This window comes from Bufo bufo, chromosome 4 (assembly GCF_905171765.1).
Source record: "Bufo bufo chromosome 4, aBufBuf1.1, whole genome shotgun sequence".
Classification (NCBI taxonomy): Eukaryota; Metazoa; Chordata; class Amphibia; order Anura; family Bufonidae; genus Bufo; species Bufo bufo.
Window position 1 is genome coordinate 198,427,809 of NC_053392.1, and position 72,089 is coordinate 198,499,897.

A 72,089-nucleotide genomic window follows, 5' to 3' on the forward strand; every position below is an offset into this window, starting at 1 on the left:
GCAATATCGGGAACGGGTGCGGACCCATTCATTCTCAATGGGGCAGGAATAGATGCGGAGAGCACACTATGTGCTCTCCGCATCCGCATTTCTGGATCGCGGCCCCGAACTTGCGGGCCGCGACTCCGCAAAAAAATAGAACATGTCCTATTCTTGTCCGCAATTGCGGACAAGAATAGGCAGTTCTATGGGGGGTGCTGGCCGGGTCTATTGCTGATCCGCAATACACCACGGACGTGTGAATGGAGACTAATTCTTATGCATGACATCTTTTGGTTAATTTGAATTGGTTTTTATATACTTTTTTTCATCTCCATTTGTGAGAATAGCGTAATATAAATAAATTCTGGGAGGAGATTTACTGCATTACACACAAAACTACCTCTAAACGAAAATGTTATAATCTGGTCATCTGCCCACCAGTTATTTTATAGTGGAGGGTACTGCCCTTTGAACTCCCCCTCATCAATACATCTGTGAAGACTGCCTGACGTGCCCATTGTGTCGTCCGTCCTGTACTGCATATGAAGAAACAGGAGGAGACATTGGAACACATTCGGTGTAATGCACACCCACCTTTCCATGCTGTGCATGTGCCATACCATATGTGTTCTCCTATCTGGATGCTTCTAAGCTCTGGACAGTCCAGTAGTGTCCATAGTGGACATTCAGGGAGCAGGGGAGATGGATGTATTCATGGACTAGTAATTTAGCCTTCTGCACACTGCCATGTCCGTATTTCCATCCACAACAAAACGGATCTGCAGAATACGGACACCTTCCATGTGCATTGCATATTTTTCTCGCTCCATCAATAGACAGGGCTATTCTCATCTGCAATACGTACAAGATCAGAAAATGTTGTAGAATTTCCTGAATGGAAAAATGGAGCCACAAAAATCACTGATGTGTTCATGTCCCCATAGAAATGAAAGGGTCAGTGTGCTATCCGCAAAAAATCCAGATGAAAAATGTGGTTGTGTGCATGAAGCCTAATAGCTTTGTCGTGACCGGCAGAAAAATGACAATAACTGCAAATGTTTTCAGGACATTGTATTTTTGAGCATATATACCGTACATTTTTACTACACGAAATGACCTAGAAATGTAATATTTCTGTATTCCCATATGGATAGTGAACACACATTACCAAGCATTTTATTCCAGTTTTCTCATGGTTGTATAAATTGAATATCCTTGGCAAAGTAAGTTGTCTTCATTTTGGCGTTCAAGGTGTTTGATCATTTATTATCGTGAGACTGGAGTTGCATACAGGATCATCTGCCACGCCATAACTTGGAGTCCAGTAATAATGCTTCCTGAGACCATGAAAGAGTTCCGCAAGGTAGACGCGACCATCAACCATATACGGCCGTACATCTGTTGAGGAGGTATTCAGGCGACCACTCAAGAGAAGCTCTGAAAATGCCTGAAATGATACACACAGGTTACCTGGGTTCTCTAGGCGTCAGAACTGTATCTTAAGAAGCAATAGTGCATGGTCTAAAGCAGTGATGGCGAACCTTTTAGAGACAGAGTGCCCAAACTGCACCCCAAAACCCACATATTTATCACAAAGTGCCAACATTGGAATTTCCCCTGAATACTACAGTCCAGTATAGTATATCTTCCATATATAAGAAAAAGGAAAGTTCAGCAGCTCTCACCTTGCCCCTCCTTCAGCTGTGAGCATGGATACCCGAGTCAGGTGACGGGCAGCTGTATGCAAAAAAAGGGTTTGAAGGAATCCAGCTCCACTTTGATAAAGGAATATCCAGCTCCACTTTGATAGAGGAAGGGCTGGAATTGTCTCTGGTAGCCCGAAACGCGTAGACAAGACTGCTATTTTTGTAAACTGATGGATGAGATTTTACCGCAAGCAAAATAAATTTATATTCCTTTATCATGGTGGAGCTGGATTCCTTCAAACCCTTTTTTTGCAGTATATCTTCCATGTACTTTTCGCTATAAAAGCCTGTTTACACTCAGTGCGCTGCCTGTGCTGTTCATAGTGCGCCTGCACTGATGAATGGCAGGAAAAGTCTAAGGCCTCCTGCACATGACTGTAGGTGTCCCGTTGCCATATTGCGGACCGCATTTGCGGCTCCATAATACATGGGCACCGTTCCATGTGCATTCTGCATCACGGATGCGGACCCATTCACCTTAATGGGTCCGCAAATCCGGAGATGCGGAACGGAAGCACGGAACGGAACCCTACGGAGTGCTTCCATGGGGTTTCATCCCGTACTTCCGTTCCGAAAAAAGATAGAACATGTCCTATCTTTTTGCAGATCGTGGACCCATTAAAGTGAATGGGTCCCCGATCCACTGCGGCTGCCCCATGGTCGGTGTTCATGCATTGCGGCCCGCAGCACGGCCACGGGGTGCACACATTGGCATAGACTTTTCCAGGGTGCAAGTGCCCACAGAGAGGGCTCTGAGTGCCGCCTCTGGCACCCGTGCCATAGGTTCGCTATCACTGGTCTAAAGAGTCTGTCCATGAAGTCTGCTGTAAACTGAAATGAAGCTCCTTCAGGGCATCAGAAGGTTGGGCCTTCAAGACCAAAACATATTGGCCATGTATTAAGGAATCAGAAATGAGCCAGTTTGGTAATTATTCCTTTTTTATTATGTATTCACTGAGGAAAATAAACTGTCAGATGAAATGCTGAATGCTGAAATAAATTCGCCATTAAAAGTGTCCTGTCTGACCCAGGAAGAAGTACAACAGCGACTTAAAAAAATCAAAATAGACAAATCGCCAGGACCGGATGGCATACACCCCCGTATCCTAAGGGAATTAAGTAATGTCATAGCCAGACCCTTATTTCTGATATTTGCGGACTCTGTACTGACAGGGAATGTCCCACAGGATTGGCGCATGGCAAATGTGGTGCCAATATTCAAAAAGGGTCCAAAAACAGAGCCTGGAAACTATAGGCCGGTAAGTTTAACATCTGTTGTGGGTAAACTGTTTGAAGGTTTTCTGAGAGATGCTATGTTAGAGCATCTTATGGGAAATAAGCAAATAACGCCATATCAGCATGGCTTCGTGAGGGATCGGTCATGTCAAACTAATTTAATCAGTTTCTATGAGGAGGTAAGTTCTAGACTTGACAGCGGCGAATCAATGGATGTCGTGTATCTGGACTTCTCCAAAGCATTTGACACTGTACCACATAAAAGGTTAGTATATAAAATGAGAATGCTCGGACTCGGAGAAAACGTCTGTAAGTGGGTAAGTAACTGGCTCAATGATAGAAAACAGAGGGTGGTTATTAACGGTACATACTCAGATTGGGTCACTGTCACTAGTGGAGTACCTCAGGGGTCAGTATTGGGCCCTATTCTCTTCAATATATTTATTAATGATCTTGTAGAAGGCTTGCATAGTAAAATATCAATTTTCGCAGATGACACTAAACTGTGTAAAGTAATTAACACTGAAGAGGACAGTATACTACTACAGAGGGATCTGGATAGATTGGAGGCTTGGGCAGATAAGTGGCAGATGAGGTTTAACACTGAGAAATGTAAAGTTATGCACATGGGAAGGAATAATGCAAGTCACCCGTACATACTAAATGGTAAAACACTCGGTAACACTGACATGGAAAAGGATCTAGGAATTTTAATAAACAGCAAACTAAGCTGCAAAAAACAGTGTCAGGCAGCGGCTGCCAAGGCCAATAAGATAATGGGTTGCATCAAAAGGGGCATAGATGCCCGTGATGAGAACATATTCCTACTACTTTACAAATCACTGGTCAGACCACACATGGAGTACTGTGTACAGTTCTGGGCTCCTGTAAACAAGGCAGACATAGCAGAGCTGGAGAGGGTCCAGAGGAGGGCAACTAAAGTAATAACTGGAATGGGGCAACTACAGTACCCTGAAAGATTATCAAAATTAGGGTTATTCACGTTAGAAAAAAGACGACTGAGGGGAGATCTAATTACTATGTATAAATATATCAGGGGGCAGTACAGAGATCTATCCCATCATCTATTTATCCCCAGGACTGTGACTGTGACGAGGGGACATCCTCTGCGTTTGGAGGAAAGAAGGTTTGTACACAAACATAGAAAAGGGTTCTTTACGGTAAGAGCAGTGAGACTATGGAATCTCTGCCTGAGGAGGTGGTGATGGTGAGTACAATAAAGGAATTCAAGAGGGGCCTGGATGTATTTCTGGAGTGTAATAATATTACAGGCTATAGCTACTAGAGAGGGGTCGTTGATCCAGGGAGTTATTCTGATTGCCTGATTGGAGTCGGGAAGGAATTTTTTATTCCCCTAAAGTGAGGAAAATTGGCTTCTACCTCACAGGGTTTTTTTTGCCTTCCTCTGGATCAACTTGTAGGATGACAGGCCGAACTGGATGGACAAATGTCTTTTTTCGGCCTTATGTACTATGTTACTATGTTACTATGTTACTATTATCAGAGACTGGCCTTTTTTTATTCTTACAATAAGATGAGAAGACCTATTATCTGACATTTTCACTTTTGCATTAGCTGCTGATGTCATTGATAATCATTGTGCAGTGGAATGAAGCACTGCTGGAGAAATACATTAGGACTAAAGACAAAGGGCAGACGGGCATAGGAAAAATTAAAGTATTTGGCACTAGTTCACTGAAAAATGTATATTCCTTGTACAGTGGCGGAAATAATTATTTGACCCCTCACTGATTTTGTAAGTTTGTCCAATGACAAAGAAATGAAAAGTCTCAGAACAGTATCATTTCAATGGTAGGTTTATTGTAACAGTGGCAGATAGCACATCAAAAGGAAAATCGAAAAAATAACTTTAAATAAAAGATAGCAACTGATTTGCATTTCATTGAGTGAAATAAGTATTTGAACCCCTACCAACCATTAAGAGTTCTGGCTCCCACAGAGTGGTTAGACACTTCTACTCAATTAGTCACCCTCATTAAGGACACCTGTCTTAACTAGTCACCTGTATAAAAGACACCTGTCCACAGAATCAATCAATCAAGCAGACTCCAAACTCTCCAACATGGGAAAGACCAAAGAGCTGTCCAAGGATGTCAGAGACAAAATTGTAGACCTGCACAAGGCTGGAATGGGCTACAAAACCATTAGCAAGAAGCTGGGAGAGAAGGTGACAACTGTTGGTGCGATTGTTCGAAAATGGAAGGAGCACAAAATGACCATCAATCGACCTCGCTCTGGGGCTCCACGCAAGATCTCACCTCGTGGGGTGTCAATGGTTCTGAGAAAGGTGAAAAAGCATCCTAGAACTACACGGGAGGAGTTAGTTAATGACCTCAAATTAGCAGGGACCACAGTCACCAAGAAAACCATTGGAAACACATTACACCGCAATGGATTAAAATCCTGCAGGGCTCGCAAGGTCCCCCTGCTCAGGAAGGCACATGTGCAGGCCCGTCTGAAGTTTGCCAATGAACACCTGAATGATTCAGAGAGTGACTGGGAGAAGGTGCTGTGGTCTGATGAGACCAAAATAGAGCTCTTTGGCATTAACTCAACTCGCTGTGTTTGGAGGAAGAAAAATGCTGCCTATGACCCCCAAAACACCGTCCCCACCGTCAAGCATGGGGGTGGAAACATTTTGCTTTGGGGGTGTTTTTCTGCTAAGGGCACAGGACAACTTATTCGCATAAACGGGAAAATGGACGGAGCCATGTATCGTGAAATCCTGAGCGACAACCTCCTTCCCTCTGCCAGGAAACTGAAAATGGGTCGTGGATGGGTGTTCCAGCGCGACAATGACCCAAAACATACAGCAAAGGCAACAAAGGACTGGCTCAAGAAGAAGCACATTAAGGTCATGGAGTGGCCTAGTCAGTCTCCGGACCTTAATCCAATCGAAAACCTATGGAGGGAGCTCAAGCTCAGAGTTGCACAGAGACAGCCTCGAAACCTTAGGGATTTAGAGATGATCTGCAAAGAGGAGTGGACCAACATTCCTCCTAAAATGTGCGCAAACTTGGTCATCAATTACAAGAAACGTTTGACCTCTGTGCTTGCAAACAAGGGTTTTTCCACCAAGTATTAAGTCTTTTTTTGTTAGAGGGTTCAAATACTTATTTCACTCAATGAAATGCAAATCAGTTGCTATCTTTTATTTAAAGTTATTTTTTCGATTTTCCTTTTGATGTGCTATCTGCCACTGTTACAATAAACCTACCATTGAAATGATACTGTTCTGAGACATTTCATTTCTTTGTCATTGGACAAACTTACAAAATCAGTGAGGGGTCAAATAATTATTTCCGCCACTGTAGTTTCAATAAGACCTTTTCAGCAAACTATTGAGCGCAGTGAGTCTCTAATGCTTTGCACACACAGCTACTGTCTAGTATATACTGTATATTCAGGGTATATATCCCCAAGGAAGGCTTGTAACGGATGCCATAAAGTGGCATCTGTCACCTAAAGGACCCAAATAAAAAGAAAATGTGTATAACGAGTGTTCTACATTTTTGCTTTTGTGCGGCCAGTCGGTGTAGGAGAGCACAGTCTGCGCTTTTCTCTACAAAAACGGTATTCCGACACATACTGGCCAGATGGCGGCCAATATAACACTAGACAGCCCCTTATTAAAAGGAAGGCAGTTGCAATTGCATTGCCCATTAAAAACAATTCTGGAGTATCTATTCTTATGACTATGTTGTGCAATTACTCTATTTATTCCTATTAGAATTTTAGGAATGAATTGGCAGTAGTCTGCAGTAAAGGTCCAACTGGGTATTACCAGTTGATGGTGTGTCCCTGCACAGTCTAATTTGGATTGGATCGTGTCGAGATGTTCAAGGACACCCCCCAACTGGTAACATCCAGATGGACTTATATTGCAGTAGGAATAATAGAGGATTGGTACAACACAGAGTCCTGAGGATTCATGCTCCAGAATTACATGAGGAATGCAAGCACTCGGCAGAATAGACATGTCAGGATTAGTAACAGGTCCTCTTTAACAAAAACTTTTTTACCACTTTACTTCCACTCTATAGATCCTATGTTTCAAGTTTTATTGTATTGTTGAATAAGGAGCAAGGATGTGCACCTCTCAGACTATTGAGGAATGACTGTAGTCCACTCATGATGCTTTCCTCCCCTTTTACGTACAGTTATTATTCAGTAGGGGTGTATCAGATACCAAAGCCATACTTTATTACAGCCTCTGATGAGATCCAGAAACTAAGACTTCATATAAAGTTACTTTCCTAAGGCTCTCAAATAGTTTACCAATCTAAAAAAAAGTTATAAGCAACCCAAATGCAAACAGTACACATACCGTAGAGGCCTCTTCATCCAGTATATTCCCCCAAATGTAGATGTATTGCAGTCCTTGGTTTAGTTTAATTGCAGCTGCCAGGGCCTTGAGACCTTGTCCAGTGATATTGTTACTTACAATTGCTAACCTAGTAGTTAAAACAAAGAATAATGTCAAGATAAATAAAAAAAAAGGTATCAAACTATACCTCCACTTTTACATGGTGTTATGCACATTATATCCATTGATTAGCAATAATCGTTACACATTCAAAGCGGCTTTCTGATTAATTGCTGTGGTCCCCAATGAGTGGCTGGTCATGGAGGACATGCCCGTAAATATGTTCAGTCATGTACAGTGCGATCGCTCTTAGTAATGCCTGCCCGCTACTGCTGGCAAGCAGCACAATATTTTCTTCCACCTATCGTTACACATTAGGAAGTCCCAGAAATGAGCCAGAAGATCAAAATATAGAGACTAAACCAAAAATAGGTCCCATGTAAAAAAAAGAGGGTGCTTTAATACGTCCGTCTGTATGGAAGTATATTATAGATTAAATATGAAATGTAATACTAACGCTTTGAGACGGCTATTATATGATTGAATGGCTTTGGTGAGGTAGATTGCACCTTCATCTTCCATTCTGTTTGATGTCAGGTCTAAGATCTCCAGTGTTGTATTCTTCTTCAGTAGTTCTGCTAAGCACTTGACACCATCACGGGTTATTTTATTGCTGAAAAGGTAAAACCAAAGCATCTTTAGTCAGTATAGCAGACGGGAGGGGTTGAAAAGTGTTTACTGCAAAGAACCCAGAACACTTCACTGTTAGGGACCGCCCAAAGGACACCTGGCATTGCAATTTGTGACAGATTAAAACCTTTTTCTCAGTCATGCTTGTACTTGAAACACCCACATATGCATATTTAAACTACTTTCCTGGTCACCTATCTAGTGCTTTCAGCAGTTTTGTAGGTTCAAAACTGCTGACAGATTCCATTAACGCAATATTATTTATTATACACACTTATATAGCGCTCCTATATTCCGCAGCACTTTACAGACATTAGCATCAGCATTACCATGTGCTTTTAATCAGATAGCTTGTACAGCTGTATTCTACTCAGCCCATACTGCAGGCTCACAGCCTGGGAGAGTCATGCGTAGGATACAGCTTGGTACTACTTTGCCCAGATTGTAGGCTGTAAGCCCAGGAGAGGCATGTTAGAGTAGGACCCATCTGATTAGAAGGTACCTTGTCGACTGGTAGATGGGCCCGAAATATTTTTGATCAATTATATTCGCAAAGAGCTTCTAGCTGCATTTGCAGTAAGTATGACCACCAAGCATTTATTCTTTCAGTGTTTGCTTATATCTTTGTGAAATTGACTAGCAGAGTGCTGTTACCTGTAGTTCTACTAATCCACATTAGCATCAGCCTGTCACCAATGGGGCTCACAATCTAAGGTCCCTATCAGTATGTCTTTGGAGTGTGGGAGGAAATCCACGCAAACACGGGGAGAACATACAAATTCCATGCAGATGTTGCCCTTGGTCGAATTCGAACCCAGGACCTCAGTGCTGCAAGGCAACAGTGCTAACCACTGAGCCACCGTGCTGCCAAGTCCAATATCACATACATATAGCATTAAGGGATGTATGGAGAGAGCTCACTTGCTGCATAGGTGTATAATCCAGCAGGCAACCGCTGGCAGTGTCCAAGATCAGCGATGATGCCGATCCTCGTCATTTAACCTCAGACACTGCGGTCAATAGCGACTTCAACATATGTGGAGCCCACGCTGCAAAACTGTAGGGCTCTAATTGGTTCTCATGACAGCCTGGGGTATTCTGAAAGTTCCCAGGCCTGTCAAGGCCAACTGCCTAAAAAGCAGTGCGCAAGATACCACTTCTCAGGAAGGCTGCCCGAATCCCATAGACTGCAATAGTATTCTACTGCAGTCTATGGGAGACGTGATCAGAAGATCGCATGTAAAAGTCCCCTAAAGGAACTAAACGTTTCAGTGTAAAAAGTGTAAAGAAAAAAAAAAGGTTAAAAAAATAAAACGTAAAAATTCAACTCACCCCTTTCCCAATTTTACATAGAAAACTAAATAAACAATAAAAAAAAATATAACGGGCATTGCAGTCTGAAAATATCCGAACTATTAAAATATCAAAATATTTTTCCTGAGCGCTGAATGTAATGGAAAAAAAATAAAATGCGATTCACCATTTCTCGCTCGTATCGTTGGGGGACACAGGACCGTGGGTATAGCTGCTGCTGCCGCTAGGGGGCGACACCAGGCTAAAAAGTGTTAGCTTCTCCTGCCGGCTATATCCCCTGCAGCCTGGAGAGAGCATATTGGTTTTTAGCTTAGAGTCGTTTCAGCATACCAACGCACTGTTCGTTATTCCTGACGGTCCTCGCAAGGGTTTGGCAGCCTCCAAAGGAACGATTGCCAGGTGGATCCGCTTGGCCATTGCTGAGGTGTATCGCTCCCTGGGCAAGGCTCCGCCCCTCCGTATCACGGCTCACTCGACCAGGACGGTGGGCGCTTCTTGGGCCCGTTTCCACCAGGCTTCCGCTTTGCAGCTGTTGAAGGCGGCAACCTGGTCTTCCTTGCACACGTTTACCAAGTTCTACCAGGTGCATACCTTTGCCGTTCTGGGTCGCAAGGTCTTGCGGGCTGCCGTATGTTAGACTACCGCAACTGTGTCTTCCATGGGTGTGTGGTTTCTTCCCTCCCCGTGGAATGCTTTGGAACGTCCCACGGTCCTGTGTCCGCCAATGATACGAGCAAGAAAACGAGATTTTTGTGGACCCACCTGTAAAATCTCTTTCTCGCTGAGTTCATTGGGGGACACAGCTCCCACCCGCTGTTTTTTTCTCTAATTTTTCCGCAGGTGACGGCAGTTGATTAACTGGTAGGGTCCTCAGTTTTGGGTTCGGACCCACTGATTATTGTTATGCTATTTCTTTTCCTCCTACTGCTTGTGCACAAACTGATATGCTCTCTCCAGGCTGGAATAGCCGGCGGGAGGAGCTAACACTTTTTAGCCTAGTGTCGCCTCCTAACGGCAGCAGCAGCTATACCCACGGTCCTGTGTCGCCCAATGAACTCAGCGAAAAAGTTGAATAAAAAGTGATCAAAAAGTCGTATGTAACCTACTGTAAGATGGTACCAATAAAAACTACAGTTCGCCCCGCAAAAAAAACAAGCCCCCACACAGCTCTGTAAATATAAGCAAAAAGATAATGGTAAAAGAATATGGAATAGTTTTTTTTTCAACTTCACCCCACAAAGAATGTTTTCCTGTTTTCCAATACAAGTTATGGTAAATTAAATGGTGCCGCTAAAAAATACAACTTGTCCTGTAAAAAATGTGGCTATTTGAACAAAAAACTTTAAAAGTTGTGGCATTTGGTAGGTAGAAAAGAAAAATTAAAACTCAAAACCAAAAATGGGGGTTAAGGGGTTAAGGAATTCAAAGAGGACTTACCCTAGTATAGGCTACTAGTAAGGCTTTTTGCTGTGAATATCACAAAAATGATGCAATACCCCAACAACCGGTGTAAGTCAACACATGTGTCACGACCATGGTATGGCCGTGACTCCTGAACCGCATGCAGTTGCCTGTGGTCTGGGGTTGTTGTCAATCACAGGTGCGGGCTGAAGTATGTTGCCTCACCTGTGGTTGTCACTGGCAACATTAGGTATGTGGCAGTTGAGCAGCTGGAGCTGGTTGCTAGGCTGCTCATTGTCATTGCATGCGGTTGCACCTGGCAACCTGTCTATTAGGTGTGCCTTGTGTTTGTTTGTTGTGCACGAGGTTTTTGTATGTGTGCACGCCCCCTTTAAGTGGCTGTCTTCCCTTCCCTGGTGTGGGAAGGGTTAATTCCCTTCCTAGTGTGTGTGCACTGGGTGTGTCTGTGTGGGTGTGGCTACATGGGCTATTTAGCCTCAGTTGAGAGCAGAAGTCTGAGGGGTACTTCAGCCATGGTTAGCTGGAGTCATCCTCCTGGTTTATAGTCCATCTGCCAGTGAGGGCCACCCTTGTGGTCATAAGTTATGTTACATGGTGTTATGAAGGTGTGTGTTTGGTCTCCTTGTTATTGCAGCTTATGGTCCTGAGTGAGGTGTGCTGTGTCCGTTTGAGTTCTTGTGGACAGCAGCACTTATACATAGGTTCCAGGCTCTGTGTCTGTGGCAGGTAGGTGTTGTGTTGTTGCATTTACCTGCCATTGCCATAAGCTGTTCATGTTCCCCTTTCTTTGTAGCTTGGCCAGTGAGACTCCTGTTCCTCCGCATCTAGCAGGAACAGGTCGTCTTACCCTGATCCTAGTCCAGGGCCACCCTGAGGGCTAGAAGGGACTTCAAGGTTCCGGAGTATGAGCCCTCCCACCATCAGGGTCGGCTCATACGGCTAGGAGACAGGGTCAGAATTAGGGATTGATAGGAGGTGACCTGCTCCCTGATTCCTGTCCTGGCCTTGCATCGACCATCCATCTTCGGGCATCGCACGGCTGAGGGTTTCCCCCATCCTCAGCCGTGACAACATGTGGACACAGCCTAAGGGAGCATTCACACGACCGTGTTGGTTTTGCGGTCCGCAAATCACGGATCCGTGTGTTCCGTATGTCTTCAGTTATCTTTCCATTCCGTAAGTCCGTATAATACGGACGTGGTGCTTCCGTGTGTCATCCGTTTTTCACGGTCCGCAAAAAACTGAAATGGGGTTTCCTAGAATGTTTTCAGTCCAGGGGTCCGCAAAAACGGATGACATACGGATGCATTTCTGTGTGCTATCCGTTTTTTACGGACCTAATGACTTTCTATGGGGCCACGGACCGCAATTTGCGGACAAGTATAGGACATGTTCTAAAATAAAAGGAACGGACACACTGAACGGACAGCACACGGATAACAATGAAAGGCAATCCGCAATTTTTGCGGACCCATAGAAATGAATGGGTCCGTGCATTGTCCGCAAATGTGAATGCTCCCTAAAGGCAGGTTTAGATGGGCCGATGGAGCGACCAATTGTTGGGAAGGAAGCGTTCCTTCCCGACAGACAGCGGCTGCTCGCTTAGTGAAGGAGACTGTATTTACATGTAGCAATCTCCTTCACTGTATGAAGACAAGGGATCGCTATAGAATCATTGTTTCTGGGCAGCAGATCGCTGTTTAGAACGACAGGATCACCCAATGAACAAGCGTACTGCTTGTTTATTGGGTGATCGGAGGCACATTTAGATGGCCAGATTATCGGGAACAAGCGTTTTCAGGAACAGTCATTCCTGATAATCTGGACGATTAGTGGTACGTCTAAATTCACCTTAATTCACACATTGTTTTAACAGTGATTTCCATTAGGGTTAAGAGAAGACGCTTCATTCAAAACTTCATTTGGAATGCTGTACGGGGAGACCTGCCTTCGTACAGCATTCAAATGTATGGGCTTCACAGAGGTGAAATTCGTTATGTCCGAAGTATCGCAAGACATCGTTGAATAACTTTGGACTTCGATTATTCAACTTGTAAACCATTTTAAAACTGGGTATTGAAGCAGACTTTGGACACCAGTTTTAAAATTGTTTTCAAGTTGAATAATTGAAGTCCGAAGTTATTCAACGATGTTTTGCGATACTTCGGACATAACGAATTGAAGTCTTGCAAGACTTTGGACATAACGAACTTCACCTCCTTGAAGCACATACATTTCAATGCCGTACAGAGACGGGTCTCCGTTTAGCATCCGAACGAAGCTTTGAATGAAGCGACTTCGGATCTATGATCCGAAGCGCGCTTCACTGAACCCTAATTTCCATCACTGATTGGGAGCCAAAACCAGAAGTGGAGGCCACATAGAGATAAGGTCTGATGGAAATATTTGCACCTGTTCTGTGTTTTTGACATGCACCTAGTTTTTGCTTACAGTCACTGATGGAAAATAATGACCGAACACCGATGTGTGAACGAAGGCCTAGAAAGCATGGGGCACAGTGAATATACAACTGATCAATATCACATTAAGCCTCACCAGCTCAGATCAAGATATTTTAGAGTTTGGTTTTCATGTAAGGCTTCACAAAGACGCTCAACTCCAGAATCGGTCATGTCGTGTTTTGAGAGATGGATCTCCTGCAGAGTATTGTTCACCTTTAACATCAGAGCTAAGTGAATGCTGGTATCCTCCTGGAAAAGAAGAAATAGGGGTACGTAGATGTGTACTTTAAAATTCACTAAGAAGCACCTTTCAGTCTGACTAAACTAAGTACCTACCTGTAAAACATAGAATAAAGGGCGGTTTAAATTTATTGATCTTATCGAATTGTTTTGCTTCAGGACTGAGGCAAATGCTATCAAGCATTGTATACCCTGTAAAGATAAATGACATAAAATCATTACAGGTGCCTAAACCTTCAGCTCCATTTTGTTAAAACCTATTGTAAATGTGATAAAAAGAATACTTCTAATATACGTTTTTTTTTACTCTAGCGGTGTACTGGAGTACGGATTCCCCTTGGGCTGCACTGAACAATGTATAGGCCAAAGCATCGCTGTTCCTGTCAGTACCAGCTCCGCTCGCTTAGGACCTGACATAGGTGGGCCACATGCAGGAGGAGTGATGTGCCATGCGTGCTCCTGCACTCGCTCTGCTCTGCTAATAGCCTGTATACCACATCGGTGCAAGGAAGGAGCTCACATAGCACATTGCTCTTCCTATGCCCGCTCTGCTAAAGCTTCTCTTTTTTTTATTTTTTATGTTTTGACTGCTTTTCTTTTTCATTTCAGCAGTACTATACCACTGAAAATTAAGAACAAAATGTTGCTCTTCTGTATAAGTCAACACAACTGATAAGACCTCCTATACAGATAGGTAATCCATTGTCAGTTTACTGCTGCTGTGAAGAGATGTTATCTGAAGGGTAATCCTTGTTATAACAGTAGGTATAGCATTGGGATAACAGCATGCCAGCTCTGTGGTTCTCTTGCTAGGTCTAGATGCCCACAACAGAGCATTGCATTGAACACTGTGAAATCTGATGCTTTAATTAAGTCACTACAGGGGGTTCTCTGCTTGCAGTCAATGGTCTGACTGAGAGAGTTAACAGTGCTAAAAACTCCAAACAAAGAGGAAGTTAAAGAACCAGGACGAGAACTTAAAGGGGTTTTGCCATCTCATTCAATGGGGGCATATCGCTAGGATATGCCCCCATTGTCTGATAGGTGTGGGTCCCACCTCTGGGACCTGCACCAACAATGATAACGGAGCAGGGAAATGAACGGTGGGTGCACTGCGCATACGCAGCCGCCCTCCATTAATTTCTATGGGACCACCGAAAATAGCAGAGCGCTGGCTGCTGATCTATACGAGTGTATTACTGTAGTGCAGCGGCGGCATGAAGCGCACGGCGTCATAGCAACCAATGACGCCGTGCGCTCCTGCTGTCAGCAGGATACCAGGCCGGGATACCACGGACCGCTCACGTCCGTGTTCCACGACAGTGTGCATGAGGCCTAAGTGCACTGTTAATTCTTTCATGTGTCTAATGTGTCATTACAAAGCCAATGTCACACAGGTCCATATGCTTCTATTTTATAGACATGTAGGCACTCCAGTAGTTAATGAATTTTTTGGAAAGCTGCTTCATATTCATTTTAAATGCACAAGATCAATAAAAATGGTTAAACATACATAGCGCAGTTTCTGGATCAATGCTTCAGTAGCCAGATGTTTCTTTGATTTAAAGGATTTGCATATTTCCTTTGTGAAAGACATCATCCAAATATACAGCAACTATGATTGCAGCTGTGCCTTATTCTGTAAGCCATTAATAACCCATAAGGCCAAGTTCACACTTCAGTTATTTGGTCAGTTTTTCCATCAGCTGTGTTGGGGGAGAAGATGGCTAGAAGGTTGGAGGAGTGTTTATACTAGGGACTGGGGGGGTGAGGGTAATTACCTTATAGGATGGGATTACCGGGGGCAAGGTAATGGGACTGGGGGAGAAATGGAAGGAGGGACTAGAACAGCTCAGAAGGAAAAGTGTAGGGTACAAAATATACATAAACCTCTTAAATGTATGTATACTAATGCCAGAAGCCTGACTAATAAAACCGGGGAGCTGGAATTAGTGATGTGTGAGGAGGACTATGACATAGTGGGAATAACTGAGACATGACTGGATGATAGCTATGACTGGGCAGTTAATGTACAGGGTTACAGTCTGTTTAGAAAGGATCGTCAAAACCGGAGAGGGGGAGGGGTTTGCCTTTATGTAAAGTCTTGTCTAAAGCCCACACTCTGCGAAGATATAAGTGAGGGACATGAACATGTGGAGTCACTGTAGGTGAAAATACATGGAGGCAAAAACAATAATAAATTACTAACCCGTATCCTAAGAGAATTAAGTAATGTCATAGCAGACCCTTATTTCTGATATTTAAGGACTCTATACTGACAGGGAGTGTTCCACAGGATTGGCACACAGCAAATGTAGTACCAATATTCAAAAAGGGTCCAAAAACACTACCAGACACAAGTATGTCTGGAGGGCTTCGTGGTAGCGAAGGCCCTGATTGTTAAATACTGGGGCACAAAAAATAGCCCTAGCTTTATTGAATGGAGGGCTCGGATTGATAATATTGACGCCTATAGAAGGATGGCAGGGAAATTGGAGCAATGCTAGAGAGGGTGGGTTTCTCGCTCCAAAAAGCCCGGATATAGGTGGCTCCGGAAACGGAAACCGCAGGTGAAATTAAGATATGGCTGGATCTCGCAGCAGTGGAACAAGGGGGGGGGGGGGGGGTAAATAGGATCAAATATGTTAAGTTGTCTATCACTACTTTTGTATACTTGAATGGCACGTTACTGAATGTTATATATTTGGTTCAGAAAATACTAAAAGAATTTATAACAAAAAAAAAAAAGGGTCCAAAAACAGAGCCCGGAAACTATAGGCCGGTAAGTTTAACATCTGTCATGGCTAAACTGTTTGAAGGTTGTCTAAGAGATGCTATCTTGGAGTACCTCTAGGAAAATAAGCAAATAACGCCATATCAGCATGGCTTTATAAGGGATCGGTCATGTCAAACTAATTTAATCAGTTTCTATGAGGAGGTAAGTTCTAGACTTGACAGCGGCGAATCAATGGATGTCGTATATCTGGACTTCTCCAAAGCATTTGACACTGTACCACATAAAAGGTTAGTATATAAAATGAGAATGCTCGGACTGGGAGAAAACGTCTGTATGTGGGTAAGTAACTGGCTCAATGATAGAAAACAGAGGGTGGTTATTAACGGTACACACTCAGATTGGGTCACTAGTGGAGTACCTCAGGGGTCAGTATTGGGCCCTATTCTCCTCAATATATTTATTAATGATTTTGTAGAAGGCTTGCAAAGTAAAATATCAATTTTTGCAGCTGACACTAAACTGTGTAAAGTAATTTACATGGAAGAGGACAGTATACTACTACAGAGGGATCTGGATAGATTGCAGGCTTGGGCAGAGAAGTGGCAGATGAGGTTTTAGGGTACTTTCACACTTGCGGCAGGACGGATCCGACAGGCTGTTCACCATGTCGGATCCATCCTGCCGCTATTTCGCTGTGCCGCCGGACCGCCGATCCGTCCCCATTGACTATAATGGGGACGGGGGAGAAGCTCCGGCGCAGCACGGCGGTGCACGGCAAAAGCCGCCGGACTAAAAAGTCCTGCATGTCGGACTTTTTAGTCCGGCGGCTTTCGCCGCGCACCACCGTGCTGCGCCGGAGCTCCGCCCCCGTCCCCATTATAGTCAATGGGGACGGATCGGCGGTCTGGCGGCACAGCGAAATAGCGGAAGGACGGATCCGACATGGTGAACAGCATGTCGGATCCGTCCTGCCGCAAGTGTGAAAGTACCCTAACACTGATAAATGTATGGTTATGCACATGGGAAGGAATAATGCAAGTCACCCGTACATACTAAATGGTAAAACACTGGGTAACACTGACATGGAAAAGTATCTTAGTGAACAGCAAACTAAGCTGTAAAAACCAGTGTCAGGCAGCTGCTGCCAAGGCCAATAAGATAATGGGTTGCATCAAAAGCGGCATAGATGCCCGTGATGAGAACATAGTCTTACCACTTTACAAATCACTAGTCAGACCACACATGGAGTACTGTGTACAGTTCTGGGCTCCTGTGAACAAGGCAGACATAGCAGAGCTGGAGAGGGTACAGAGGGGGGCAACTAAAGTAATAACTGGAATGGGGGGACTACAGTATCCTGAAAGATTATCAACATTAGGGTTATTCACTTTAGAAAAAAGACGACTGAGGGGAGATCTAATTACTATGTATAAATATATCAGGGGTCAGTACAGAGATCTATCCCATCATTTATTTATCCCCAGGACTGTGACTGTGACGAGGGGACATCCTCTGCGTCTGGAGGAAAGAAGGTTTGTACACAAACATAGAAGAGGATTCTTTACGGTAAGAGCAGTGAGACTATGGAGCTCTCTGCCTGAGGAGGTGGTGATGGTGAGTACAATAAAGAGTTCAAGAGGGGCCTGGATGTATTTCTGGAGCGTAATAATATTACAGGCTATAGCTACTAGAGATGGGTTGTTGATCCAGGGAGATATTCTGATCGCCTGATTAGAGTCGGGAAGGAAATTGGCTTCTACCTCACAGGTTTTTTTTGCCTTCCTCTGGATCAACTTGCAGGATAACAGGCCGAACTGGATGGACAAATGTCTTTTTTCAGCCTTATATACTATGTTATTATATTATTGTCAGCCAAAACCAGGTGCGAGTCAAAAGAACAGAACAGATGCAGATCTTTCAATTATACCTTAACTCTGAGTAGGCTTCACTACTGGTTTTGGCTCACAATCAGTGGTGGAAATAAGTGATCAAATAACTGAAGTGTGAACTTGGCCTAAGGCCTCATGCACACGGACGTTTTTTTTCACGGTCCGCAAAAACGGGGTCCGTAGGTCCGTGATCCGTGACCGTTTTTTCGTCCGTGGGTCTTCCTTGATTTTTGGAGGATCCACGGACATGAAAAAAAAGTCGTTTTGGTGTCCGCCTGGCCGTGCGGAGCCAAACGGATCCGTCCTGAATTAAAATGCAAGTCAATGGGGACGGATCCGTTTGACGTTGACACAATATGGTGCCATTTCAAACGGATCCGTCCCCATTGACTTTCAATGTAAAGTCTGGAGTCCCTTTTATCCCATCGGATCGGAGTTTTCTCCAATCCGATGGTATATTTTAACTTGAAGCGTCCGCATCACCATGGGAACGCCTCTATGTTAGAATATACTGTCGGATATGAGTTAGATCGTGAAACCTCATTTCCGACAGTATATTCTAACACAGAGGCGTTCCCATGGTGATGGGGACGCTTCTAGTTAGAATATACTACAAACTGTGTACATGACTGCCCCCTGCTGCCTAGCAGCATCCGATCTCTTACAGGGGGCCGTGATCAGCACAATTAACCCCTCAGGTGCCGCACCTGAAGGGGTTAATTGTACTATCATATCCCCCTGTAAGAGATCAGGGCTGCCAGGCAGCAGGGGGCAGACCCCCCCCCCCTCCCCAGTTTGAATATCATTGGTGGCCAGTGCGGCCCCCCCCCCCTTTCTCCCTCTATTGTAATAATTCGTTGGTGGCACAGTGTGCGCCCCCCCCCCCCCTCTATTGTAATAAATCGTTGGTGGCACAGTGTGCGCCCACCCCCCCCTTCCTCCCTCTATTGTAATAAATCGTTGGTGGCACAGTGTGCGCCCCCTCCCCCTTCCTCCCTCTATTGTAATAAATCGTTGGTGGCACAGTGTGCGCCCCCCATCGGCCCCCCCTCCCTCTATAGCATTAACAACATTGGTGGCCAGTGTGCGGCCTCCCATCTCCCCCCCCCCCCCGATCATTGGTGGCAGCGGGTTACTAGCAATAGTACAATAGTAAAAGATTCATACTTACCTGGGAGCTGCGATGTCTGCTTCCGGCCGGGAGCTGCGATGTCTGCTTCCGGCCGGGAGCTCCTCCTACTGGTAAGTGACAGTTCATTTAGCAATGCGCCGCACAGACCTGTCACTTACTAGTAGGTGGAGCTCCCGGCCGGACACGAACATCGCAGCAGCCGGTAAGTATGAATCTTCTACTATTGTACTATTGCTAAGTAACCATGGCAACCAGGACTGTAGTTGCGTCCTGGTTGCCATGGTTACCGATCGGAGCCCCAGCGATTAAACTGGGACTCCGATCGGAACTCAGCTGCCACCAATGATGGGGGGGGGGGAGATGGGAGGCCGCACACTGGCCACCAATGTTGTTAATGCTATAGAGGGAGGGGGGGGCGATGGGGGGCGCACACTGTGCCACCAACGAATTATTACAATAGAGGGAGGGAGGGGGGGGCGCACACTGTGCCACCAACGAATTATTACAATAGAGGGGGGGGGGGGGGCGCACACTGTGCCACCAACAAATTATTACAATAGAGGGAGGGGGGGGCCGCACTGGCCACCAACCTATTATTACAATAGGGGGGGGGGGGGGCCGCACGGGCCACCAATGATATTCAAACGGGGGGGGGGGGGGTCTGCCCCCTGCTGCCTGGCAGCCCTGATCTCTTACAGGGGGCCGTGATCAGCACAATTAACCCCTTCAGGTGCCGCACCTGAAGGGGTTAATTGTGCTGATCACGGCCCCCTGTAAGAGATCGGGTGCTGCCAGGCAGCAGGGGGCAGTCTTGTACACAGTTTGTAGTGTATTCTAACTAGAAGCGTCCCCATCACCATGGGAACGCTTCTGTGTTAGAATATACTGTCGGTTCTGAGTTTTCACGAAGTGAAAACTCAGCTTTGAAAAAGCTTTTATGCAGACGGATCTTCGGATCCGTCTGTATAAAAACTAACCTACGGCCACGGATCACGGACACGGATGCCAATCTTGTGTGCATCCGTGTTCTTTCACGGACCCATTGACTTGAATGGGTCCGTGAACCGTTGGCCGTAAAAAATATAGGACAGGTCATATTTTTTTCACGGCCAGGAAACACGGATCACGGATGCGGCTGCAAAACAGTGCATTTTCCGATTTTTCCACGGACCCATTGAAAGTCAATGGGTCCGCGAAAAAAAACTGAAAACGGCACAACGGCCACGGGTGCACACAACGGTCGTGTGCATGAGGCCTAAGACAGTTTATTTCCTAAGCTTGGACATACCAAGTTGCAGTCACCAAGGTCCAGTTCTTCAAGAGTTGAATTTATCTGCAGCATTGCAGCGAAGAACATTCCTCCCTTGTTCCCAATTTTGTTGCCCGTCATTCTTAGGCTTCTAAGAGTGTCATTTCTCTGAGCAAGAAAATGTGAAAGAAATATCAAAAATTGAACAGCAATGGAGTCATGTCACTGTAGAAAATTTATTTTTCAAAGTTCTTTATTTTTTAAACATATTAAAACATAATAAACACTATAAAAAAATTGCCATAGCTGTAATCTTACCGACCTGCAGAGTAAAAATAATACATATTTTTTACTGCACGGTGAACACTGTAAAACTATGACGCAATTGCGTTTTTTTTCTCCAATTCCACCTCATTAATAATTTTTTCCAAGCTTCCCAAAACATTTTATGGAATATTAAATGGTACTATTAGAAAGCACAAAGTGTCATGCTAAAAACCAAGCCCTGGTAACAGCTATGTAAACGGAAAAATTAAAAAGTTATGGCTTTTGGAAGGCAGGGAGTAAAAAAGGAAAATGCAAAAATTAAAAATGGCTGCGATGAGAAGGGGTTGAAATGCACTTGATTTATCACAGTGGGTCAGGTTGTGTAATAAATCTGGTGCGTGTTTAGCCTGCCTGTCTAAGTTTATACCATTGATTGGCTGGCCTACTTTGTGGCACATTTAGGGCTCATTCAGACGACCGTATGTGTTTTGTGGTCCGCAAATTGCGGATCCGCAAAACACGGATACTGACCATGTGGGTTCCGCATTTTGCAGCCAGCCCTATGATAGAAATGCCTATTCTTGTTGCAATTGCGGCCAAAAATAGGACATGCTCTATCTTTTTTGTGGGGCCGCTGTCCGCATCTCTTGAGGCCCCATTGAAATGAATGGTAATTTGCAGACTGGATGCGGATACATAAATACGGTCGTCAGAATGAGCCCTTAGGGTGCACTCCCACGCTGTGAAATCTGTTCCGTTCACCTGAATGAGGCTTGCAGAAATCCATGTGCTTTCCACCCCATTTTAAATGAATAGAACAAATTTTCAGTCGTGGAAGTTTCTGCAACAAAATCCACAGCATGTAAGTGAACCTTTTAGATGACAACATTTTGTCGCAATTTAGGCCTTGCACCATTTCCTCTGTAGCCCTGCCCCCTTCTTGATAAGCCACACCCCTTTTTGAGATGGGGGGGGTTGAGAAAACTTAATTTGACCAACTTTTTTTAGACAGATTGAAGTGACATATTAGTAAATCTAAGCCAAGGTTTACTTACATGCAATGCTTTAGCAATTTCTTCTGCACCATCTGTTTCAATGTCATTCCCCATAAGATTTAAATGAAAAATCGAGCAACTGTCCTGAGACAAAAATAATTATTGTTAACTTCTTTAAAAGAATTGTTCAGTTTAGGCCCATTTTCATACAACGTATTAGTGAGGCCTTATTCAGAATCTTCATTTTTTTTGGCCAGAATGGAGAGCGCTCACGAAGAAGTTCTCTCACTCTGGAGGATTCGCCCTGTCCTGCATTACACAGGCGGCCAGTTGATATGAATGTGTACCGTGTAATGTTTAATTTCATCAGTGGTGGCGCCGCAAGGAAACTGAACACTTACTGACAGCATTCCCCGCAGATTACAGCCAATCACTGGGGGTCCTGGCAGGCAGGCACTTTATAGTAATCCTATTTGATCACAGCACTTTGTCAGTTCTGGCTGGTGTGGGTGCCCGTCAAGGTTTTGTTCCTGGCTCCACCTCCTGGAACACGATTCGTTTTAAACAATTCAGACAGCACTACCGGACATGGTGGTACACAAAGCAACGTTTCGGGCACAGAGGGTGCCCTTCATCAGGCTGACATACAAGAAAATAGAAAAATAGGTACACGTAAGTATACAACCATAGGAAAAAGATGATTATTAATAGTTTACATGATTGGTGGTAAAAAAATATATATCAATATAATGGATCATGTCATGGATCCACGGATTTTAACATTGAATATCACCGGTAAGTATTTATCCGAAAATATCATCGGTACATATTTGTCCATAATATTCATCAATAATTCTCATCAATAGTTTCATCAGTAATTTCATCAGTGATTCACATGAAAGCTTATATCACATAGTACAGCTGGTGAAAAAGTGACCACCAGGGGGCACTGAAGTGCTGAAGCATAATTAAGAAACGGATAGTGGAGGGATATAGCTGCAAAGTTAGCAATGCACTGCAAAGCAAAGAAAAAGCACAAACTGGCAAAGATTGAGACACAAAAGGAGGCGGACAAGAGCCACTTAGGACCAGCCTGCGGTAATAGAGATAAAAGGGGGTAAAAAGGACCTACCAAAGAGTGTCCACTCGACCAGGGAAGGAGCCGGCGCTACTGGGACGTGTCGGGAACCATGTTAAGTAAGCGGGAGGCAAAGCCGATTGGTGCGGGAGTGGCGCACCTCCTTTTGTGTCTCAATCTTTGCCAGTTTGTGATTTTTCTTTGCTTTGCACTGCATTGCTAACTTTGCAGCTATATCCCTCCACTATCCGTTTCTTAATTATGCTTCAGCACTTCAGTGCCCCCTGGTGGTCACTTTTTTACCAGATGTACTATGTGATATAAGCATTCATGTGAATCACTGATGAAATTACTGATAAAACTATTTATGAAATTACTGATGAAACTATTGATGAGAATTATTGATGAAATGTATTGATGAATATTACGGAAAAATATGTACCGATGATATTTTTGGATAGATACTTACCGGTAATTTTCAATGTGACATGATCCATTACATTGATTTTTTTTTTTTTTACCACCAATCATGTAAACTATTAATAATCATGTTTTTCTTATGGTTGTATACTTACGTGTAGCTATTTTTACATTTTTTGTATGTCAGCCTGATGAAGGGCACCCTTGCCCGAAACGTTTCTTTGTGTACCACCATGTCCGGCCAATAAAAATCTATTAAGCATCATAAAAAATTGGAGTGCTGTCTGAATTGTTTAACAGGCAGGCACTTTATGATCAGCTTATTCTCATGTACAGTACAATTAAATTGACAGACAGTGCATAACACATGCATGCCTTTAATCTGCTTCTTGCAACATACCTGAAGAAATCTGGTGATGTTCACGGCACCATTATTGGTCAAATTGTTGAATCTAAGATCAAGATCTTTATAAAAAAAAATAATAATAATAATAATAAAATAAATCTTCTAAACAGAAAATGAAAATTTGAAATGACACCATAGATTGGCAATAATATTAAAGGGGTTTTCCATGGATAATTTTTATTTTAAAGGGCCAGAAAATTCTGGCGCTGCTCCGGTCCCAGCAGCTCAGCACTTTCTGTCCTGGTTCAAAATACCAAAAGTCCCAGGAAAGACCCACTTAACCAATCAATGGCTGAGGCCACTAAGCCCAGAGATTGGCTGAATTGGTCTATTCTGGTATTTCCAGAGTATCATGCCGGGGGAAGGAAATGGAGAGCAGCAGGGACCAAAGCAGTAGTGGAAGGAGCAGTAGTGGGTGGTCAGAGGAGGTGAGAATGACTACTTAAATTCTCCATGGAAAACTCCCTTAGGACCACTTTCACATGGTCAGAATTTGATCAATAATTTTTGTCAGTATTTGTAAGCCAAAACCAGGAATAGAACCAACAAAGAAAAAGTATTATGGAAAGATCTGTGCCTCTTGTGTGATACATAGATAGATAGATAGATAGATAGATAGATAGATAGATAGATAGATAGATAGATAGATAGATAGATAGATAGTATCTATCATTTATTTATGTATTCCATATATATATATATATATATAAAAGGAATAAAGACACCGCAGCACATCCGTTGGTGAAAAAGGGTGAATAAAGGTTCACACTTTTTCACCAACGGATGTGCTGCGGTGTCTTTATTCCTTCTGTATTACACACCTTGGTAAGGTGTTTTCATCGCTGGCACCCATTCATTTACTACTAGGTGTGCTGCCCTGAACTTTCGTTGTCTATATATATATATATATATATATATATATATATATATACACTGCTCAAAAAAATAAAGGGAACACAAAAATAACATCCTAGATCTGAATTAATTAAATATTCTTCTGAAATACTTTGTTCTTTACATAGTTGAATGTGCTGACAACAAAATCACACAAAAATAAAAAAATGGAAATCAATTTTTTTAACCCATGGAGGTCTGGATTTGGAGTCACACTCAAAATTAAAGTGGAAAAACACACTACAGGCTGATCCAACTTTGATGTAATGTCCTTAAAACAAGTCAAAATGAGGCTCAGTAGTGTATGTGGCCTCCACGTGCCTGTATGACCTCCCTACAACGCCTGTGCATGCTCCTGATGAGGTGGCGGACGGTCTCCTGAGGGATCTCCTCCCAGACCTGGACTAAAGCATCTGCCAACTCCTGGACAGTCTGTGGTGCAACGTGACAATGGTGGATAGAGCGAGACATGATGTCCCAGATGTGCTCAATTGGATTCAGGTCTGGGGAACGGGCGGGCCAGTCCAAAGCATCAATGCCTTCGTCTTGCAGGAACTGCTGACACACTCCAGCCACATGAGGTCTAGCATTGTCTTGCATTAGGAGGAATCCAGGGCCAACCGCACCAGCATATGGTCTCACAAGGGGTCTGAGGATCTCATCTCGGTACCTAATGGCAGTCAGGCTACCTCTGGCGAGCACATGGAGGGCTGTGCGGCCCTCCAAAGAAATGCCACCCCACACCATTACTGACCCAATGCCAAACCGGTCATGCTGGAGGATGTTGCAGGCAGCAGAACGTTTTCCACGGCATCTCCAGACTCTGTCACGTCTGTCACATGTGCTCAGTGTGAACCTGCTTTCATCTGTGAAGAGCACAGGGCACCAGTGGCGAATTTGCCAATCTTGGTGTTCTCTGACAAATGCCAAACGTCCTGCACGGTGTTGGGCTGTAAGCACAACCCCCACCTGTGGACGTCGGGCCCTCATATCACCCTCGTGGAGTCTGTTTCTGACCGTTTGAGCAGACACATGCACATTTGTGGCCTGCTGGAGGTCATTTTGCAGGGCTCTGGCAGTGCTCCTCCTGTTCCTCCTTGCACAAAGGCGGAGATAGCGGTCCTACTTCTGGGTTGTTGCCCTCCTACGGCCTCCTCCACGTCTCCTGATGTACTGGCCTGTCTCCTGGTAGCGCCTCCATGCTCTGGACACTACGCTGACAGACACGGCAAACCTTCTTGCCACAGCTCGCATTGATGTGCCATCCTGGATAAGCTGCACTACCTGAGCCACTTGTGTGGGTTGTAGACTCCGTCTCATGCTACCACTAGAGTGAAAGCACTGCCAGCATTCAAAAGTGACCAAAACATCAGCCAGGAAGCATAGGAACTGAGAAGTGTCTGTGGTCACCACCTGCAGAACCACTCTTTTATTGGGGGTGTCTTGCTAATTGCCTATAATTTCCACCTGTTGTCTATCCCATTTGCACAACAGCATGTGAAATTGATTGTCACTCAGTGTTGCTTCCTAAGTGGACAGTTTGATTTCACAGAAGTGTGATTGACTTGGAGTTACATTGTGTTGTTTAAGTGTTCCCTTTATTTTTTTGAGCAGTGTATATATATATATATATATATATATATATATATATATATAACCTTTCTATCTATTATCTATCTATTGCAAAGATGTCTGCCATATTAGTGAGTTTTCCATTTTATGAACAGTTAGTTAAGGGTTAACCGTAGTTACACTTATGTTTATTGAGAGTTCCAATTATAAAAGTATTTCCTTCTTAATATCTTTTTCATGAAGCTGAACAGATAATGCCCTTGACTATACTTTGGCATGAGACCTATCTGAGATACACATGTATTATAAGAATGTAAGACTACTTCAGGATGAAATTCTATGGCCTGAGGTTCTGAGGAACAAAATAACCCAGTTTAAGTTCTAGCTTGTTTTCATCCGTGTGCATTTGGCAAGGGCTACACGACGACACTGGTCGTGGCCAGGATTGCTGAGCAGTGGTGATCACATAGAAGTGAATAGGATCGCCGCGGCATTCGCAAGAAATCCAACACTGCTGGATTTCTTGTGACTGTCACAGCAATCCCATTCATTTCTATGGGATCACTGCTGCTGAACAATCCTGGCCACGACCAGTGTCGTCGTGTAGCCCTTGCCTTAAAGGTAGTGATGTACTTTCTAGGTCCTATTTCCAATAGTGTTCTCTAACATCTCTAACATATTCATTCAATTATGTTACTATGTAAATGATTAATATAATGTCATATTACACTGTATTGTAACCACCCAACAATTGTTTTGGTATCTATCTATTATCTATCTATCTATCTACTATCTATTTGTCTAATATCTATCTATCATCTATCTATTTGTCTAATATCTATCTATCCATCGATCTATCTCTGTCATTCATACAAAATACTTAAAAATGACTTACTTGTTATGTAACTATTTTGCTTCAATACACGGGAAATAGCAAGAAAATCTTCATCTGTAACACGTTTAACAGCCACTAGTCGATTATTTCCACAGATCTTCAGTGCAGATATATACTGCCTAGAAAAATGCATTGCTTAATTAATAAGCCAGTCTCTGCATTTTCATACACTCACCTAAAGAATTATTAGGAACACCATACTAATACGGTGTTGGACCCCCTTTTGCCTTCAGAACTGCCTTAAAGGTGCTGATAGCATTCTTTAGAAATGTTGGCCCATATTGATAGGATAGCATCTTGCAGTTGATGGAGATTTGAGGGATGCACATCCAGGGCACGAAGCTCCCGTTCCACCACATCCCAAAGATGCTCTATTGGGTTGAGATCTGGTGACTGTGGGGGCCATTTTAGTACAGTGAACTCATTGTCATGTTCAAGAAACCAATTTGAAATGATTTGAGCTTTGTGACATGGTGCATTATCCTGCTGGAAGTAGCCATCAGAGGATGGATACATGTTCTCATTCTGTTTACGCCAAATTCGGACTCTACCATTTGAATGTCTCAACAGAAATCGAGACTCATCAGACCAGGCAACATTTTTCCAGTCTTTAACAGTCCAATTTTGGTGAGCTCGTGCAAATTGTAGCCTCTTTTTCCTATTTGTAGTGGAGATGAGTGGTACCCGGTGGGGTCTTCTGCTGTTGCAGCCCATCCGCCTCAAGGTTGTGCGTGTTGTGGCTTCACAAATGCTTTGCTGCATACCTCGGTTGTAACGAGTGGTTTTTTCAGTCAACGTTGCTCTTCTATCAGCTTGAATCAGTCGGCCCATTCTCCTCTGACCTCTAGCATCCACAAGGCATTTTTGCCCACAGGACTGCCGCATACTGGATGTTTTTCCCTTTTCACACCATTCTTTGTAAACCCTAGAAATGTTTGTGCGTGAAAATCCCAGTAACTGAGCAGATTGTGAAATACTCAGACCGGCCCGTCTGGCACCAACAACCATGCCACGCTCAAAATTGCTTAAATCACCTTTCTTTCCCATTCTGACATAGTTTGGAGTTCAGGAGATTGTCTTGACCAGGATCACCCCCCTAAATGCATTGAAGCAACTGCCATGTGATTGGTTGACTAGATAATTGCATTAATGAGAAATAGAACATGTGTTCCTAATAATTCTTTAGGTGAGTGTATAATATGAATGATACATAAAATATAAAGCACACATAATATTTAAAGGGGTTGGCCACTTTCTGGCCACTGTGGAACAATATGTATGTAAGATTACTATATGGCACTTACTCATATGTGCTTTGTTGATATTCTGTGCCATTTGCTATATTTGTTGGGCTAATCTGCTGCACTGTCCGCAAAGCGGTCCTGTCCATAAAATGGCTGCTGATGGAGGGTCATGTGACCAGACTCCAATAACACACACTGCACCTGCACTAAACTCCCACCAGTGCAAGTGCAGATGGCAGGTGCTGTGTATCTGAATGGAGGAGGCTGAGTGATTTGTCTCATGACCCTCCATCAGCAGCCATTTTATGGAGAGCACAAAATAATTGGCCAACAAGGGGGCATGCCTTATAAAATATAGAAAATGGAACAGAATGTCACCAAAGGATATGCTAATAAGTGCCATATAGTCATCTTATATACAATACAGTGTAGTATGACATTATACCAATCATTTTCATGGGTTAACAATAGCCAGAAAGTGGCCACCCCTTTTCCATAAGGATTTAGATTATTTGGTAACTATACAAAACATAGCAGAATGTTTTTGTAGGTGCATCAGCCCATACTACAATGTAATGTGTCATTCAACAATCAGGACATTATTAGGTAATATAAGGACACTTACTCTGGCTGCACAGCTTGTCTCAACACTTCTTCAATGAAATGGTTAACTGGTAGGTGTAATTCTGCACATGCCATGATGTACTGCTGGCTCAGACCTGTAGTCATGGCTATGATTACTGGTAAGATTACGCTCACTACAAATGTACGGCTGTGCAGGTCCCTGATAAAAAGCTGAGGACCTAGAAGAAACAGAAGACACTTCTTTTAGAAACCATAGTGATCATACGAATATCTGTGAATTGTGAAGGTCACTGGAAAGGACTATTCACACGCTGCAGTCAAATGGTCATTTACTGCTGCAATTACTGATTTTGTGGAATTCATGGCAGTAAACAACAATATGAACACTGTGTGTAAGGGTTAATATCGGCTACTGTGGTTAGTTCTCGTGCTTCGATTTAGGCTTCATCCCTGCGGCTGTATACATTTTGCGGTTCGCTAATCGGGTATCCACAAAATATGGATGCGGTCCGTGTACATATGTGAGAGATGAACTTTTTTTCTCTATGTGTATGTGGTGTGAACATTCTGTAGTACACATTTTTGTCCACAAGATGGCCGCAAACCAGATGTTTAAACCATGTGTGCATTCTTTTGTTTAAGGTAAATAGGGGAGGGGGGAAATGGGGATTACATTACAGTTTTCAAATCTACCTATGAACTCAGTTGAAGTTGCTGAAACCACTCCTATCAGGTTAAGGAGCCAATAGTCTCTTCTTTAGGAACACCCCTTTTGTGATGTCATGTCTGCTATATATGTGAATGTACTGTATTTTTAAATAAACAGGGGTCTTGCTTAGGGGGATGAAACCACCATGAAACCACCTAGTGTGTCTGGGCTCATGATGAAAGCTGTATGGCATGCACATACTTATACTTCTAATTGATGTGGCACCACACAAAGAAGAAGGAAATCGTATGAATTGCGATGACACATACCACAATCTTCTTGGGACCTACTGTAAAAACGCCTATTCTTGTTTGCAAATATCAAAATCCCAGACAACCTCTTTAAGACACCTCCTGAGCAAGTTACTCCCCTTGTTGTCCACTATCTTGGGCATTGGCACGCACAAGAGATGGGCTTCTAAGCACACTGATGCCATTGATTGCTTTGTTTCTCATATTATTCAGTAATATCACTTATTATTCACACAGCCATTGTGTGTGAGCCTAGTTATTCCCGTCCGTATCCCGGAATCCACTGTAAAACACCCATACTGTGTGAATAACCCCCATATGAGAACATGTGTGAAAATGCTCCTGCTTCATGACCACATAACAGAAGATGCATGTCCAACTTGCGTGTCCTTATCCTGTTTTCATCTGGCTTGTACCCCCCCCCCCCCCCCCCCCCCCCGCCTGCTAATTAATGTTAAATCATCTTTCAACTTAGCTGCATGTGGAGGGAGAGATAAGTGGCTGACAGACACGACTAGTGCAGCTTATCCACGTGGGAAAATGACCGCCTCCTGGACTTCAAAGTCCAGAATCAGCAGATATTTAAATGAATAAAATAATAGTTTTACTGAATCTTACCCAATTAAAACTGTATATCAATCTGCTCAGCTCCTTCTGCTCTATAACATAATGCCTGCATCTCAGATACCAGGTTCCCTTTAAACTAAAGGTAACAAAAACATGTGGCGGAAAAAGGCCACCAAAAACAACTGTGAAAAATGACAAAAAACCTATATGTCAAATGAACCTAATAGGCTCCTGTTCATAAAAACAAAAATAGATATTTAAAGGGACTTTTCCATCACAGACAATGGGGGCATATCGCTAGGATTCGCCCCCATTGCCTGATAGGTAATATCAGCCAATAGGACCCACAACTATCTCGTAAACGCAGCAGGCAAAGTCCTGCCTCAGCTATTTCCGATGGCTACATAGAAATGAATGGGAGCGGTGGCCGTGCGCTCCCATTCACTTCTATGGGGAGAGCGCTTGGTGGTGGCCGGACCTTGGAAACCCAGGGGTCTTCCAGCCATCACTTTTCTCTCTCCGTTCTTGATATAGGTGCGGGTCCCAGCGGTGGGACCAGCACCTATCTGACAATGGGATATGCCCCCATTGTCTCAGGTGGGAATACCCCTATAAGAATGGGATTCCATTTCCATCCATCTGTGATTGATAAAAGGCATCATGTATCTGGAATTTTCATCACGGGCAGAATACCGCCAACCACCTGTTGGTATCTGTTTTTTAGGCTCTCCTATTATATGGCGGTCATGTAGATGCATAAATCTGTCATTGACTCCAACTGGAAAGAAGACAATACCACTATACTGCATGCTATAGGGGTTTCTTTGCACAATTGAAAAGTGTTGGCCTCATTTACATCTGAATTGGAGGCTCAGTTAGAAATCTCTGTGGCAGACACAATAGTGCAGGATGCAGTAAAATGACGGATACCATGATTGAAACCATTACAGTCAATGGGATTTTTCAGGCGCCCATGGCGTCCGTCGCATGACTGATCCAGCACTGCTGTAAGCATAACAATGGAAGTGAACTGTAGTCAACTAGGCTTTCTAATACGGTAAAAAAACAGGAAGAAATATCTGACGCACACCACCCAGATGGTTGCTATCGGCATGTGCCGCTCCATAAAATGAATACATTCAGCGCATACACCAGGAGCATTTCCTGTAGATCCCAGAGGTATCTCCTAAGAAAGGGAACCGTCTCGCCAGCGCCCCCTATTGGAAGTGGCTCCCTCTGAGTCAAGAGCTGACTTTCCATCAAGCCTTGGGATTCCACAAGGGAATATCCAATATCCAAGCCAGATATCCATCTGTAGCTCAGGGTGCCTCCATACAGGACTGGTCTCTTTAAGAGGAGAATCACCCCCCCCCCCCCCCCCCCCCCCCTTCCTACTTAGCTGCATATATACTAAATGTGAACCATGAACCCGGTTTTAGTGGGTGTCACATCCTTCCTACCCCTATGCTGCTAATATTGGAGGAGTATACTGTAGTTATTATGTATTCCTGCCGCCAGGTGTCACTGTAATTCGTGCAATTGCGCCCTCTAGTGCAGGGGTCTTGGGGCATCTTTATGGGGTAATAAACAATGCTGAACACCCTTGTCTTGCATTTATAAAGTAGGTGGTAAGGACCGGGCTACAGCCGAGCAGTCTCCACAGGGAGACCCCATAATAAGAGGAGTAGTTACCTGGAGTTACGGGAGCGCGTGCAGCTCCGGCCTGTCTCTCCTCCGCTGACTGTTGTCCTCCGGTTGTCATGGCAGCCGCCTGTACACACAGGACTGCGGAGAAGAGCGGGCACGGTGAGCTGGTAGGCTGTGTGAATTACCGATATCTGGTACAGCACTGCCATCAGGGGCCAGCCGGTGTAGTGGGGCCCCTGGGATCATGTGACCAGTGCTTGACTACACGGGGGCCTGATGCAACTTTCACAAATCCTCCCCCACTTTATGGGCCATATTACATAGCTGGTTGTACACAGGGGCAGCCATAGAGGTCTGTGGTCCCTGGTTTTATAGGAGTAATGTGGGGATTTCACTGTGCCATAGTCTGTATATATGGAGCCCATATGGAGGCACCCAGAATCTTTTGCACAGTCCTTAATATACGGGGCCGGCCGTTTGCGCACCGCATGACAGATGCGGACCCATTCACTTGAACGGCCTCTATTTTTTAGATCACGGACTCATTCAAGTTGAATGGGTCTGCAGAAACGCACGGATGTTGCCCGTGGATTTGCAGTCCCCAATGCACAATTTAGGGCCGTCTGCATGAGCCCTAAATGCTGGTAATGAGTTCTTATCGGTACATTAAGCTATAGACATGTACTAATAATCTTTATCATTCATTGTGGTTTTCAAATTTTTCCATAAAAAAAATATTAGCTGTCTGTGATTTTGGAATAAGTTGTCCAGAAAAAAATGAAAATTCTGGTAGTAGGCAAGCCAGATCCTGTAGGATTTCATGCCAGGTATATAGGGATCCAGCAGAAGACAAATCGTGGCAGACTTCATGGTAAGCTATAGGGATGAGTGAACTTGTGTTTTCTACAAGGTTCGGGTTATCTAAGGCTACTTTCACACTAGCGGCACGGACCTCCGGGAGGCTGTTCCGTCGGGTGAACAGCCTGTCGGATCTGTCCTGCTGCTAGTGAACGTGTGCCCCCGGACTGCCGCTCCGTCCCCATTGACTATAATGGGGGCGGGGCGGAGGCACGGCGAGAGGCTCCCGGAATAAAACTACGACATGTCCGACATTTATTCCGGCAGCCTCTCGCCGGGACTCCGCCCCGCCCCTATTATAGTCAATGGGGACAGAGCAGCAGTCCGGGGGCACACGTTCACTAGCGGCAGGACGGATCCGACAGGCTGATCACCCGACGGAACAGCCTCCCGGAGGTCCGTGCCGCTAGTGTGAAAGTAGCCTTAGAATTTCGTTATGGATTCCACTACCACGGACTATAAGTTATGTAGCGGAATCCATAACGGAATTCTTAGATTTCCCGAACCTTGTACGCCAAGCTTGAAAACAGAAGTTCGCTCATCCCTAGTAAGCTATATTCCAGAGGTATCCTGTGGTAAAAGCACAGCTATCCCTGTAATATAGTGCCGTATAGAGGAGTCATACTCACTGTGTGTGCTGCTATATGCTATGGTGTTCTCTACACGATTATCATACCGTTTCTGCCCATTATAATACCAGAGCATACATAATAACTACAGTAGTGTCAGCCATTTGTTGGACTGCAGTACAATATCCAGGCCATTCCCCGAGCTGAACTCCACAGACAGACCGGTTGTAGTCTCCACTATTCTTGAGATGTTTCCACATATCAGCCACTAAGCTGCTGTGTTTAAAGGGGGTGTCCAGGCACACTCTTCCCTACTATCTGTCCAGTGCCCAGCAAGTGTTGTGCATGGGTGGTATTCTACTTAATGGGAACCCTGCCCAATACTCTCAAGCCTCATAAAATGTACCAGCCAGTGTGCAGTTTGGGTGGCATTGTATGCCTGGACATTCCCTTTAAAAGGGAGAAAACTGGTCAGGATCAACCTGCAATAAAGAACAGGTAAGTATTTATGTGGAAGATCCCACGCTGCCGTTACAGTTCTCCTGGCTGACCCAATTACATGGCCACAGCACGTTGACAACACACCAGCCAATCACAGGCCTTCATGATGCTCCAAAGAGGCCAGTGATTGGCTGCAGTGGTCGCATGTCAACATGATGCCACCGCTGCAGCCGGCTAAATAGAGCCCGACCAGGAGAACAGAGCGGCAGCATAAGATCTGCCAGCTAAGTACTTATCAGGCATATCCCATGCTGCCGCTACAGTTCTCCTGGCCGGCCCAATTACCTGGCTGCAGCCAATCACTGGCCTCAGAGGAGCAGCAAAGAGGCCAGTGATTGGCTGCAGCGCTCACATGTTGTCAACATGGTGTCACCATTGCAACTGGGTAAATAGTGCCCAAAAAGAGCCAGAAAGTAAATAACTGAAAGATAAGTACTAATTCACGTAGAAAAATCATAGAGAAATATCAAGGCAAACGTGATAATTAAAAATCCCTTTATTATATCAAATGGGTAGGGGTACAGGAGTGCCATATAGCTAAATACAGAAACGAAAACAAGCTTCCACAAAAAACTACAATAAGATACCAAAAGGAATGGATGAGAGAGAACTATCCCTATTTCACCCTGGATATTTCTAAGCCCAGGGTTGCCCCCTGATGGTGGAGGTTCCCTGTCCCCGTTCCTAAATCTATTATATCCCTATTACAACCCTAAATACATAAAGAAATAGATAAACAAAAAATTAAGTGACCCCCAACGCGTTTCACCTACACCCGGAGGTTCATCAGGGGGTGATCTGAAGTAATGTTGGTAAAACTAACAAATATTAGCAACAAAAATAAATATATATATATATATATATAGGGATGCAATGAAAATTGCAGATGATGGCACTTAATGGCTATATCGTAAGGGTAAGAGTTTCCAGGACCGTTTGGTTCATAGTCATTATACCGGCCCCAAGAGGGAGGGTACCTGGCTTGATAGGAAACCCTCAGTTTTTTTAAGGTGTGGTACCTGCAAAGTATGTAATTTTATACGTACTACCAAAACTGTTACTTGCTCTGCCACTGAACGTGTCTTTTCGATTAGGGATTTCATTACCTGTAAAACAAAGGCTGTAATCTATATTTGCCAGTGTACATGTCCAAAAGATTATATTGGCAAGACATATAGAGAATTTAGGCGGAGGGTCTGCGAACATATTAATGATATTGTCAAACTCAATAATACACCAGTTGCTAATCATATTAATGATTATCACAATGGGGACTTAAAAACTATTTGTTTCTCTGCCTTTGACATGGTACCTTTGCCCCCCAAGATCCTCCAAAAGGAGACTGAATGAATCTACCGTTTCCGATCCCAGTCACCTGTGGGCTTAAATGAAAGATTGACCTTTACCTGTTTTATTTGAGTTGTTCCTCCTGCTGTCTCCTTGTCATTTAATTTGCTTGGCCTCTACTATTATGGTGTTCATTAACCGGTTTATTGGTGCGGAAAGCACCTTGCGAATTGGTGACACACATTAGTCACCTCATCTTGCTTCAGTGCCTAGGGGGCCCCCGATGATTGAGTAAGGGACCCCCTCTTTTTGTTTATTTTTCTAATATCAATCGATATCTAATATATTGATCATTTGAAGCTTCCTCTCTTTTATGCACTAATGGTTTTACTTGACTATATTCGAGTACATAGGCGCGTCTTTTTGCGCGCTGTAATGTTACTTGCGTTCCACTAATGCGCTTCATCTACAGGAAGTTATCTGATGCATTCCACGGTGCGTGTCACCGAACCGGAAGTATATCCTGTAGTGTGCGGAAGTTCCATGTGGCGCCAGCCCTTAAAAGTTGGGCGCTGTCGCCTCAATCATTAGCTGCATAGCTCTGCATCCTGCTGGACGTATATTAGTGGGCTCTCTGCACCAGTAAGTAACTTAGTTAACTATGTTAACCATTCTGTGTTAACTTATATAGGACACTGACGTTACACCCTGCTGGAGGAGCGGGCAAGGTCAGTCTTGGTACAGTTTTCACAGATTCCTCCTGTCTACACGTGCACAGAGAGACAACAAGCTGAGAGAGCCTTTTCACTGCCCCAGTTAAACAGCGCGTTCTCAGCCCGGAAAGACTGCCACCAGTTCCTTGTTTGACATAAGCCCGGTCCGCTTACGGGATTATATATAGTAAGAAAACAAACCCACGGCAGCGTATTACTAGGCAGAAACACGGACGTGGGGATTCGTGATCGAAATACCAGACAGCACAAGATTAAATTATATATTTAATCGCCTTAAGGGCTCACTAGAAATAACACTATACACACAAAGAATATATACAGTGGTCTTAGGTTACAAATACAGATGGCGTGGTACAAACAGGGTTGAGCAGAACAAAAGTCTGTTTACCAGGCATAGGAGTCCTTTGGGTGGTGATGAGTTCTTAGCTGTAGTCACATGGAGGGCGTGATGTCAGCAGGTTGCAGGTCCCTCTAAACACATGGCACGATGTGACCCTCCTTCAGAGAAAATACATGCCCGCTTGCTGGCACAAGCCTTTTAATCTGTAGCTGGCCCCTGGCCTCTGGGAGGGGTCCAGCTGGGCTGGCAGCACATGAGACATAAAACCAATTAGGGCTCATGGCTCCAGACCAGAATGTCGCAGGGGGTGGTTTTGGGACCGATGGATCTGCCTGGGTTCCAGCTCCCAGTAGAGTCCAAGCATGGTACCGTTATTTGGTTTCTGTGGGGAGATATGTATATCTCCCCTCCCTGGCATCCCACCACCAAGCTATGACCACGGGCCTGTCCATCGTGGCCACAGGGACACAAATATGCATCTGGTTTATGTCTGTGATGGAGGGGCGATTCATAATTCCTTATAAATCGCCAGTTCCGTGGTGTCTGATAATGTGCATTGAACTGGGGAATGGCCTAGACCCCGTGCAGGGAAGTTTTTCCTGTTCCATTAGCTGGGTTCCTGTCTGGCTGAATGGATGTGTGAAATTGTAAACAAAGGTGGCCTGCAAGAAGTTCTCTGCCAGTTGGCTGGGCTTTGAAGCAGGGCACTACATCTGCTACCTTTCAGCAGATGGTTGGTGTGGGAACATGGCTGACAGTAAATATTAATCCATATTCCTCACACCCATCATTACTACACATCACCCCCTGATGAACCTCCATGTGTAGGTGAAACACGTTGGGGTCACTTAATAATTTTTTGTTTATCTATTTCTTTATGGATTTAGGGTTGTAATAGGGATATAATAGATTTCGGAATGGGGACATGGAACCTCCACCAACAGGGGGCAACCCTGGGCTTAGAAATATCCAGGGTGAAATAGGGATAGTTCTCTCTCATCCATTCCTTTTGGTATCTTTTTGATATCTTATTGTAGTTTTTTGTGGAAGCTTGTTTTTGTTTCCGTTTTTAGCTATAAGACATTATATTTTTTATTATGGGCACTCCTGTACCCCTACCCATTTGATATAATAAAGAGATTTTTAATTATCACGTTAGCCTTGATATTTTTTATGTAACGTGCACAGCCTGAAGAAGAAAACGGCAACACAGGATCTGCCAGGTAGGTACTTACCACTTCTTTATTGCAGACTGATGTCGAGGGTTGTCCGATTTTCTCTTAAAACCAAGCAAGCCCTTTAATTTGTCTACAGATAGCTTAGTCCTGTTGCTTTATATATTACCACCTCACTTGGGCAGTATGTGCATTTCATAATACCCTTTGCGAGACATCACTGTTTCTTAGGTCTAAGATATTCATATTTTTCTTGTATTTTTAATTTTTTTTCTCTTTTTACACAGTAAATGGTAACTGGAATTGCCACCATGTCTGAACTTATTGAATTCCCACCTGGCAAGATGTTCGGTGTTCGCTTTTCAAACGCAGTTACGTCTGTTTTTTTGGACACTAATGAGCAGATAATGGAGACAGTTCAAGTAAACAAAGAATCTGAATTATCCAACCCTGTAAAGCACCGTGTTCTCTTCATGGATTCTGCTCACCAAAAGCACATGGAGATCCCTATTTCCATTCTAGGTCTTGAAGACCTTGAAGAACTGCACTTAGAGAAAAACCGTATTGAAGTCATCCCAAAGGAGATCTGCCAGTTTCACAATATCAAAGTCCTCTACCTGAATAACAACAATATTGTTCACATTTCTGAGGAACTCGGGGAGCTAAAGAATCTCCAGAGTTTAGACCTTAGCACAAACCCACTTAATTACAACTCATTAGATGTCATAAGCAAGGTCCATCAACTTCGAGAGCTGAGACTTTACGACATAAACCTTGAGGACTTCCCAGTTGAGCTGTGCAAGCGCCTTCTTCATTTACAACTTCTTGGCTTGTCCAACAACAAACTAAAGTCTCTCCCACCAGAAGTTAGTAATTTAATACATCTCAAAGAAATATACCTGCAGAATAACGCCCTTAAGTTATTTCCTACACAGATATGTGCTCTGAAAGCTCTAGAGGTTGTCGATCTTGAAAAAAATAAGCTGATGTCTCTACCTGTAGAAATTGGATCATTACCTAATCTTGTTAAACTTTTCATTAGTTTCAATAAGCTTTCCACCATCCCAAAGACACTTTGTCTGTGCAAGAAGTTGGCTGTTCTTGACCTCTCTGGAAATTGCCTGCACAAGCTTCCTCATGGCATCAGTGAGTTGAAAGAGCTAAAAGAACTTGGACTGTCAAATAATGAATTAAAAAAGCTGCCAACTAGGATATGCCATTTGCATTCCCTTTGTGTGCTCTATCTGAAAAACACTGGCTTGTCTTTGTTACCCGTTGCATTTGCAAAACTAGAATCTCTAAAGATACTAGATCTCAGCCAAAATTGTTTCACCAGTTTCCCCCCTGAAATTTGTGGTCTCGCGCAGCTTCAAGTCTTATCGATGGATGACAATTTAATGAGCATGGTAAGTCTGCGTTATTTATTAAGACAAATGAATACATCTCTTTCTAGATCCTTCTAAAGCAGCGGTTCTCAACCTGGGGGTCGATCGGCCCTTTCCGGGGGGTCGCCTGAGGCTTCCTATTAGGGCTGCACGATTGTAGCGTTACATTACCCTACTTCGTGAGATTTCCCTACCTCCTGACTTCCCGTCGCACTGCTAATGACGTGAGGAGGCGTTCCTGAGTTTTGACGATCTGCGCATGCGCAAACCGACAGTTTATGGAAAATCTCAGCGGAGTTCAGCTTCACACCGGGACACTGCGCATGCGCCGGCCGGAGTTAGCTGCGCTTGCGCACTGGGCCGTAATATTTCCCTACTAAGGCTCTCCTGCGCATGCGCAGTCTCCCGATGTAAAGCGGAACTCCGCTGAGATTTTCCATGACAGACCCAAGTGATGGCCTCTCCAGATTCCCAGATCACCATGTGCTGGAATACAAGTCCGATCCATGGAGGCCGCACTGAGCAGCTTACCGGATCCGCTACCAGATAACGCAGGACTCCTCACAGGTTTTGCGGAGTCCATGCCTTGCCGGGCAGCACAAGGTGAGGGGAAGGGTCCTGCTAAATAGGAGGCAGCTGGTTGAAATGCTTGGCTTTTAGGATTGACCCATTACACATGTAAACTTTTCCTACTTCTCACTGCTGGGAGCTCGTTACAATGTATTCAGTCTAGACCAGCGGTTCTCGCCCTCCACAGATCCCCCACAACACAGCGCCCTCCACAGATCCCCCACAACACAGCGCCCTCCACAGATCCCCCACAACACAGCGCCCTCCACAGATCCCCCACAACACAGTGCCCTCCACAGATCCCCCACAACACAGCGCCCTCCACAGATCCCCCACAACACAGCGTCCTCCACAGATCCCCCACAACACAGCGCCCTCCACAGATCCCCCACAACACAGCGCCCTCCACAGATCCCCCACAACACAGCGTCATCCACAGATCCCCCATAACTATGTTATACCCAGCCGCGTCAGCGGCTCATATGGGAAAATGTAATGGTTGGGGGTCACCACAACATGAGGAACTGTATTAAGGGGTCACGGCTTTAGAAAGGTTGAGAACCACTGTTCTAAAGGCATTGATTTTATCTCCCCCTCATCCTGAGGACTTGTGATGGTAAGGCCCCAGTAGAAATGCCGCACCCTGCTATGACTACAACTAACACCAAGTAAAATTAAGCAGCTAAAGAGTTTTTACCAAGCTGAACACCTATCTATTGACTGGATAGGTGTTAAAATCTGATCGGTGGGGGTCTGCATCTGATCGGTGGGGGTCTTTCTGCTGGGACCACTACTAGTCCTGAGAACAGGGATCCCAATACTGTACCTCCAAATGAATGGAGCAGTTGTTGAGTATGCCGCCATTCCTTTTAGTCTCTGTGGGACTACTGGAGGTAGCTGAACCTTTTGCCCTTCACTACAATCCCATAAGGTATGAATGGAGTGGCAGCTCATTCTCGACCATCACTCCATTCATTTGAGAGAATTTGGACCCCCATTCTCAGGAAAAGAGGGGGTCCCAACAGTCAGACTCCCGCCACTCAGATGCTAATCCCGTTTCTTTTAAATCGGGGATATGTGTTCATCTTCCATCTAGTTCTGTTTGTTTTAGTGACTTGCAGAAGACTGCAGACTGGAAATATTGCCTGATGATCAAAAGGCACATGCCTGATAATCAAAAGATCAGTTTCTAAAGCATTCTATACGGCCCAATTAAAAATATGTAATAAAGACCCAAACTTGAACTTAATACTCCATGGGGTAGGGCTTTAGGTGGCAGCAGTTGTGATGTAGTTTCCCAGCAATCCTCCTCTGTATTTGGACTATTTACCTATTGATGCATTGACCAGGAATGTGACAGTACCTGTCACCTCCCTGATCAGCACATGATCACCCTGGACTACCGGGAAGCTACATGATATGTCAACAGCCTGGCCAGGGAAGATGTAGTCTGTTGAGCCTGCCACCTGTGCCCACCCCTTCCTTTTTTCTTTCACAACCAGACCTTACATTGTATTTTGAAGATGTTTGCAAATGACAGCGTGACTATATTGTAATGCTAGACAAAATTCAAGTCTTGCGGAGTCAATCTCCAAAGACGTTTGTTTCCAGCCATGCAGATATTTTTGATCACTGCTTACCTATCTCCTCCATAGCATGACAACTTCAGCAAGCTTGTTCATCGGCAGCGCCTTGACACAGGGCACTTATTGGAAATGAGCATTATTAGGAGCGCTCCTTCCCGATAATTGCCCTTATCTTTGGCCTGTGTAAAAGGGCCTCTAATAAGTGACTAAAAGCGTAGCTTTTCTCAGTTAGTCTCTGTTCGTACTTCCATCAGAAGCTTCTGTCATAAGATTTCATCGTATTTGATGGAGAAACGAGTGCAGCATGCAGCGCAGTTGTTCCTGCCACGGCAGAACATAAAGATTTTAAGTCACTGGGGTTGCTGGATGCTATTGGTGTCCTCTGTTATTTTTTTTCCTGTGACGGAACTGAAAAAAACAGGGCTTTGGTTTTCATTGAGTTGTTCAGAAGATAATAAAGAGGATCTTTGTTCCTTTTATAGATTACTCCAGAAGTGAGATCCTTAAAAATGCTGTCATATCTTGGGATCACTGGGAACAGATTCACTGCGTTCCCTGAAGAAATCGTGCAGCTTGAGTCGTTGGAAAAACTTTATATCGGACAAGATCTTGGTGTACGACTTTCAAGTTTACCAGACAACATTTCCATGCTGAAGGTAAAACCATCATTTTTAATAGTTAATTAATGCATTTCTTAGGCTATTTTCACACTTGCGTTTTGCCTGATTCGGCAGGGATCAGCAAAAACGCTGCTGTTACTGATAATGCAACCATCTGCATCCGTTATGAACGGATCCGGTTGTATTATCTTTAACATAGCCAAGACAGATCTGGCAGTAAAACCATTGTAAGTCAATAGAGGACGTATCCGTTTTCTACTGTGTCAGAGAAAGCGGATCCGTCCCCATTCACTTGCTCCGCATCCCATGACGGAAAAAAAAACACAGCATGCTGCTGTTTGCTCTCCGGTATCAGAATAGAATCAAACGCATTTTGGAGGATTCCGTTCTGTTCAGTTGTTTTGTCCCCATTGACAATGAATGGGGACAAAACTGAAGCGTTTTTTTTCCGGTATTGAGACCCTATGACGGATCTCAATATCGGAAAATGTAAACGCAAGTGTGAAAGAAGCCTTAGGTTACAATGTAAGAATGTGTGAGCATATCAGAGACATAAATTATAATAAGTGCAAGCAAAGATTCGTGGTCCGCTCACCTCTGGACACAATGTAATGTAGATTGCAAAGCACTTACTTAGTTCATACCCCTAATAAATACATAAGTCAGTAAATGCATTGTAGTCAGGCAGTCTTCATACAAAGTTACAATACATTATTGATTTTTTTATTTGTTTAGATTTATATATATATATACATAATATAAGAATCATTAAGATAAAAAATCAAAATAAAATACAAAAAAAAACATACATGTGTATAAAACCTGCTTCACATATGTCAGTTGTGCCCAGCCAGTTGTTTTAGTCCGGGTGCCGGACACAACTGCTATAGGTGTACTGCGCTTCAGTGCACAGATCTGGCCTCTATACACTGATAGCGGCGGCATGCAGACATTTTCTGACTGGTGCTATTTGACATCCAGCTTCACCACTAATGCATCAGATGTATAAGAACGATCCCAGTTCTGGCTTTAGTTCCCCTCTGGCGTTTTTTGCTTCTCTCTGGAGAGGGACTGACCCCGATCGCGAGATATATGTGAAGGGACCTTAAAACGACAATTATAACTGTAGAGAGGTAAGCCCAAGGTACGGCTACACAGCGATTTTGCGCGCAACACGTCTCATGCGTCCAAGTGTCACAGTGTAGCAGGGCAGCCGTACAACAGAGTGGAGTCGCCGTGCAATCTGCACATTCCCTGCGACCAAAACCCCAGAATCAAACTGCGAAAGCAAAAGTGCGAGTCGTACTGTGATCCCATTCATTTCTATGACTGCCCTGCTACACTGTGATACTTGGAACACGTGTCACGTCTAAAATCACTGTGTAGCCATACCTTTAGTGTTTTCTTATAGCAAAGAATAGTTTCACACAAAATACCGCATCTTGAGTAATACAATCCAGAAATACGCCTTAATAAATGACCCCCTTTTCTTTTTACATTACATGCATGTTTTATAGATTGATACTTTATATTATACATATTTTCTATATTGTCCTGAACAAATAAATAAGAAGAAATGATATATTGTACCTTTGAAGACGGCCTAGGGAGCCTGACCCCAATGCAATTAAACACAATAAATAATACAAAAATGAATATAATAAATTACTGTCATTGCATTGGATACCATGGGATTATTAATCTTTGGCTCCATCTAGAATCTGAAAGAATTGTACATTGAAAACAATAACCTGGAATTTCTTCCATCCACATTGAACTTGCTGCGTAATCTTGAAGTTTTGGATTGCCACAATAATAACCTGAAGCAGCTACCAGATGCCATATGTCACCTTCATGGTAAAGTACTTGATATTACAATACTGTTCTGCACTTTTTCTTATCATTTAAACATTTACTAGGTTAAAAAAAAATAGCAAAATTTCGTGCTTAGGTTTGCAAAAACTGCTTCTTCAAAATAACCAGCTGACCAGTCTACCAGATAACCTGGACATGTTAGACAAGTTGGACCTGCTCTTACTAGATGACAATCCAATGGTGGATCCACCTGCAGCAGTGTGCGGCCTCGGGAGAAGTGCTGTATGGGAATACTTACGAGAGAAAAGGCGAAAACATGCGCTGACAACAAAGGTAACTGTAATACTGTAATCCTCTACGACCTGATTTATTCACTGGTTGTCCCATGAAAAATATTCTACAGTTTTCAAACTGGGGAGATCTCTGGATCCAAGTGAGGTACATGGCAGGTTCTAGAAAGAGGTTGTCATTAGAGATTAGCGAATTCTTTTACTGGTAAAAGCAGAATTGCGTTATGGATTCCGTTACCACGGACCATAACGCAATTCTATGACTGAATGCATAACGGAAACGAGACGGATCCGTTATGCAGCCCATAGACTTCTATTATGACGGAATGAATAACGGAATGCCTCTAAAGGCATTCTGTTATGCTTTCCGTCATAGAATTGCATTATGGTCCGTGGTAACGGAATCCATAAGCGATAGGGAAGGGAGTTGTAGGTGCAACGTTGACACCGCTGTTGCACCAAACAGTTCATTCGCATAATACATTTAGGGTACTCACTGTCCGGGTTCTGTCGCTCTCTAATGCACAGATCCATCATAGGTCAATGGAATCTATCAAAATCAATGGATCAGTCCTATCTGTCATGGCTCCTGTAGAAGGGCTTTACATGCATGAACTATGAAGTCACTGACTTAGGATATGTAATAGGGGATATGAGTGGAGACGGCTCCATGTCACAAGGCATTTCATCGGTATTAACCGGTACACTTTTCAGTATGGTTATGTGAAAGTAAGCAAAGCTATTTATATCCTGACGAAAATCCTTTTAATGTTTTCCTTTAAGATCCAAGCTTTATGGCGTGGAGTAATGGTACGGAAAGGACTCGGACCCTATGCTTACCTTAATCAGCTTGGGAAAAATGGAAAGAAATCCAAAAAGGACAAAAAAGGGAAGAGCAAAGGCAAGAAGGGCAATTCAAAAGGAAAGAAAAAGTAGAAAGGTTTTTCTAAAAATCACCGTGCTTGTAAAAGGGATAAAATATATACCATCCATACGGAAATACATTCCAGGAAGACATATCTACACAGTGTGAAAGGGGATAGTAGAGACTTCATATCTTCCTTCAGTAATTCTTGACTTCTCAGACTAATCAAAGTAACTACCGTATTATTATTAGTAATGAAATTGTGCTGTACTTTCAGAATGAGACTGTGGGGGAGATGTACCAAACTGGTGTAAAGCTGTCCACAGCAACCAATCAGATTCCAGCTTTCATTTTGCAAAGGAGATCTGAAAAATAATAGGTGGAATCTGATTGGTTGGAGTAAGCAACTAGGGCAGTTTTGATAAATCTCCCCCTATGTGTTTCTCAGCAAGAGATTAAAGGGTTATCTCACAATAAATATTTATCACATAGCCACAGGACAGATATCAGATCATACGGACTCCGACTATTGGGACCAGAGAAGGAAGGGTCCCTGACTGCTCTCTAAATGAAGTGGTAGTGCACATGCCAGTCCATTCACTTCTATGGGGCTGAAGTAGACAGTTCTCTGTCAGTCCCATGGAAGTGAAGGGAGCGGTGGACAGGGGCGTAGCTAAAGGCTCATGGGCCCTGGTGCAAGAGTTCAGCTTGGGCCCCCCTTCCCTCAGTGCATTGTGGCCAGGGGTCGGGAGGCACATAGCCTTCGTGCTGCCTGAGGCAAAAATTTAAATGCCACCCCCCCCCATGCCAAATTCTTCACCTTACCCCTTAACTTGACCAGCAGGCACTTTCTATAATACCGGTGTCTACTTATATGGCACAAGGGTCTTTGGGCCCCCTCAGGCTCCTGGGCCCGGTAGCGACTGCTACCTCTGCACCCCCTATAGCTACGCCCCTGGGTTGACCAACATGCACACTACTGCTTCATTCATGTTCTCAGGAACACTGGGGGTCCTAGCGGTAAAACCCTCCACAATCCAGTATTAATCACCTTTCTTGTGAATAGGTGATAATACTTTTTGGGGGATAACCCCTTTAAACTCCTAAAGGGTTGTCAACCCAAAAAATTAACAGTTTCTTTTCATATTACTGTTGTCAGATGCTGTAAACTCTTGATTTCAGTTCTTTTCACCATAATTAAACACTGTTCATACCAAGCTGCAAGATCTCTCGTGTTGAAGAGAAGATACATTTCTGTAATCAGAGTGTATTTTTCGACATTCTATCCTTAAAGGGGTATTCCCATCTCAGACAATGGGGCATATCGCTAGGATATGCCCCCATTGTCTGATAGGTGCGGGTCCCACACCTACAACGAGAACGAAGCGGGGAGCGCTGTGGCTGGAGGACCCCGGATTTCCCGGGGTCCGTCCACCACCAAGCGCTGCTCCCATAGAAGTGAATGGGAGCGCACCGCGCATGCGCGGCCCATGCTCCCATTAATTTCTATGGGGCAGACGGCAATAGCCAAGCCAGCGCTCGGCTATTTTCGGCGGCCCTATAGAAATGAATGGAGTGTGGCTGCGCATGCGCAGTGCGCCCTCCATTCATTTCCCAGGTCCGTTCTCATTGTAGGTGCGGGTCCCAGCGGTGGGACCCCCACCTATCAGACAATGGGGGCATATCCTAGCGATATGCCCCCATTGTCTGAGATGGGAAAACCCCTTTAAAGGGATTGTCTCACTTCACCAAATAACATTTATCATGTAGAGAAAGTTAATACAAGCCACTTATTAATGTATTGTGATTGTCCATACTGTCTCCTTTGCTGGCTGGATGAATTTTTCCATCACATTACATGCTGCTCGTTTCCATGGTTACGACCACCCTGCAATCCAGCAGCGGTGGTCGTGCTTGCACACTATAGAAAAACGCACCAGCCTCTGTGCACGACTACAGTCTTGGAAACCAGAGAGGCCAGCACTTTTTCTATAGTGTGCAAGCACGACCAGCGCTGCTGAAGTGCAGGGTGGTTGTAACCATGGAAACGAGCAGCATGTAATGGAAAAATGAATCCAGCCAGCAAATGAGGCAATATGGACAATCACAATACATTAGTAAGTGCCTTTCTCTACATGATAAATGCCACTTGCTGAAGTGAGACAACCCCTTTAACGTAGGACATCAATGTGTGAGGGGTCTGACCACCTGGACCCCCTCAGTCAGCAGAATGAAGGGATTGCACTCTCTGGAGCACCTTGTATGTTTATCAGGGCACAGGGCAGTGTACATGCATGCAGCTATGCCTGCCAACTCTGGCCCAGGAACCGAGTGCTGTGACCCCTATCTTCTGCTCATCATGGGGGTTGGACTTACCCTGATCACACATTTATCACCTTCAGTATTTTTTCTAAGAAAACCCCTTAACTCTCAGTTTACAAATCAATAATCATGTGTACAAATTACTTTTTTTTAACCTTTTTATCAATTTATATCTATTTGACATTACGTAATGATAATATGGTGGGAATTATCAAAACTGTATCCCACTAAGTTTGGGGGTTCTCCACCGCTTACAGCATTTTTGTTAAGTGGCCAGGGCTTAGGCTACTTTCACACTTGCGGCAGAGGATTCCGGCAGGCAGTTCCGTCGCCAGAACTGCCTGCCGGATCCGGCAATCCGGACGCAAACTGATGGCATTTGTCAGACGGATCCGGATCCGTCTGACAAATGCATTGCAATAACGGTGTCATCCGGAAAAACGGATCCGGTATTAATATATTTTTTTTGCATTTTTAAAGGTCTGCGCATGCGGACTGAAAAGCCGGATACGTTTTGCCGGAACACTTAATGCCGGATCAGTATTTTTGGCCGGAGAGAAAACTGCAGCATGCTGACGTATTTTCTCCGTCCAAAAAACGTAAGAGGATATGAACTGATGCATCCTGAACGGATTGCTCTCCATTCAGAATGCATTAGGATAAAACTGATCAGTTCTTTTCCGGTATTGAGCTCCTGTGACAGAACTCAATACCGGAAAAGAAAAACGCTAGTGTGAAAGTACCCTTAGTGGAAGTAGATGGGCCTGAAGCCTTAGTAAATCTGCCCTCTAGTCTAGTTGTTGTGTCGGATTAGACGAATATATGATTTTTTTAATCATGGCAAATACATATCCATCATTATTATTCCATGTGCCATTTACCAGGTTACATTTATATTGTCTGTAATTTGTAAAAACTGCAATTGTACTTTGTGACTGAATTAATATTGAGCTAAATAAATCATTTTGGATTCATTCTAAAAGTTGTAATTGCATTTATACATTTCTCTCGAATACACACTACTTACTTCTGAAAGTGGCGTTTACCCTACTTATAGAAGTGCCGTGTATAATCCGTAAAATCCTTATGTTTATTATTTTATTGGGATTATATTCATATATTGAAATCATTTTAACTAGAAAACTGTTAATTTTTCTTTTAATCAAGTTGTGAGGTGCTTGTATCTGTACATTTGGATGCCAGGACAGACATTGGCCACTAGGTGGTGTCCTGTACACCAGACACTCTCTTCACAAAGAACTACATTATGTTTTGTAAAACTATGGAATTTCACGTAAAACATATTTTTAAGATGTTCCGGGCACTGGAGAAATGTCTGCTACGCGTTTTCCCACTAGCTTCTCAGAGTAAAACATAGGGGTTAGATTTATCAAAATTGGTGCAGAGGAAAACTGACTTAACTGCCCATAGCAACCAATCAAATTAATCCTTTCATTTTCCAAAGGAGCTCTGGAAAATGAATGGTTGAATCTGGTTGCTATGGACAACTAACTCATTTTTCTTTTGCACCAGTTTTGATATATCTCCTCCATAGTTCTTTGTAATGACGGACCCTGTCAATATTTCATGCTGATCGTTTATGAGGAAGCATTAAACTAATAACAGGTTCCCTTTAAGAAAAAAAAAACTCAGCTTATTCAGATGACACTAAGTAGAACATTTGAAAGCAGGTATGAAATGTGTTCAGATCTTTTGTACAGAGCACCATAGACAAGGTACTTCCGGCAGAATGATGGTTTCTTGTTTCCAATACCGGCCAAACCGGTTCTGTATTAAGCAAGCAGAGGAATTTCATAATATCCAGTAAACATCATTTCCAGTGCCCATAAAGCTCAGCCATTTCACTTGCATAGGAAGGTTAAAGGGGTTGTCTCACTTCAGCAAATGGCATTTATCATGTAAAGAAAGTTAATAGAAGGCACTTACTAATGTATTGTGATTGTCCATATTGCCTCCTTTGCTGTCTAGACTAATTTTTCCATCACATTATACACCTCTTGTTTCCATGGTTACGACAACCCTGCAATCCTGCATCGGTGGCTGTGCTTGCACACTATAGGGAAAAGCTCTGGCCTCTGTGGAGGCTGGGACCGTGGGAGTGCACATAGGCCAGTGCTTTTTCCTATAGTGTGCAAGCACGGCCACCGTTGCAGGATTGCAGGGTCGTAACCATGGAAACGAGCAGTGTATAATGTGATGGAAAAATGAATCAAGCCAGCAAAGGAAGTAATATGGACAATCACAATACATTAGTAAGTGCCTTGTATTAACCTTCTGTATATGATAAATGCCATTCGCTGAAGCGGGGCAACCCATTTAAAGGTCGTTCCCACTAAAGCTTTTGAAACTCATGATGTCCATGTATATGTGAAAGATTAGTCCTGGTGTATATTGATCTTAACCTCCATTTGTATACGGCTCAGCTGCTGACGCTCGGCTGTAGACAGCGCCCAGCGTTGCATTCCCAGTTCCTTCAGCTTTGGTAGCTTAACCACGTTGGATAGCAAATGAATGAACCATGGTCCACATTCACGAGAGGAAGCAGGTCTCAGGCTAATATCTAATTCAACAATGTTCTTCAGGGCGGGCAGACTTTCAAAGAACAGAGACCACCCCTCATCAGGCACTGTGTCATTGTAGGCAATGTCCAGCTGCTCCAGTCTTTCCAGATGACCATTTTGTGCTGCTGATGCTGAAACCCAAAAACAATGGAGTCAACTGACTTGAAATGTACGATATTTTACCGGATTACATGTCATTGCTAAGTATAGTCACATTCTGAAGTCTGCCCTCTAGGTCAGCTAAGACACTGCTTTAGAAAGAATGCTGTAAAGGTAGTCTTTCAGCAGGAAATTCACCGTAAAACCAGGCATAATGCCTTGTAGGACCAGATCAACTGAATGTAATGATACCTTAGTCATCCTTTGTTTCTTCTTTTAAACCGTATGCACATGAGCAGTTAAGTGCACTGAGGGCGAGTCCAAGAAACTCTGTGCACCCTTGCTGCACCAGCTTCTTCTGCCAGCCCCACCCTCTCCTTGATTGACGGGGCCAGGTTCCTACATAGTCATCCCACCTAGCCCTGTAGGAAGCAGGAAGGATGCACAGGGTGGCTTGGTGCACTGCTCATTTGCATATAAAAAAGTACTTTTTCTCCAGAATGAAGCAAAAGATCACTACGTGAAAGGTATCAAAACATCCATCTGAGCTAGTCCTACAAGACATTGTGTTTGGTTTAAAGGTGATTTTCCTGGTAACAGACTTCCTTTAGAAATCTCATTCACATAACATAAAAATGGTTGAGTAGATGCCTTCTCAAAATATGAACTTTTTCAAAGGTGACAAAAATGAATACAGAGTTCCCTCTTATTACAATATTAATTTCTTCTTAAGTGGAGTAAATACTTTTATTCCCCATAATTTAACAATTCTGCAACTTTTTTTCTTAGAACTCTGCGTTTTGCTGCTGCTCAGTTTATGAATAAAATTGACATTAGTTGAAGCTGTGACATGACTGACGAGCCTATTCCTGGCTGTAGCCTCACATGCCATACTTACTGAGAACACCACCACAGGTAGTGATTGGCTTCAGTGGTCAGGCATGTCACAGCCGCTAAGACTGGTGGTGGACTGTGGACCAGAGGAGCTTGAGCGCAGGGGATTTAGTTTTTTTCATTAAAGGGGTTGGCGCATTAAGGATATTGAGGGTATATTGCTAGGATATGCCATTAATCTCAGATCGGTGCAGGTCCCACCTTTGGGACCCGCTCCTAAATAGAGAACGGGGTCCCCTCTACGGGAGTTCCGAAAAATAGCTGTACGAGCATACTCGGCTATTTCCAGAGGTCCCAAAGCTCAGCTGCTCTCTGTTCACATTGTGAGTCCTGTTCTGGAGATAGGAGTGGGTCCCAGAAACGGGACCTCAACTGTCTGACATTGAGGGGGTATACCATCAATGTCCCAGATGGAAATGCCCCTTTAAAGGGAACCCGTCACCATGAAAATGCAGTGCAATCTGCAGGCAGCATGTTAGGACAGCAGAAGGAGCTTAGCGTTTTTTATATAGTTTTGTGGAAAAATATTCAGTATAACGTGTAATTTACTCGTTTATATTCCTGCTCATTCTGGGCTTTGAAGTCCAGGAGACGTCCTATCAGTGATTGACAGCCTTCCCTCCATGACTGTGTATACAGAGAGCTGTCAATCACTGGTAGGACGTCTCCTAGACTTCAAAGCCCAGAACGAGCAGGAATATAAATGTATAAATTACTAATTTCACTGAATCTTTTCCATAAAACTATATATCGATCTGCTCAGCTCCTCCTGCTCTATAACAGGCTGTGACATGCAGATGAAAGTGCATTTTCTTAAAGCCTGGATAAAACCATCTGCCATGCTCTCTGAGTTCATTGTTGCCTGTTTTTGCCAAGCTTGTGAAAACAGCTACCACCCAGGGGTGCCCTGCAGATCTGATAGTAAGTCGGCAACCCCTTCCACTTACCTTATCTATGAATTGTAGCATTTCTGTTGTCGGTTCAATGTCACACGTCATATAATAGACTAGTTCTTATATAGCGCAGACTTTACCTAGAGCTGCCAGGTCCTGTGCCACCAAATTGCAGCTGCTCAGAAGGAGGCTTTGTAGACCCGTTGCATTCTTCAGAGTTTCTGAAAGCAGTTTCAGGTTTCCTCCAACACATTTATTCCAGGAAAGGTCCAGCATCTGAAGGTCCATCAGATAATGCGAGGCTTCAGCTAGGGACACATGTTATAGTTACTTGTACTGTAAAAAGTGCCTATCATGGAATTTATCTTTCACTGCATTTTGCACGTATAGTCAAATGAAGACAATGACATGAATTATCAAACAGGACTGGCAAAGTCCAAATGTGCCGATCTTTGCAAAGTTTCCTTGCCAGTGTTTCTAGGAGGTGTTGATTTTTCTATTACAGCGCTGTATTTACCACATGGAAATGGAGGAAGAGATACAGATCCACATTTCATCATTTCAGCCCCGCTGACTTATGTGTGCAATCATGACATGAAGACATCTTCAGACTACCCTTGTCATCTAGTAGTAACATTATACATTTAACTGTTACAAGGAGGAGACGGCCCGTTCTCCATCAGGTTGTCGAGGGGAATACATTGCCAATGAAAAAACATGTTTTGAAAAGCAAATCATTTTTAAATATAAATCCATACCCAGTCCTGCGAAGGATTCTTTCTTTAATGTGCAATTGCTGATATTCACGGATTTTAATTTAGGCAAAAAACGTAGTCGGCTGAATAGATGTTCAGAAGTAAGTCCTATGCTTTTGTTGGATGACAGATCCAAAGTCTGAAGGTTGGAAAGAAGAGGTATGACCTGGGCTACAAAATAAAGATACAAAATGATTAGACCACATCCTAAACTTCCACTGTTACGTCTGCCGTTCTATGCATTCTTGATTCTATTACTTGTGAGTGATTTGTCTATTTAGTATTTGAAATCCAAAATTGTGTTTTCTGTGTTAAAGAGGAGTTTTCACCTCTCTTGACATGTCTGTTTTAATAGCTTCATGCATTCCCCATGTAATAACAATTCTGGAGCATCTATTCTTACGGCTGTATGTTGTCCCATTCCTTTATTATTTCTACTAGAAGTTATGACAGATTTTCTAGCAGTCTGCAGTAAGGGTACAGAGGGGAGGTAACCAGTTGGGGGGGGGGGGGTGTACCTGCACAGTCTGACTCTATCCAATCAGTGCTGCCATTGTCAGACTGTACAGGTACACCCCCCCCCCCCCCCAAACTGGTTACCACCCCCTTGTACCCTTACTGCTGACTGCTAGAAATTCATTCATAACTTCTAGTAGAAATAATAAAGGAACGGTACACCATACAGACATAAGAATAGATGCTCCAGAATTGTTGATGGGATCCACTGACTATATAATGTCCGCTGATGTCTGCTTTTGGGAAAAATAAGGACTGTGCACGGTGGATTACAACATGTCTGACCATTTGTTCCACTAGGAGCTCTGCCTGGCAGCAAACATGCATACTCAGCTGATCTGAGCCTGCCTGTTTATGGGAAGGGTGAGGGAGATAGCCGATGATGGATTAATCGGTCATCTTTTGAGTATGACCATCTTATTACCCCCAGCAGCAGACATCAGTTGCCAGTCAGACTGCTACAAACATATATGATAGTGAATCAAAATTACTTTTAAATCGCTAATGAACAACTGGTGGTTTAGAGAGTCATTCCTGAGGATCTGATGGGTAGTACTGCAAGCATGATCCAGGTGCGGGGGGATCTCCTATCTACAGGGCAAGGAGCATCATTGCTGCCTAGTGACAACACTGGCAAGATTTGTGTGCTAGGCAGTAATAACTTGTATAAAGCTGAATGTCGCTATGGGAATCATTTTACAGCAGTGGGATTGATGAGATCTCTGATCTATTTCTCCATTGACAATTTCTATTTATCAATCACTGAGGGATGAGGTAGTGATGGCATTAAACCTGATTGTGAGTTCCACAGAGGTCAAGCACTGATGTAAACTTTTTGTGCTCAGTAATTAAAAAAAGGTTCTCCAGGACTAAAATATAGGTCACCTGACTGGTGGGGGTCCGACTCCCAGTACCCACGCTGAGGTTGAAAGGGGCCAAGGCACTCAGGTGAGGGCTGCGGTCCCTTCCACAGTCAGGTACGTCACATTTATTGGTGACAAGGCCTTTCAGAAGCTCAGCTTTCAAGTGAATAGGGCTGAGCTGTAATACCAAGTACAGCCACTATACAATGTACAGCGCTGTCCTTGGAATACAGTAAGGAGGCCACAGTGCAAGCACCATGGCCACAGTGCAAGCACCAAGTTGGTCCCCTGTTCATATGTGCCCACATTGCTGTGAAAAATTAAATTTTAATATATGCAAATGAGCCTCTAGGAGCATTGGGGGCGTTGTCATTACACCTAGAGGCTCTGCTCTGTCTGCAACTGCCCCGCCCTCTGCACTTTGATTGACAGGGCCAGGTGGTGTAAACGTGATCATGTCTGGCCCTGACTTCTCCTAAACTCAATCATAGTGCAGAGGGCCTGGCAGTTACAGAGAGAACTGAGCCTCTAGGAGTAATGGCAACGCCCCTGTTGCTCCTTGAAGCTCATTTCCATATATTAAAACATAGTTTTTCTCAGCAAAGCGGGCACATATGAACATGGGACCAACACAGATGCCTTCAGCTGCCAAGCACACATGTAACAGATCAGACAGTTTCATAGGTACAAATCTGCTGACAGATGCCCTTTAAATGGTTGGTGCACTTTAAGAATACTTGGTAATATCAAGCTCCCATTTGGAATTATTAACCTATATATAAATAAGAGAAGTCATTGAATTACTCAGTGCTGTAACATCATCCTTGGAAAAGCAGCATTGATGAATGTCTAGTAGTTCCAGTCGTTTGAAGGCCGTCAGACGAGCCGCAGCCTCACGGAATCCACCCCCTGTTGCCTTATTGCATGATAGATCCAATTTTCTCAAGTAAGGCCAATACTGAAATGCAGAACCTTAAGAAAACAAATAAAAAAAATTTGCCATGAAACCTCTTGTAGACAAAATTGTTTTAGGAAGATGATAAAAAGGCAAATGCATATATTTGTAATTGTTGTAGGATGCAGTTCAGCTGCATACACATATAATGCACACATCTGAAAGGCCACGTAACTTTTGTGTAGCTCTATTTCCATATTAATCAGAATGGAAAAAAAAAAATTGGAACACTATATGCCAGGGATGGCCAACCTGCAGCTCTCCAGCTGTTGCAAAACTACAAATCCCACCATGCCCTGCTGTAGGCTGATAGCTGTAGGCAGTCTGGGCATGCTGGGAGTTGTAGTTTTCCAACAGCTGGAAAGCCGCAGGTTGGCCTTCCTTGCTATATGCTGTATTACTGACGTATTCTAGTCTTGATGCATTGGATCTACCCTGAGGCCCAGATTTAATAATGTGTCTGTGCCCAAAAAATTTCAGTTTAGGACCCAATTTGGGGTATTTTTTTTATTCTGAAGATGTCATATGGCCTATGAAGAGACTGTGGCGCTCTTGAAGCACCGCAGCCTCTTCATACAAAAAAATAAATAAACTAAAATGGAGGGAGGGGCGCAAGTTGGGTAGACAGCCCCCGGCCTATCATGCACTTAATCCGCCCCTGGAGGAGATTATCCCAACTGGGCCCCCTCTTGCCCTGAGCCCCATAGCATTCGCATGGTCTGCCGCTATGGTAGTTACACCCCTGGTTCCCATAATGCTTAAAAGGGGAAGGGGCTTAGTGGAAAGGTGTGGAGCTACACATGAAAGGACTGAGGCCTAAGACGCACCATAATAGCGCCTCAATTCTGTCGCAAAAATAAGCCAATCAATAGTCTATCCCTGCACCAGGTTTATCATCCAGCCTGTGATACATCTGGTGCAGGTATGGACAGTCTGTCTAAGCTTACGCCATCTCTAGGATTAGTAAATCTGGGCCTGAGTGCCCACAACACCATATTACTGATCTGTACTGACTCTGTATGCTACCATACAGACTCGGCTCCATACATGCAGCTCTGTTAATGCATAAGACCTCACACACAACTGCATTACCTATGATGGCCTTTTCCTCCAGCATACCTTCTTCTTAGGGCTCATGCACATGACCATGTGCTGGGCTGGCCCATGCTGCGGATGGCAAATTGCGGTCCGCAATGCACAGGCACCGACCGTGGGGCCGCCGCATGCGGATCGCGGACCCATTCACTTGAATGGGGTTCGCGATCCTCATCCGATGGTCCGCACCGCAAAAAAGTAGTGCATGCTCTACTTTTTTGAGGTGCGGGGGCACGGGCAGAAAACCCACGGAAGTACTCCGTAGGGCTTCCGCGGGCTTCCGTTCCGCACTGCATCTCCCGGATTGCGGACCCATTCACTTGGGTGCACACGGCCGGTGCCCGTGTATTGCGGACCTGCTGTATGCGGGCTACAATATGGCCACGGCCGGTCAACGGCCGTGTGCATGAGCCCTTATACCACTGTTCTACAGATTAAGAACCACAGGTATTTGTTAGAAAACCCCTCCGCTCCTACAGCAGTTACTAGCGCTTTGCTTTAGTGTATGGTACGGCATTGTATTAGCATCTGTCAACAGATTCACTGGTGTGAGAATCCATGTAAGCTTATGTGCTGTACTTTATGTTCATAGTAAATCTTGTTTAAAGGGGTTGTCCAGTTTAGAAAACCCATTTTCACAAATCCTAATAGAAAATTCTGGAATAATAGAGGAGTATTCTCTGTCCAGGATTCTCGTATGTTGGCCAGAGTAAAGAGCCAAGAGAGGTCCTCTCCTCCATTACATAGATATCCCACTGATTTGAATGGTCACTGTGTAGCGCTGCAAGAAAATGAATGGCCATGTTTCCCCACAGATAACAGCTGATTTCTGGGGTCCCAGTAGGTTACACTCTGCAATAAGCTTGTTGTGAACCAGTTAGGGATTGTTCAAAGCTGAGAATACCTTTATTAAGAGGACTTAAAGGGAACCTGTCATCATTAACCTGAGTAATAAACTAAATAAACTGGTAGCTTCATCAGAGCCTCCCAGTTCAAATGTTGTTGTCCCCCTGCTGATCATTGCCTCCATTACTGCAAAATTAAGCCTTTTGTATTATGCAAATTTGGTGTAACGAGGGCATGATCATTGCACACATCGCACCAACAGCTCCCTTCTCTAAAATGCTTATCTACACCCCCCCCCCCACCCCAGTGACAGGGCCAGGCAGTGGTGATATAATATCGCCTGACCTTGCATTCTAGCTAATAGCGGCAGCAGTACAGCCCTGATGCTTTCTAGGGCTGCATAGTATTGACTTCAGCCCAGGCAAGCATCAGGGCTGTTCTGCACTTGAGCTGATTCCTTAAAGCGTCAGGGCACAGGCGAGAACACAGGGCCAGGTGAGATTACATTGATACTGCCTGGCCCTGTCACTCAGAGCTGGGGGGAGGAGCTAAGCACGATAGGTTAGGGAGCTGTAGGTGCAACGTTGATTCCCTTGTTGCACCGAACAGCTAATTTGCATAATACAAAAGGTTGGATTTCTCAGCAAAGGAAACACTGATCTGCAGTAGGACAACAACGATGACACAGCAGACTGTGATGAAGTTAGCAGTTTATTTGGTTTATTACATTGTGACAGATGCTCTTGAAATCAGATCTGTCACTTATAATATGTAATAATTGCAGGTCCACAATATCTTCATGGTCCTTGTCCAATGACCTCATAAAAAGAAGTAATACAGAAAGGCCCCCACCGTCAGCCATCCTTAATGCTGAATGATGGCAGCCTTCATGTGGCTATGTACACTGAACAAAAATATAAAGGCAACACTTTTGGTTTTGCTCACATTTTGCATGAGCTGAACTCAAAGATCTGAAACATTTTCTCTCAAATATTGTTCACAAATCTGTCAAAATCTGTGTTAGTGAGCACTTCTCCTTTGCCGAGATAATCCATCCCACCTCACAGGTGTTGCATATCAAGTTGCTGATTAGACAGCATGAATATTGCACAGGTGTGCCTTAGACTGCCCACAATAAAGGGACACTCTGAAATGTGCACAGTTTTGCCTTACTGGGGGGGGGGGGCATTCATATCTCGGTAAAGGAGAAGTGCTCACTAACACAGAATTAGACATATGTGTGAACAATATTTGAGAGTAATGGGTCTTTTGTGTATGTAGAAAATGTTTCCAGATCTTTGAGTTCAGCTCATACAAAATGGGAGCAAAACCAAAAGTGTTGCCTTTATATTTTTGTTCAGTGTATAACAAGGCAACTGATAAGGAGTGAGGAGAACAGGTGTCACGGGGCGCCGCTGATGCGCTCATTCTCCACAACGCCGCCGGTGCCCCGTTTATCACCCCGGCTTCTCCTGACTATTCTCTGCTTGCTGCATTTGTACTTCGTTGCTCTCCTGGTATTGACTCGGTCCGTTCACGTTCTGTTGTTTGTCTGGTCTGTCCTCCCTGCACTTATTCCAAGCTAGGGATTGCCGTCCAGTTGTCCCCTGTCATTAGGACTTGCGAGACAAGTAGGCAGGGCCAGGGGTGAGGGTGGAGCGCAGTGGTCACTTCCCTCCCCCCTGTGTGTGTGTGTGTACGCGACCGTTACACAGGCCCAGATATAGGGGGGGGGAATACTGAATTTTTTTTTTCCCTATATCTGGGCCTGTGTAACGGTCGCGTACACACACACACACAGGGGGGAGGGAAGTGACCACTGCGCTCCACCCTCACCCCTGGCCCCGCCTACTTGCCTCGCAAGTCCTAATGACAGGGGACAACTGGACGGCAATCCCTAGCTTGGAATAAGTGCAGGGAGGACAGACCAGACAAACAACAGAACGTGAACGGACCGAGTCAATACCAGGAGAGCAACGAAGTACAAATGGAGCAATCAGAGAATAGTCAGGAAAAGCTGGGGTCATAAATACCAGGAGTGTCGTGAAGTACCAAAGGAGTCAGCAGAGGATCGTCAGGAGGAAGTCGGGGTCAGAATACCAGGAGAGCAGCAAAAGTACACAAGGAGCAGGCAGAGGATCGGCAGGAAATCAGCAGGAGGTAAGTACGCCAGGTCAGACACAGTCGCAGGTGGAACCTAAATAACAGGCAACCTGTGGCCAGCAGGCTGCCTGTTAAATACCGACTAGCAGGGGTCATGTGACGTGGCCAGCGTCACATGACTAACCTTGCTGCATACAGCTGAGCACCTAGTGCCCAGCTCGGTGCTCAGGCTTATTCTGGTTGCTGGGGGAACCAAGGACGCGCTGAGGAGACGTGTACGGCCGGGTCCATCCCGACCCCTATCATCTAGGAGACGAGGACGCTGCACGCGTCCTCGCTCCTGCACAGAGGCGGGGCACCGACGGCGCTGTGGAGAGTGAGCGCATTGTCGGCGCCCTGTGACAACAGCGGTGGTGATCTACTTATGAATTTTTTAGACCCATAGATATACATCTGATGTATTCCTTTAACACTAATATAAAAACTGCACAAAGATATAGACAGAGAGATTGCAAGGTATGTGTTCTGAGATGGAGGCTTGAGGGCCACAGGCAAATGAAATTAAGCTTTAAAGAGGACCTTTTATGCAATATTTTTTTTTGTTTAAGTACCTTTACTTGCAGGGTACCCTCCACTGATGCTGCCACCCTTGTTCTTTTTTTTTCAAATACCCCTTACATGCCCCGCTGTGCCTGCAGTTTTCACACCCAGTATGTTAATACTGAGCATTGGTACAGGGAAGAGGAGACTCCAGGGTTTCTCAGTGGACGTCTCCTTCTCCCTGGCTGTGCTGCGGTCCAATGCCCACTGAGAAATCCTGGCATCTCCTCCTCCCTGTACCGATGCTCAGTACGAACATACTGGGCACAAAACCTGCAGGTGGGCACAGAGAGGCAAGCGAAGGGTATTTGAAAAAAAGAACAAGGATGGCAGAATCAGTGGAGGGTACCCTGCAAGTAAAGGTACTTAAATAAGCAAAATAAATCCATGAAAGGTCCTCTTTAAATGATGTAGGAGATATAGGTACTGACTCAGATACTTGATGCTGTCCTGCCCTAGGCCAGTAGAGCACAGTTTTAAAACACACAAGCAGGAGCAGTTTTTTAGTTCTTCAGTAATGTTCTTCATTGCACTTCCAAGCTCCTTGTTTTCTGAAAGTTCCAAAACTTCCATTCTTGCCATCTTGCTAAATGCCCTTGCTGAAATATGGAAAAAGAAGAAGTCACACAAAGTACTGCAGCCATATCTGCACATGGAAAAAAAACATTGAGGCAATGCTTCTTCTGCCCGCTGCTCTCCTCAGTACGAAAAGATAATAGAGGTATGCACCCTGCCCTGGCACTTGAGACCTATTGCCAAAATTATTGGTAACATGTTTTCAGTGCACACTACCACATTGGTCTCCACAAGAAAGTGTGGATCTGTTGGGGGTTTCTCTAACTACAGGGTCTGTTGCTGTTCTTCCGGGAATGTAAGGGACTACATAATGAATACTTAGAGTGGAAACTCTTGTTTGTATTTATAGTTATAACTAGTGATGAGCGGCAGGGGCAATATTCAAATTTGTGATATTTCGCGAATATTTGGGCGAATATTCGCCATATATTTACGAATTTGAGAATTCGTTATCTCCAGTCATTATTTTCTTGATTGCGGAAATCGGCAATTGAAAAATTTGCGATAGAAAATTGCATTACGAAAATTCGCAATCAACACTACTCCTAAAGTCAAGGATATTGCAGCCTTCTCATTGGCCCACAAGCTAGAAGCAGGGAGGGATCATGTGTACTGATTAAAAAAAAATCTAAATTACGAATATATATCAATCTATTCTAAATATTTGCGAATTCTCGAAGTGCCGATATTCACGATAAAAATTCACAAAACTGTTTCTGGGATGGTGCAAGATGGACCGATTACGAAGTCTGACAGACATATATATGATAGATAGATAGATAGATAGATAGATAGATAGATATACAGATAGATAGAGTTGATAGAAAGATATACAGATAGATAGATAGATAGATAGATAGATAGATAGATAGATAGATAGATAGATAGATGATAGATATATAGATAGATAGATATAGACGGATATATAGATAGATAGATAGATAGATAGATAGATAGATAGATAGATAGATAGATAAAGTGCCTTGAAAAAATATTCCTACCCCTTGAACAATTCCACATTTTTTCACTTTACACCCACAAACTTAAATGTATTTTATTGGGATTTTATGTGATAGGCCAACACAAAGTAGCAAGTATGTGAGAAGGAAAAGGAAAATGATACATGGTTTTCAAAAATTTTTAATAAATAAAAATCTAGAAAGTGTGGCGTGCATTTGTATTCAGCTCCCCTGAGTCAATACTTTGTATGACCTCCTGTCACTGCAATTATAGCTACGGGTCTTTTAGGGTATGTCTCTACCAGCTTTGCACATCTAGAGGCAGACTTTTTTTGCCCATTCTTCTTTGCAAAATAGCTCCAGCTCATTCAGATTGGATGGAGAGTGTCTGTGAACAGCAATTTTCAAGTCTTGCCATCCTCAATGGGATTTAGGTCTGGACTTTGACTGGGCCATGAATATGCTTTGATGTAAACCATTCCATTGTAGCTCTGGCTGTATGTTTAGGGTCTTCCTACTGGAACCTGAACCTCTGCCCCAGTCTCAAGTCTTTTGCAGCCTCTACCAGGTTTTCCTCCAGGATTGACCTGTATTTAGCTCCATCCATCTTCCCATCAACTCTGACCAGCTCTGACCAGCTTCCCTGTACCTGCTGAAGAAAAGCATCCCCACAGCATGATGCTGCCACCACCATGTTGCATGGTGGGGATGGTGTGTTCAAGGTGATGTGCAGTGTCAGTTTTCCACCAGCATTTAGCATTTTGGCCAAAAAATTCAATGACCAGAGAACCTTCTTCCACAGTGTCCCCTATATGGCTTATGGCAAACTGCAAATGGGACTTCTTATGGCTTGCTTTCAAAAATATCTTTCTTCTTGCCACTCTTCCATTAAAGGGGTTATTCCATGAATAATGTAAAAAATTTAAATCAGACATCATATAGTACATGAAACCCTCTTTCTAACAAAGCTAGAACCAGCCCTGTACCTCACATGGATCCAGAGATCTCCCCATTCATTGCTCTGCTAGATTTATATCAAGCCGACAGGTCAAGGGGAGTGTCTTCTCTGCTGCAGCTCAGGAGGTGTGTCTCAGCTCTCCCTATCACAGCTCAGGAGGTGTGTCTCAGCTCTCCCTATCACAGCTCAGGAGGCAGCTGAAGGATGAAACTGAGCATGTGCGGCCTTCTCAGTGAGCATGACAAAGAAAAAAAAACTGCAGGTGGTGCTATACAGATACATTTTATTGAATAACTTGGTGGCTATACAAAAAATTTTAATACATGTATTAAAGTATTCAGAACCAAGAGCTGATTTGAAAATTGTACAATATTTTTCATAGGACAACCCCTTTAACGCCAGATTTGTGGAATACACAACAAATTTTTCCTGTGGACAGATCCTCCCACCTGAGCTGTGGATTTTTTTTATAACCTAACTCTTCTTTACACTTTTCCACAACTTCATCCCTGACCTGTCTGGTATGTTCCTTGTTTTTTATGATGCTGTTTGATCACTAATGTTCACTAGCAAACCTCTGAGGCCTTCACAGAACAACTGTAATTGTACTGAGAATGAATTACACACAGGTGGACTCTATTTACTAATTATGTGACTTCTGAAGGCAATTGGTATCAGAGTTCAGGGCGCTGAATACAAATGCATGCCATACTTTTCACTTCACACATACTTGATACTTTGTCTTGGTCTATCACATAAAATCCCAATAAAATACATTTAAGTTTGTGAGTATAACATGACAAAAATGTGGAAAATGTCCAGGGGTGTAAATACCTTTTCAAGCGACTGTAGATAGATAGATATTATAGTAGATGTATTTTTACCTAGGGAATCACCATCCTCTGCTTTAAGGCTACACTCTGTTAAATTTAATGATTTTAATTCACAATTGCTTGAGAAGTGCTGGGTGAGTCTGGATAAGGCTCCTCCAAGATGATTGTTCCATGATAAATCCAGGACTTGCAAATTAGGAATATGTTGTAGTGCTTCTCCTATGTGGAAGAAAAAACTAGTGCTATATTACATGTGGAAAATTTTACTGTCATAATGCATTACATATAATATTTCTATGGTCATTATAACAAATATTACTTGAGAATTTTGTCTCACTAAGGCCTCATGCACACGACTGTGCTGTTTTTTGCGGTCCGCAAACCGCGGATCTGCAAAAAACGGAAGCCGCCCGTGTGCCTTCCGCAATTTGCGGAACGGAACAGTCGGCCCATTGTAGACATGCCTATTCTTGTCCACAAAACGGACAAGAATAAGACATGCTATATTTTTTTTACGGGGCCTCGGAACGGAGCAACGGATGCGGACAGCACACGGATGCGGACAGCACACATCCGTATTTTTTGCGGCCCTATTGAAGTGAATAGGTCCGCATCTAAGCTGCAAAAACTGCGGCACGGATGCGGACCATAACTACGGTCGTGTGCATGAGGCCTAATGCACCTGTACTATTTACATCCCTTCAGTCACTGCTAGGGGAACAGCTTATATATAGAATTATATACTTTGGGGGAGGGGGGTTATCATGAGGGGAATTATTTGCATTTACATACTTTGTGCAATATTTATTAAATATCACAATATTTGATCAATTTAGTGCATGGTGAGATGTTCCTCCAGTTTCTACGCCACTCCTTTGCTAGAGTGAGACTGCAACAGTTTTTGCAACTTTTTAAATAAAGGGGTTGTCAAACTTCTAAATGTGTCTTAATTAACCCCCTTCCCCCAGCACGACCAGTCAAGGGAAGCATACTTACCTGTTCTCCGATGCTCAGTACTGGCTCCGTGGGATCACTGCTGTTTTCACTGCACTTCGGTCCCGCATGTAAACTTCCAGCACAGATGGGGGTCAAATGCGCTGCAGTGATGTGTCCCCCCAAGCAGCGCCTGACCACAGTGACATGCTGATTGGGGCCATGTCACTGCTGCGGACAGTCATTTACTACAGCAGTGCACTTGAAGACAGTAGTGGACCCACAGAACCAGAACCGAGCGTTGAGGAACATGTAAGTATGCTGCCCCTGAAAGGTTACACTGGGGGGTATTTAAAACACACTTAGAAGCTGGACAACCCCTTTATGTAAGTTTAGAAACCCATTAAATACACTTAGTTTGTATAATCTCCTATTTTTAATGATCTGTGTTTCATCTTATATAATACAGTATATTTGTAGCCAAAGTACATGGACAAGTAGAACGCAGATCCAACTAATCCACTCATATATTTATTTTTAGGGAGGCAATTGAATCGAGTTGAATATTCTGAGTAATGAAGATGATGCATCTCCCACGCCTTGAATGTAAACATACTGTATGCATATGGAGAGCACAGCAATAAGGTCTCCATCTTCTCCTGAGGGATTAAGATTAGGTGGCACAGATAAGGGGACTTACATTTCTGGAGTTTCTAGTTTACTATGTCTGCGAGATGAGCAGAGGGAATGAACTGCTCTCCCATATAGAAACATTTAACTACACACATGACCCTGATCCTGGAAAGATATATTTGATGTATTATTGCCATGTGCTCACCTTTATAATAAGTTATGCAACTTCCAAATATACTTTAAGGACCTCTGCTTGCTGTCAGTGAATGAGAGCATTCTTGTTTATATTCAGAGGCTGAAAACCTCTCCTGATCGCATCCAGCTGACAGTTATGTTGCCCATTACATGTATCAGTGCAATAAGTATTCCTGTGTCAGTTGTCACATGATCAGGACAGGTATTTGCCTGCTAAGTGAATACTGCCATTCATTGAAAGGAAGCAGAGATTTTGAAGATGGTAAAGAATAAAAGCACAAAGTATAGTGTAAAGTTGGAGAACTTTTCAGTATGCAATAAATATATTTTATTTACATAATTTTTTTTTTAATTAAATTGACTATTATAGTAAGTATTCTGTTAGTATTATTATGGTTTTAGCATATAAAGGTTATTCGTTAAAATGTAAAATTATATAATTTTCCAGTATAATTTCTGTTTAATTACCCATGATATTGAAAGGTATCTGCTTGCAGTTAACTGCAGTTATATCACATTTTAGAATTTTGCGGGGAATGGGAGCACTACTCCTCCCCTCTTCATCTATTCTCAACCTCCTACCCTCCTTGACGTCAACATGCCTTGCGCAGGGGCACATCTCCTTTATGTCTGCGCCTGCACCATCTGTGCCCTTCTGTTGGCAGTGACTTCATCCACTAAACTGCACATGCACCAGAAGGCCACAAAACGGCAAAGATAGTGTAAGTGCAGACATAAATCAGATGTGCCCCTGCATAAGGCACAATGCCGTAGAGAAGGGGATGAGCAGGGCTCCATTCTAAAGGGCTCGGCTGGGCTCCTTTGGCAATATGTACAGGCCCTTGGGCTCTTTTATCTGGATTTGCGTTTTCTTTTTAGGGCCAAAAGAAGAGGAATCAGGATAAAATTGTATATTTGGAAACGGTGACAGACCCCCTTTCTTTTGGAGTCTGGCTGCTACATTAAAATGTATGGATCAGTCAAAATGCTTAATATAATGTGAACAACCCCTAATTGGAATCTTTACCCCTTCACAGTTTACTTCTGGAGGATAAAATCTGTCCGGGTCATGTAATTAACACATAGGTACACAGCTCATTATAAGACACAGCTCTGATTAAATAGGGGTTGTCCAAGTGATGGCCTCTCCCCAGCTTTTACTAAGTGATGGCCCATCCTCCACCTAGGCCACCACGGGCTGATCGGAGGTGGTCTGACACCCTGCACCTCTGCCAATCAACTCTGGCTGTGTAGTGGACAGAGCTCACCATGGCAGCACTGCTCCCATTTACTTTAACATAACAAGCTCCCTCCACTGCACAGTTGACAGTGTTGTATAGTTTTGGCACTGACTTCTAGCACCAGAGCTAGAATAAAAAAGCTGAGTGCAGAGTGTTGGACCCTCGCCCATCAGCTAGTGAAAAGCTGGACAGCCCCTTTAATGTTTGACCATCACTTGACAACAGAAGCAGACTGGCCATAGACCCTACAGGACATTTTCCGGTGGGTCGATGCTCAGGGGGCTGCTTAAGGCCTCCTCATGGCCACCAGCCAGGTACTTAAAGATCTGAAACTCTCATCACTAATTAATGTAAGGAGCATCAGGCACTTGTGTTCCTGACCAGCGGCCGCAGCTGCCCTCTGAATTCCACTGTATTGCCGTCCTCGGGACAATGATACAGCTTCATACTGTGGTGTGGGTGGCAGTATTATGTGCTGCACTGTGATATTTGGTTCTGTTGGGGCGGTATTTTGTTCTGCACTATAGTATTGCTGGCTCTGCCTTCTTCTGTTGACCCTGCCTATTTGTGTTGCTTCGCCTTCTGTCAATTTGGACCCGCCTACAACATGGGGCCACTTTTAGGTTTTTTCCGGAGCCACTTTAAGTTCCCAGTCCGCCCCTACATGACCAGGGAAGATTTATCCTCCAGAAGCAATGATGGTTCATGTTGGATGACTACAAGCATAGATCTTGGCAACCATAAAAATTTTTAACAGAAAATATATTGGATAATTGCATAACTTCTCGTGTCACTGTGAATAACCGTTTCTTGTTGAAAAAGTAACACCCCTTTAAGCAGCCAATTGTACCTGCAACTGTAGGAAAGTGAGCAAACCTTGGCCAAAAGATTCAGTTGTGGTATCTACAAAACATATAATCCTAGAGCCCCAAAAATTCTATTATACCCACCCCCACAAAGCCATACCTAAAGCACCAGCATCATCCGCTGTTAGACCACAGTTACTTAAGTTCAATATTCTCAGTCTACTGACATGGCAGAGGTGTGGGGTGAGCATCATCATAGCTCCACCAACCAACTCATTCCAAGAAAGATCGATTTCTTCAACATCTGGGAGAAATGACATCAATGAACCTAAAGGAAGATATAAGTATACAGTGGTAAGGAGCGTCATTTGTTGTAGATCCACCCAGTTGAGCTGAAAATCTGAAGATACCGGAGCCTATACCGGGAGAACAGAGCGGCGCCCAGGGATAATAGTAAGTGCAGGGGGATCCCTGGGCGCCGCTCTCCATGTCTGTATAGTTAGTTTAGATTTTTTATTGTAGTGAAAGGTCCTCTTTAAAGGTGTTTTCCAGGTGTTTAATATTGATTACGGTACCTATCCTCAGGATAGGCCTTCAATATCAGATTAGTGGGGGTCTGACACCCGGCACCTCAGCTATCAGCTGTTTGGGGAGGCTGTAGCGCTCCGGTAAGCGCTGTGGCCTCCTTGCAGATTACCAAAAACAGCTTAATCCATTATATAGTGGCTGTGTTGGTATTGCAGCTCTGATCAGTGGTGGTGCTGGGAGTCGCGCCCCTGCCAATGTGATACTGAAGGCCATCAATATCAAAATTTTGAAAAACCTTGGAGAAAATATAATACAGTACTATTAACTATCCGATCATTCCTACAGTAAAATGAGTTTACTTACCCAGCTCTTTTATGCCAGCAGCTGTCAGACCACAGTTATTCAGATTTATAAAGTGAATTTCTGCTTTTTTACCAAACTTCTCCATAAACTGCTTTACCTTCCACCATCCAGATGTTTCCGAATCCAGCTCGTCCTCTGTGCAATGCAAAATATTGTAGGCAAAATGACATAAAACTGCACAACCCCAATGTATTGCTCTTCTTACAGAAATGAATGCCTTGTGCATGCAGCCATAATAAAATCAAGACTCTGATGGGATATGCAGTCTGCACTTTTTTGATGATAGCTATATACAGTTAGGTCCATATATATTTGGACAGAGACAACTTTTTTCTAAGTTTTGTTCTGTACATTACCACAATGGATTTTGAACAAAACAATTCAGATGCAGGTGAAGTTCAGACTTTCAGCTTTATTTCAGTGGGTTGAACAAAATGATTGCATAAAAATGTGAGGAACTAAAGCATTTTTTTTTTAAAACTCAATCCCTTCATTTCAGGGGCGCAAAATTAATTGGACAAATTAAATAATTGTAAATAAAATGTTAATTTCTAATACTTTGTTGAAAACCCTTTGTTGGCAATGACTGCCTGAAGTCTTGAAGTCATGGACAGCACCACACGCTGTGTTTCCTCCTTCCTCCGTGCAGTGAACCCTCTGTATTTACTTTCATGCAGTCTTTTCTTTATGGTAGATTTGGATATTGATACGCCTATATCTTGGAGAGTGTTGTTCACTTGGTTGGCTGTTGTGAAGGGGTTTCTCTTCACCATGGTAATTATTCTGAGATCATCCACCACTGTTGTCTTCCGTGGGCGTCCAGGTCTTTTTGCATTGTTGAGGTCACCAGTGCTTTTTCTGTCTCAGGATCTACCAAACTGTAGATTTTGCCACTACTAATAGTGTAGCAATTTCTCGGATGTTTTTTTTTCGGTTTTCGCAGATAAAGGATGGCTTGTTTCACCTGCATTGAGAGAGATCCTTTGACCTCATGTTTACTTCTCAGCAAAATCTTCAAAATACAAGCACCACACCTCAAATCAACTCCAGGCATTTTATGTGCTTAAGGGCTCGTTCACACAACCGTGTGAATTTAATGTGGATACCCTCAAATGAAAGCTAAAAGTCTGGACTTCATGTCCATTATATAACTATAACTTGAATATGTTTTAGTAAACAGGTAATAAGAACCAAATTTGTATCAGTGTCCAAATATATATAGACCTAACTGTATGGTGTACTATATGGTGTCTTCTGCGGGTATAGATACCATGTGAATTTATTGTACTTCCATACAATTTCCAGGTACCATATCAGTTCCAAATTATTTCCTACTTCATAACTAGCCCTTCTTGATGGCAGTTTGGAGCGGGGGGGAGTGGTACCCCTTAGTGTTGAGCGCGAATATTCGAATAGGGAATATTTATCGCGAATATCGCAACTTCGCTAATTCGCAAATATTTTGAATATAGTGCTATATATTCGCTATATAGAATATTCGGCATTTTTTTACATCTGAAAACATGATTCCTCACTGCTTCTTTCTTGTGGGTCAATGAGTCATTGGCCCACAAGCAACTTAAGCAGGAAGGAATCATGTTTTCATATGGGAAAAAAATGCTGAATATTCTAAAAAACGAATATATAGCAATATAGCGAATATATTCGTTATTTAGAATATTCGTGTTTTTTTTTTTTTTCAATGTGTACTGTTATTCCACTTCGGCATACTCCTCCCCGACAAGTGTCCCCGTCACCATGGGAACGCCTGTGGGTTAGAAAATACCATCGGATCGGAGTTTTCCCTGAGATCGTGAAAACTCATATCCAATGGTATATTCTAACTCATAGGCGTTCCCATGGTGACGGGGACGCTTGTCAGGGAGGAGTATGCCAAAGTGGAATAACAGTACACATTGAAAAAAAAAGACGAATATTCTAAATAACGAATATATTCGCTATATTGCTATAACTTCATTTTTTAGAATATTCGTCATATTCTAAAACAAGAATATATAGCAATATAGCAAATATTCGTAAAATACACATATAGACTGCAATTTAGGTAATATAGTGCTATAAACTTTTTTTCATAGTCGTAATTTTTTTTCTCTTATGAACTTCAGATTTGAAGAAAAATTACAACTTTGAAAAAAAAGGTTATAGCATTATATTAGCTAAATTGCAGTCTATATGTGTATGTTACGAATATTTGCTATATTGCTATATATTTGTTTTTTAGAATATTCGTCATATTCTAAAACAAGAATATATAGCAATATAGCGAATATTCGCTAAATACAAATACAGAGCAATTTAGCTAATATAGTGCTATAATCATTTTTTATATAGTCTTATATATTTTTTTCTCTTCTGAACTTCAGATTTGGAAATAATTTACACTATTAAAAAAAAATATTATAGCACTATATTAGCTAAATTGCTCTGTTTGTATTTTCTCGAATATTCGCTATATTGCTATATATTCTTGTTTTAGAATATGACGAATATTCTTAAGGCCCTTTTTCACATGGGCGTGCCGTATTGCGGTCCGCATTTGCGAATCCGCAATACACGGTTGCCGTTCCGTGGGCATTCACTGGAATGGGTCCGCAAATCCGGAGATGCGGAACGGAAGCAGGGAACGGAACCCTACGGAAGCACTGCGGAGTAGTGCTTCCGTTCCGCAAAAAGATAGAACATGTCCTATCTTTTTGCGGAACGGCCGGATCGCGGACCCATTCAAGTGAATGGGTCCGCGATCCTATGCGGCTGCCCCACGGACTGTGCTCGTGCATTGCGGCCCGCATTTTGAGGGCCGCAGCACGACCACTGGGGCGCAGACGCCCATGTGAAAGAGGCCTAAAACGAATATATAGACATTATTTACTGCTATATATTCTTTTTTGATCAACTTTGCATTACGCGATTTTTACAATTTAGATTAATTGCAATCGCGAAAATAATCTCAAATACGAATATTCGCGAATATGAAACAAATATTCTAGCGAATACTCGCGAAATATCGCAAATTCGAATATGGGACCTGCCGCTTATCACTAGTGCCCCTATGGATCTGCATGCAGGGATGCAATGTTCCAGCTACTCCTATGAGGGAAAGTAGCGCATATACAGCATGCTGTGGAGCATGGCACAATTTGCACATTGAGCGCATACATACATCTCCATACAAACATATGGAAACCTCCCCTGGATAACATTACATTCTATTATGGCTTTGGTTCTGTGAATGAAGCCTCATAATCAATAGCCCAAAAAGGACCTCACATTTTTCAGACTACTAGATGTTCTTAAATTGTTCACCCACAATTGGTAGTCTCTATGGCAACTCCAAACTTTGCATATTTTCAGAGCCTAAAAATGTTTAAAGAGCGTTTTACTACTAATCCAGCAAAGGGATTATTTTTCCAAGATTCTGAATGATACTCCCAGTACTACAATAAGAGAATAGTGGTGATATACGCAGTGGCAATGGTATAATGAATAGTACAAAAGATGAAGCTTTCTTAAAGAGGACCTTTCATCTGTTTTACTTATAGGAGCTAAATACCTGTACTTGCGGGGTACCTCCGCCTGCTGATGCTTCCACCCGTTTTTTTTTTTTAAAAAAACATCGCCCCTACGCCCCTCTGCGCCCTCCTGAAGTTTTTACGCTCAGTATGCTAATACTGAGCATCGTAACAGGGAGGAGGAGACGCCAGCGTTTCTCAAGGGCGTCTCCTTCTCCCTGGCTGTGCCGCGATCCAATCACATCGGCGAGCGTCACAGCCAGGGAGAAGGAGACGTCCATTGAGAAACCCTGGCGTCTCCTCCTCCCTGTTCCGATGCTCAGTATTTACATACTGAGCGCAGAAAACTTCAGGAGGGCGCAGCGGGGCGTAGGGGCGATGTTTAAAAAAACAACTGGGTGGCAGCATCAGCGGGGGGTACCCCGCAAGTACAGGTATTTAGCTCCTATAAGTAAAACAGATAAAAGGTCCTCTTTAAAGGGCATCCGTCAGAAGATTTGTACCTATGAAACTGGCAGATCTGTTGCATGTGCGCTTGGCAGCTGAAGGCATCTGGGTTAGGCTACATTCACACAACCGTGTTTTACAGTCCGCAAATTGTGGATCCGCAAAACACGGGTACCAGCCGTGTGCCTTCCACATTTTGCGTAGCACACACATCCAGTCCTATGATAGAAATGCCTATTCTTGTCCACGACTACAAACAAGAATAGGACATCTTCTATCCTTTTTTTGCGGGGCTGCGGTACAGAACTACGGATGCAGACAGCACGCGGTGTGCTGTTCACATCTTTTGCGGCCCCATTGAAATGAATGGGTCCGCACCCGTTCCACAAAATTGCAGAACAGAAATACGGTCGTGTGAATGGACCCTTCGTCTCATGTTCATATGTGCCCGCATTGCTGAGAAAAATGCCTACAACTGCCAAGCGCACATGTAACAGGTCAGTCAGTTTCATAGGTGCAAATCCAGAGAATAGGTCATGAGTAAAGAAATCTAAGAAAACCCCTTTAAGCCTGTATTACTTTCAGTTATTTAAAGAGATTTTTCAGGACTGTTGTCCTGTTGGGGGCCATGTCCCAGCACCCCTTCCAATTAGCTGCTGGAATAGACTAGCCAGCACAGCTCCGTATACTGGGTAGTGGCTGGGACTGGTACTGCCACGCTGCTCCCATTTACTGACCTTCTTCAGGACTGGTCTCTTCATTTCCTTTTCCGTAGACCTCATTATCCCCAGGTACAGGCTTGTTCTCAGAGGCTTCTTCATTCTTTTCATTCGTTGTCTTTGTAGGCTCTTTATCGAATGCCTTGAAGAATCGCTTTACTTGGAATATGTCGCTCTTTTCTTTATCTGACTTTTTTCTTTGTATCTGACTAAATATCAGATCAAATGGAGACCTTTTCTGTACTTCTCCCTC

The 72,089-nt window shown here is 43.6% G+C and overlaps 3 protein-coding genes across 5 annotated transcripts in view; 1 reads left to right on the top strand and 2 right to left on the bottom strand.

Annotated features, from left to right (window-relative positions):
* Positions 1–1,058: 1,058 nt before the first annotated feature.
* Positions 1,059–32,072, bottom strand: LRRC34 (leucine rich repeat containing 34). The gene is made up of 11 exons (XM_040428202.1): positions 32,043–32,072; positions 28,864–29,041; positions 26,995–27,113; positions 23,628–23,692; positions 21,790–21,873; positions 20,507–20,635; positions 13,557–13,652; positions 13,315–13,469; positions 7,850–8,005; positions 7,294–7,420; positions 1,059–1,429 (listed from the first exon to the last, which is right to left on the bottom strand). The coding sequence occupies exons 2-11, from the start codon at positions 28,965–28,967 to the stop codon at positions 1,229–1,231; spliced, it is 1,236 nt and encodes a 411-aa protein (XP_040284136.1). The 5' UTR covers positions 28,968–29,041; positions 32,043–32,072; the 3' UTR covers positions 1,059–1,228.
* A 76-nt stretch (positions 32,073–32,148) lies between these two features.
* Positions 32,149–45,048, top strand: LRRIQ4 (leucine rich repeats and IQ motif containing 4). Its single transcript, XM_040431068.1, has 6 exons — positions 32,149–32,164; positions 37,749–38,867; positions 41,485–41,658; positions 43,341–43,479; positions 43,574–43,770; positions 44,511–45,048. The coding sequence occupies exons 2-6, from the start codon at positions 37,752–37,754 to the stop codon at positions 44,661–44,663; spliced, it is 1,779 nt and encodes a 592-aa protein (XP_040287002.1). The 5' UTR covers positions 32,149–32,164; positions 37,749–37,751; the 3' UTR covers positions 44,664–45,048.
* Positions 45,049–49,133: 4,085 nt separating this feature from the next.
* Positions 49,134–72,089, bottom strand: part of LRRC31 (leucine rich repeat containing 31) — a 32,309-nt gene continuing 9,353 nt past the window's right edge. Inside the window, exons 2-10 of one of the 3 annotated variants that reach the window (XM_040428204.1) lie at positions 71,855–72,089; positions 67,141–67,275; positions 66,410–66,577; positions 62,493–62,660; positions 59,547–59,714; positions 54,321–54,488; positions 52,141–52,308; positions 51,523–51,690; positions 49,134–49,627 (exon numbers count right to left, since the gene is read on the bottom strand). The exon at positions 71,855–72,089 is cut by the window's right edge and continues 14 nt beyond it. In XM_040428204.1, the coding sequence (XP_040284138.1) occupies positions 49,311–49,627; positions 51,523–51,690; positions 52,141–52,308; positions 54,321–54,488; positions 59,547–59,714; positions 62,493–62,660; positions 66,410–66,577; positions 67,141–67,275; positions 71,855–72,089 (1,695 nt within the window). In that variant the 3' untranslated portion in view covers positions 49,134–49,310. Of the gene's footprint in view, positions 49,628–51,436; positions 51,691–52,140; positions 52,309–54,320; positions 54,489–59,546; positions 59,715–62,492; positions 62,661–66,409; positions 66,578–67,140; positions 67,276–71,854 lie in introns of all 3 variants that reach the window. The other 2 variants (XR_005778244.1, XM_040428203.1) reach the window with 2 other exon arrangements.

Coding starts and splice junctions, on each gene's coding strand:
- LRRC34 (XM_040428202.1), bottom strand. CDS start 28,967: ATGACTACAGGTCTGAGCCAGCAGTACATCATGGCATGTGCAGAATTA. Junction 21,874..23,627: donor ACATCACCAGATTTCTTCAG/GTATGTTGCAAG, acceptor TTTTTGTCTCAG/GACAGTTGCTCGATTTTTCA. Junction 8,006..13,314: donor AAATATCTTGATCTGAGCTG/GTGAGGCTTAAT, acceptor TTACCTTTTCAG/CAATAAAATAACCCGTGATG.
- LRRIQ4 (XM_040431068.1), top strand. CDS start 37,752: ATGGTAACTGGAATTGCCACCATGTCTGAACTTATTGAATTCCCACCT. Junction 41,659..43,340: donor ACAACATTTCCATGCTGAAG/GTAAAACCATCA, acceptor GGCTCCATCTAG/AATCTGAAAGAATTGTACAT. Junction 43,771..44,510: donor AACATGCGCTGACAACAAAG/GTAACTGTAATA, acceptor TTTTCCTTTAAG/ATCCAAGCTTTATGGCGTGG.